This window comes from Psittacula echo (genome assembly GCF_963264785.1).
Source record: "Psittacula echo genome assembly, chromosome: 6".
Classification (NCBI taxonomy): domain Eukaryota; kingdom Metazoa; phylum Chordata; class Aves; order Psittaciformes; family Psittacidae; genus Psittacula; species Psittacula echo.
This window is the reverse complement of record NC_137743.1, coordinates 21,542,152-21,593,003: the sequence shown is the minus strand read 5'-3', so window position 1 is coordinate 21,593,003 and position 50,852 is coordinate 21,542,152. Positions and strand designations below refer to the sequence as shown.

Genomic DNA, 50,852 nt, shown 5'->3' with positions numbered 1-50,852 from the left:
TTAAGCCACAGATGTAGTGCAAAACTGCTAATGCTGCTAGAGTCATCCCTGTGCTACAAATAGGAATCACTATGAAAATTAAAATCTCTCTTCATTTTTGTCTCTGTAGTGTGATTTTTATTTAGGTTATTTCTACTAATTTTCCATACCGCTGTAAAGGAAAGTGGAATGTAACGCTAAAAACTAACCAGCTAGGTGCATCCACGGCAGGTGTAAACCAGCTTCCATGACTTCAGTGTCACCACACTGATTTAAAACTTTCTGAAATCACACACTTCAAAGAAAACACTTGAAATTATTTCCCTTGTCTAAGAAAGCTCACAGGGTTTTAGATATCTGAACCTCTTTCCCTCTACCTTCAAACTCCAGCACAGTGCTACAGGACTGAAGCGGAGCAGAGACAGACATCAGAAGGTAGAGAGAGGAGCCACATTGAGTTCTTCAGCCCTATTCCCAGCCCATACAGAGCCCCAGGAAGGGCACGCTGCTTCCCTCACTACAACTCCACGCATCCAAGTAAAAGACAAATCTAGGGCAAGTGATTTTCTTCGCATCTGCTATTAGGAAATTGTCTCAAAGCTGATTAATATCTATAGCAGGAGTTCTCTATTGCAATTTTATTGAACCCCAAAACAAATAACACTGCCAAGCAGCTGTCCCATTATATTTTACACATATCAAATGCTAATAAACCTCTGATAATTTCTGCTCAGTTGCAACTGTAAGCAATACCACCTCCCTCCTCAGTTTAATATGCCCCAAGAACATTATGAAACCTCCTGTTAAAGTATTTGATAACTTATCAGCTGCTCATGCTACTGTGCTGCTGGTTCAGCTCTTCAGAAAATTATAAAACTGTATTTACACTAATGACATTACTGTAAATACAGAAAATGGATACAATTTCGCTTTGGATCTGGGTTTCATTCTCAAGTACCGCTCCCCTAAGTAGTTAGAAAACCAGTGACACTGGAAACTAAAGGCAATGGCACCAATGAAATGTAAAAAACATTCAGAAATGAGCTGCTGCATTAGAGATTGATACATTATTCCCATGGGATAGAAGAACAGGCAGCAACTCAGTAGCATTTGGAGCCTTACTTTTTTATTCTATTTCATTTCTCCTATTCTATTTCTTTTAAGTTCCTAAATGCAACTCTGACATTTTGCTCATCTAGGAACACATTGACCATTCAACCTAGCTAACACAGCAGAATCTAATCCATGCTCACAGAAGGGAAGTGGCCACATATATACATATAAACCATTATTGTTGAACTATATTGGCCCCCGCTCCCAATTCTCACAATTAAAACATAGAAAGAAACTATCTTCTTGTGTTTTAAGCTGTTGGATCAGATAAAGAAGACCAGCAAAAAAAATTGCAAGCAGATTATTGTATAATTCCCATGAACCTTGCTTTTTTTCTCAAGATTTAAGGGACAGGATCTGTAATATGATAGTTTTGAATAAAGGTTGCAATTTCACTTTCTCTTAGGAAATCATGACCTATGAGCCCCATGCAGAGAGAAACAGGGCTTTCTTGATAGATATAAACTTTCCTCTTAGATAGAAACTTCTGAAAGGCAGACAGTGAATTTAGACATCCAATTTCCATTGAAAATGCCTGGGATTTCTGTATTTAAGTCTACTTTGTGCTCTGAAATTTCTCCCCTTTGAACTGTTTCTTTAAAATGTTGATTTTAAAAACATTTTAATGTATTCTAAACCTGTTTATATTGAGGAAAGCAAGACACAGACAGCAGAAAGATAAAATCAGAATGAGTTCTCACCTATCTCTGCATAACGTACATATCCTTCTTTTTCCAGAAGGGAGATTTATCTGGAGTTTGCTGCTGTATAACATTTAGACATATACAAATTGATGCACATTCTTTTAATGAAGGGAGTAGAAAATCTCTGCAAGAACATAAATTTCACTCCCAGCCTAACAGGAGCAAGTTCCCATTTACTCCTGAGTTTCTCTCTGTAATTTTGTTTTCTTCATCCATGGTAATAACCCTGGAGATCTGCTATGGGGGAAGCAGGGGATTTTGGTAATTGAACGGGAGAAGACTTTCCTTGCTGTTAGCAATGAGTCTGTTACCTGCGAAGCAGATTCCCCAGGGCATCACAGAAATGGAGAATAAATTCAGTAAAATTTACTACTGCTCAGTAAAAACCACAAAGGAAAAAACACCTACAGAGGCAGATCAGTTTAGTCCATTTTGGTATGGTATAAATACACCTTGCAAGGAATGACATGAGATTTCATGCAGCTGTAATGACTTTCTGCTTACCCTTATAAAACAAATCTAAACCCATCTTTAGGGCAGAGCAGGATGCCCACAGGAGATGACTGCAGGTTTGCACACAGGGGAGCTGCTCTGACGGGACACAGGTGGATGGGAACCAAGCTGTAGCAATCTCCGCAGCAAAAGCTTCTCCCCAGGAAATCCTAATACGTGCATTTCAGATGTGTAATCCTGACCCTGTGCCTGCCAAGGAGCCCGGATCTCGGGCTGCTCATCCGGAGTGATGCTCCTGCGGATCTAACTCATCCCTGCTGGCTCTGAGCTCTTAATCAGGGACTGTCCTATTTGGGGAGCACGGAAGAAGCCCCACTTGATTTGATTAAGACCAGAGACAAGCTGACTGCAAGTCTTTGGAGAAACAGAAATCCCTGGCTTTCCTGTTGGGTTATCTTCCCAGTTGGAAGTGAGGGACCAGATCCTCTGCTTCCACTCTCCCCTACTCTGTTCTACCCTGGCTCAGGATTTGGTCGATATAGTTATTGCTGGGAGGTGCGGGGGAAAACTAGATCTATCCTCTCTGCCAATGAGTGTGTTGGGACTTCGTTAAATATCTGGTCCCATTAAAGACTAGAATGGAGCTAAGTGGGAAAGGGGACATTTAGGAAGGTGAAGAAGAATTTCCTTAGGGTGTCCAGGAAGAGCACCTGCCTGTGACACAGACTGAGGTGCTCTCGATACTCACCAGGCACAGCAGGATTGGAAGAAGGGAGTGAGGAAGAAGATGCTCAGATAAGGGTCCATGTGAAATATAAAATCCAAATAAAAAGAAAGAAGATCCTAAAAAAACCTTGGGTACCACCAGAGGAAAAAGAAAATAAAAAAAAAAAGGAAACACAACAGAATTAAGGAAGGGATGGAGCTATTTTCCACCCGGCGGTCCTAGTGTGATGAAGAGGCATATGCCCCTTGAATCCCAACTTCTGTGAAGGGTAACCAATCCTAAAGTAAGAGCTAAAGGGGGTTGGTGAAATGGAGCCGCAGAACTTCCTAAGAAGAGATTATCTACTTAATTAAAGATTTTTTTTTTTCCCTAAGTCCTTCAGCCAATCAGGGCTCAAGTGCCAGAGAGAGATTGAACTGATGAAAAGAACACCCCAGGTTCCTCGAAGACAAATGCACCACGAAAGGGATAAGAGGGAGGGAAAAGGGGAAAACAAAAAAATAAAGAAAGAAAGGGAAAAAGAAAGAGGGATAACGAAAGAGACAGCAAATCCCTTAAATAATCACTAGATTCAATCTCCACCACACTGCCCTGCCTCTCCATCCCCTGCAATGGCAACTGGAAGGGCTGCTTTCGGCATGCCCTCACCTCCTCTTGGAGACATAGCTGGGTGTGTTGGGTGCTCTGGGGTGGTGGGCTTGGGTTTGGGCTACCTGCGCCCACTGCTTGGAGGCCATGCAGTGTGCCTCAGGGAGATGGCTGGGAAACAGATACGTGAGCATCATCTCTGCCTCAGTCTCCCCCAGGAATTTAAGTGAAATCAGGACCAGTTCCTAGCTCCATCCACTCCTCCTTCATCATGGTGACCTGCTCTTTCTTCTCCACCTCCTGTTTGCAACATACCACTCTCATTCCAGGAGAAAGGCCTCTGACTAAACCTTCCCATTCTTCCTTATTTTTTTACTTTTGGGATTTCCTATGAAGTCCATGGGAGGCAGTCTTTGGTTTGGGACAGTCAGCAGTCTCTCAGTGACATCTTATTCCAGGCCAATAGCTGCCGGAGCTACTTAGAAGTGCACCAGCCTGTGCCCCTGGCCACAGAGGACATCCTAGTTACTGTCACACTGCCCACCACAGCCACTCTGACCAGCCCCAGCTCAAGCGGATCCCCAGTGCCACCCTGTCCGAGTGCCATAGGAGCAACTTCTCCTCACTACAGAGCTGGGGACATAATCAGCTAAACCATGGGCTAAGACCAGTCAAACTCATTTCACCTGGGGTGCAGGTGCTGGGCAGAACAGCTGGACCAGGGCAGGATTTGAAGGGCAGTGAAAGTCTGCAGCGGAGTCATCAGGCAGGGCTGTTTAGAGCTCTTGGGGCCACCTCAGGTGGATGGAAATCCCTCCTGCATTGTGCAGCTTTGGGGAGGGAAACCTGCCCAGCAGAGATCTGCTCTCAGCTAGACTTTGACCAGCCCTGCTCAAGCCATGGTGATCCAAGGGCACAAGCAGGGTACAGCACACAGGGCACTGCTGGCAAGATGCTACCTTTGCCCAGAGTGCTGCCGCAGAGCTCTCACCCTAGGGGTGGCTGAGCAATTTTCAAGGACCTAGGTGAGGAGAAAATGCAATTACTGATCCCAGGGCCAGCTGTGCTTCCCAGCTGCATCCTACTGCAGCAAGGCTGAGGGTATCTGCAGTAAGTAAAGCTCTAGGTTTAGGAGCTGTGAGCATTTTAAAGACTAAGGTATTACGTACAATGAGAAAAAAGCTTGAAGATTTATCTAGTAGAAAGTAAAACACTGGAAACTGAAAGGTGAAGGAAATAAGCTTTTTATCATTTATTTATTATATGGAAATAAAATTTCAATGCTGTGATGTTCAGCAGGGCTTAGTGGTTTTGGTGGCTGTGCTCTCCCTCCCACAAGAGGCTGTCCCTGACCCAGTGTAGAGAGCAACTGCAGAGGTTGATGCTGTCTCAGGGGAGCTGAAGGGCTGCTGAGGCTGCCTGCCCTGCAGGGGCTCAGCCCCACCAGGGCAGTGCTGGTGAGGTGCAGGGGATGCTGCCATCCTCCACTTGGCATTTATTTCCCAGGGCAGGAAGAAGAATTCTAGTTGTTTTTTGTAAGTCTCCAAATGCCTGCTTCAGGACTCTTGAACCAGAGTTCTTAATTCCTCAGGTCCAGCAGCAACAGCATTTTGTATCATGCAACACTTGAGACATGTCTCAACCAGCTGGAAAGGAAGAACACTATTGGGCTTATGGGGTGAGCGATTTTTATTTATTCCAAGACAAATTAGGTAACGGGATTGCAAAAAATGAGGAAATAAATAATTGTGAGTCTAAATAAAGAGGAAGAATTTGCTTTTTCTTATTAGCTGTTACCAGAGGCAGCCAGGCCTTCCTCCAAGCTTAGAGCAGCAGCAGCAGCAGCAGCAGCAGCAGGGTGTTTCACAGCCAGCAGCCCCCCCCCCAACTTCTAATTTCAGTTAAATGCAACAGCCATCTTCCTAGAAACAAGCATGTTTTTTCAAGTCAAAGGGGCTGGAGGCAAAGCCTGAAACAAAACTGTCCCAGATGTATTTCAAAGATTTAATTACAGCTCTCAAAGGCTGTTTAATAGGCTCTATGAGGTACGCTCTAAAGATGCAAAATTGTTTTACAATGTTCCTCAAATTTTTTTATTGTTACTGACAAACGCTCTGTAAAGTTTCTAAAATGGCCCCAAAGAGGACTGGTATATTATCACATCTGACCCGCTGGCCGATACAGATCTCTAATGACCTTTGCACTGAGTGCTGTAACGCAGTTTTGACTATTTGCTCATCTCGCAGAATGGCAGACAGGGTTTGAGGACAGGAGGCAGAGAACCTGCCGCCATCTATGGTAATTTGTTAAAAAACACAACCCAAAACATTAATATATGATGTCCAAGTTTAATTTCCAGAGAACAGGGAAGATCTGAACTGTCCTTAAGGAGCTAGTACAAGTAATCACAGAAAGAGTAATGCTCCTGCTGCCTTCCACACTGGTACCAATGCTACTGATGGATACAAAAAATGAGGTTAAGGACTGGGGGTAAAAATTCCCAGTCTGGCTCACAGATGCCTCAAAAGTTTCCTGGTGTGCCCAAATGACAGATTTTTTGTAAAAAAAGACAATTAGAAAGGTCGAGGAGGAATTGAAAGTCTCTTATGTTAAAAGATGTGTGAAAGGTACGTGATCAAATTATAGAAATGTATGTTGTCTAGGGAGCACACAGAATTCAACCCTGCAAGAGCTGAAAAAGTCTCAGGAAGGTCTGGCTTCCCATTGCAGTAAGCAGATTTCCACTGACTTGACTGCAGCTTTGCCTTTAGCAAAAGCTAAATACAGCTTCAATGGTGTCTAATGCCTGTCAAAACATCCCCAAGAAAGTGTGTTATTTGCAATCCTGTACTGAACATGCCCCATGCTATTCTGGTCCTTCAGTCAAGCGATTCCAGAAACAAAGGCAGACAAAGGCTGGGAAATGTAATAGCTTTTATTAGATCAACTGATATGTGGTGGAAGAAGCAAACATGTTTTTGAAGCATCTTGGCTCTGAAAGGACAGGAAAGGTGCTGGTGTGCCCAGAAGCCTGTCTGTGTATTTTTTATGTATATCAATCTGAGATCATGCCACTAAAGACAGCATTGACACACCCCGACACATAAATGTCTCTGTGGCCTCTTTGCTGCAATCTTGACTTTGTAACCTTTACATTTCCTAATGCTGCTCTCTGCATGGATGACACATGCTGAGCAGCCTTCCGTGAGGTCTGCTGTGCTTCACCAGTATTGAATGTATTCCCACACTTGCAGGTTCTCCTTACAGTTCATGCAGGAACAGCTCAGTGGATCCTTGCCTCCTACAGTGAACTGTATGACTGGACACTTCCATCACATATCCCACAGGAAGTGCCTTCCACCAAACTGTGGGGAAAGGCTCAGATGTTTGGGCTGTTCTTCAGTTGCTGCAGAAAAGCTTAAGGTGTGCACAAGAAAATTGTTTACATCAGCTTCAAGGGAAAGTCAAAGGTGTCTAGAGAAACATCCTCTTTAGCCATGGTATGCAGAAGATGGCTGTCCTCTGGAGCAAGTGACCTTAAAGCACTGCAAGAGTTCCGGTTCGTCCTTAGCCTGGGCTACAACAATTCCTTTATCACATATTCTCAGTTACAGTACTAGAGGATATTCCTTCTGAATGGTCTTGACTTACCATGGTGGTGACTTGCACAGGCTAAAGCTGTGCTGGCCATAAGAATATTTCCTTTGACAGTCCAGAAAGCAAGTATGAGTCCAGGGCATCTTTTTATAGGACTCACCAACCCAGCAGCTGAGGGCTGCAAGAGGGAAAGGGACACAAGTGCTGAGAGGTGGAATAGCTGGGGATGAGAATCAAAGGAAAAAGGTGCGCCATTAAAGGGCAAGCAGGATCAGCTTGGAGAAGAACTGCGAGGGTGGGTGGGGATTTATGTGTAGCTCTCCAGGAAGGTATAATTAGGATGAGCAGGACTGAACGAGTCGAAGCACATTCCTGGCTGGCTTGGCAGGGGGGAGATAACCCTGGAGGCAAGCAGGACCATACTGAGCTCCCAAGTCTAGCAACATACCCTGGCTGCTCGCCAGCCACACCCCACTCCTGTCGCTGTGCACCTCGAAGGAAAGACACACTCCCAGTGGGAATAGCAGCTATGGTGCTCCCCAGCACAGCCCAGGCCACACGCTACTGCTCATGCTGGGCACTGCCACCATCCTTCAGAGAGCTCAGGACACCACAGACAAGCAGAGGATCATGGGAAGTGAATGTCACAGTCATCAATGCAGGCAGCTCTGCAAGAGGAGCCTCTCCTCAGCACCCATGAGGGCTCTGCTTCTCAACGAGGGAACATGCTTGGCCCCTGTATATGAAGATTTGGGGCATGGAAAAAAGGATAAAAATAAAACCAGGCAGAGGTAGCCTTCTATACTGGCCAGAAGCATTAGTAGCTGGAGGACGAAAAGGCTATGGGTCTGAGGTGTGTGGAGCCCAGTGAACCAAAGGATGAGGCAGGTAAAGCAGGAAGATGTCTCAGCAGTGTGGTGTAAATAATTGCTAACTTGGGTCTTTGGCAGACCTGAGGAACTCAAGAAAAATCTGTGGGAGCTGCTTAAAATGGCCCACTGTTGCACCAGAGACATACATTTATTTTCCTTTCAGGCTCTCTGTGCTCTCCTCAATATTACTATTATTAGGACTATTTGGAAACAAACCCACATTTCAAATTGAAGAAAATAAATCCTTTTATTAAGAAAACTGCCCAGTGACATGCTTTGACCCTTTTCAGCTTAAACGGCCCACAGGCTCTGCAGGAGCTGTAAATAGCTCCAGCTGACTTACAACTGGATATCCTTCACCCAAGCAATTTACCTCGGCTCTAGTGCAGAGAGACTGATTGATTTGGAGTGCTTTTTGTAACACAGACAGGAGGAGGTTTAGCTGAGGATTTTATGCAATCATGCGATCTTTCTCATCTCCAATTTGCCATGTGGTTTAATAACCGTGCAGCAGCATACGTAGCTCTGAATTACCTTGTCATCTGTCTTCTGGTGAGCCAGCTCACTTTTTTGAAGCCGGCAGATGGTGCTCCTGGCTCAGCCTGCAGCCAGGCTGGGGCTCAGCGCTGCTCCTGCTGAAGAGCATCCTTGGATCACAGAGATGCAGGTAAATGCTCCTGTGCTGGGCATTGCCATGTACAGTGCAGACAACAGGTTCTGCAGGGAATCCGGGCTTAAAATATCTCCTCTCCTCCTTCGTGCTTCTCCAGACTGAGAACCCTGAGGCCTTTCCATGGGTTAAGTCCAAAGATGATCATGAATGGTTCAGCGTTCACAGCAGTGGTGCAGAGCTGCTGGCGGCTCAACCCAGGGGCGGAGGGCAGCAGTGCCCTGATGTGAGCTGTCCTGGTGGACCTGGTTGTCCAGTGTGCCACAGTGCCACTCCCGTGCTGTGGCACACTTGCCCACGGGCCAGCTGCTGTGGCAGCCCATCAGTCTTCTGCTGACACCTGGCCTTAGCTTGGGAAGGATCAGGTGCTCATCAGCTCTCAGCAGGGAGATGGATGTAAAGCCATCAGCAGTATGCACAGAACTGGATCCACACTTTTTCACTGAGGTGTCCCCTAACAGGTCCTAGGGCAAATCCCAGGGTCAGGGACCTGAAAATCTGGCTCAGTTCTGTGCCCTAAAACAGCAGTAAAAATTGTGCTGGTGTAAGTCCAGTAAGGTCTTTCCTCTTTGCCTACAGATGACTAACGTGAGTAACCTTCGGCATTTACCCTGAATGAGTCAGGCCTGCAAAATCATAAGACTGGCTTGAAAATAATATGCAGTGGGAGCTATTTGTGTCCAAGCCTTTAAGGTACTCTTGGGGCTTGTTTCCTCTGGAATGGCAGGGCTGGGAACATGCTGTTCTCTGGCATGAAAGGCAAGCTGAGACTCTTGGGCTCTGGGCAACCGGGCTTTCCAATGAACACCAAATGTCAAAAGGCTTGCCATAAATCACAGGAGGTAGGGAGGCTGAGAATGCATGTAGGAGCTCTCTGCATTGCCCAAGCTTGTTGAGTAAGTCCTAGCTGTTTCCCTGAGAGATCTCACACGTTCAGTGTTCATACATTAAAATACTGGATCTTTTCTGCTCTGGCCAACAACGTCTCTTGGCCTTCAGTGTGTTACCTGTTGCTGCTCTTCACCTTGGGAGTGGTTGCATTTCAGTGGTGAGCAACAGATCAGCCCACGAGGTGCTGTGGCCCCCAGCGAGCTGTAAGGAAAGCTGAATTGTTTCCCAATAGAAAAAAGGGCTCAGGATTTGGCTCAAGCTCCAGCTTTCCCAGTGTCATCCGTACTGACTGGGACCATCTCCTCTGCCAAAATAGTCAGTCCCAATAAATGGTGATGATGAGAAACGTGGAGGCTGAATCAGACAGCCAAGATGAAGAAACAGGTCCAAGATGGTCTGGATAAACTGGCACCACGAAATCTATCGCCAATCCCTTGCAAATGTCATTGCTGACAGAGCCAAAATTGTTGGGAAAATGTTGCAGATACACTGTTGCTGGACAACCTCGACCTCTTTATTAAGTAAGTGTCCCAAGAAACAGGCTGCTGCATAAATAATATAGCAGCACTTTTGTTGACCTGTTGGGGAGGAGCCCCTTGGCTTTCATACTGTCAGCCTGGATGAGATTTCACCACTAATGAAGGCCACCACAAAGAGGTGCTTTATTGAAACATACAGTCTTTTAAGGAGGCATTTCTTTTGCTGTCTAAAGGGACCAGACATTTTGGTTTCAGGCTAACAGCATGGTCTATGTCCTCAGGACGACTTTCCACTAAGGCCTAAAAAATAGAGACCCAGAAAGTGAAGGAAAGAGAACTGTGGCTAGAAATAATAACCCTTTTCTGAGTGCCACTGTTGAAGCACAGCTAGGAAAGCGCTTCGTGTTGGTCAGCTGGTGCTGAGGGAAGTCAGTGCATGATGGCAAACTTTCTTCTGTCCAGTTCATTTGTCGCAACTGACAGCAAGCAAGCTTGCTTTGTATGAATGTTGTACGAAGTCATCCTTACCTGGCCTTCACCATTGCAGCACCCCAGGACCCAATCTCTACTGCAACCTTGCAGTATACTTAGGAGCTGTTGGCTAGGGGCTGGTAACTGTGGCATAGCACAGATAATGCCTTGCCCAGATCCAGGCAGTGAGATGGTGTATTGCATGATACATCTGAGCTGGAAATAGACCAGAGCATAGCCTGCTACTAGGGAGAGGAAGAGGGGGTTGGGGGTACCCCTACAACATACCAATGCTGAGAAGGGAGATACCCTACCAAAGAATGCAAGAGCATCCTGGCTTCTGGACAGAGAAAGCTGTGGGCAGAGAGCCCAGTACACTGGGATGGCACCATCTCAGGAGCAAAAGAGGGTGCTGTATAAAGTCAGCTCCTCCCAAACATCAGAGTTTATATGGGGACCTGTATCTGGTCTCAGAATGAAAACAAACAGCGACATTTGCACTGGTTTTACATTAACACATGCAAAGCAGGAATGAGCCCTATGTTTAGATGACAAAGCATTCATTACCACATCAAAAGAGAAGAAGGAAAAAAACCCAACCATCACCATATTAGAAGAAAATAATGTTCATATGAATTCATCACTGGGTGGTATTTGCTGGAATGATGTACTTTAGGCAGTTTTGTCGTTGCCCATCGACACTGTAAAAGAAAGAAAGAAGAATTTCTGCTGTCAGATTTCATCCCAGTACCTGTTTGGAGGCAGAATCCCACCCTTTCTCTCCTCAGTTTTCAGAAATACAGCAACATGATTCAGATCTCATGGCATCGGGGTGAGCAATGAGGAATATGTTACGCACAGTGGCACTGAAGGCACCAACTTCAGGCACATTTTCCCTGCAGTTCCCTCTCTGACTCAGGGATGGCGATGCTGCCTCAGCTCTCGGTTCAGCTAATGCACACTGCGCTCTGTGAAGGGGTTTCATTAGCACCACAGGGTGTGCTGATATGCGATTGCATATGACGGGAATCATACATACAGCCACAGTCCGTGTGCTGTTGCTATGTCCGAAGTCTTGCATGCAGCTGCTGGAACAGCCATTACCCGCCCATGGCTTGTAACCAGAGAAAGAACAAAATGTCCTCAGGAATTAAGCATGGCTTGTTTCTGAGAGGCTTTTCATTATGAGTATTTACAGACTGTTCGGCCTTTGGTAGGTGGTGACGCTAAGAGGAGGTAGCAGATCCTGACCAGGACACAGGGGCTCCTCATTCCAGCTCAGCCTTTGACCATGCATAAATTAATCCTCTTTGACATACCTCTGTCTCCCTCCCTATTCAAGCATCTACTCAGACTCTAAACTTTTGGAGACAGTGGGTATGTCCCAGTGTGGGTTTGTACAGCACTCAGCACAATGAGACCTTGATCTTGATGTCAGCCATCACTCATTACCTTAATAGAAGCATCAAAGTCTTTATATGAATTAATTTACCTGAACAATCCTTTGGCCATACTGACTCCACATCGCATGTGTGATAGCAAGTGACAGAGGAAAGTGTGTGTATGTAAAACCACTTTCTGGGTTTGGAGTGACTGAAGATGTAACATCTGGCTTGTGAGTGGAGGTGACTGCCCTCCAAGTGGCAGCACTGCACCTCAGACATGATGTGTCTACACTGCCTGCTAGAAGCCTTCTTCTGTGGGGGTAAAAGAAGTCAACTCCTGGTCTTGGATCCCAAAGAGCAATTCCGTAGCAATTGTGGTGTTCTCTGCAGAGATCAGCTCCTTAGGGAGCAGGGCTAATAGCACACTGGCACCTTCATTACAAAGGTAACCCTGACTTTCCTTGAAGAAGAACCAAAACCCAAAGGTTTAAAGAGACTGGACCCTCCGATCCCTTTTCCATCTTTAACCATTTTGAATAGGAGTTTTTGCCCTTTTTCCATAAATAATGTGAGGACCACCAATACTACTACACCTGTCATTAAGAGAGTGAACTTCCTGTCCTGCATGGCAGAAGAATGGACCCCACTGTGTACCTCACCTCCAATGGCATATTTTCCAGCTTTGCTATGCAACTGATCTGTGTTCAGTCTCTACTAAAGAGAGTCTATTTCACAGGCTTACAACCTCTCTTGATCAAGACATTAGTCAGCCATCCAAAAGACCTGGTTTTGTTGTTCAATGTGCTTCCTCAGGCCAGTCTTGTGTCTTCTGTGTCTCCTCTGCCCCAGCTTAGCAGACCCACATCAACACAGTGCAGGATCTTTCTGGCAACACTGGGCATCCTAAAGCAACAATGAACCTCTGTTCCTCATCTGCCAGACAGTTTCTAATCCAAGACTTGCTATTTTTATCCACTTAAGATTTCTTCACTCCCTTAATAAATATATAATGTGGCACTCTATCAAATGCCTGCCCAAAGGCAAAGCAGTTTGCAATCATTTCTGGCCATACTGACCCAGAAAACAGCTGACTAATCAAATGGCATCTTGTTTGCTAAGTTGACTCAAATAAGCAAAGTCTCCTCTTGAAGGAAGGGTCTGAACATCAAGACTGTCTCTATCTCCCCCTTCTCTCCCAAGGCAACTGCATTAATGATGTAGTAGAGGAGAATTCAGCAGTGTCCTACCATGTCCACCATCTTGCCCATGCACTGAAGGAGCAAGTGCCCTACATGTCACCAGGAAAGTTGTAGGATCTCCAACAAAACCCCTCAGTCCTCAGATTTCTGCACTCAGTGTCTCAACAACTGAGGACAGTGCCCACTGCCATGTCCACTTTTGACCTCAGCCCCAGTGAGTCCTACATGTGATACCTCTCATGGAGAGCTGAGTGACCCTTCTGGCTTGGACCACCAGCAGACACTACAGGGGCTTCATCTGAGCTGAGTCAAAGCACACACACTCGAAATGTGTTAAGCTCTATCAAACCAGGGTGAAGGTGGCCCCAGGTATGCTCGTTTTATCATCAGCTAAATACCAATTCGTAGAATCATAGAATAGTTGCGGTTGGAAAGGCCCAAAGATCATCTAGTTCCAACCCCTCTGCCATGGGCAGGGACACCTCCCACTAAACCATGCCACCCAAGGCTCTGTCCAACCTGGCCTTGAACACCACCAGGGATGGAGCATTCACAGCTTCCCTGGGCAACCCATTCCAGTGCCTCACCACCCTCACAGTGAAGAAAAAACTTCTAAACTTCCTCTGTTTAAGAGAGAACTGAGTGCTTCACAGTATCTTTGGCAGGATTTCCAAAACCAGCTTCTGCATATGTAAACCTTGGTCTGGATGCTCTATGAGAGGCTACGGTGGTGGATCATTTTCTTATACTCACTCAAACATGTTAACAAACTTCTTTCAGGCATAGTTATGGGCTCAGCCTGGGCATTTTGGGGAGTTTGCATGGAAATTAGCACAAGCTTGTAATTTCTCTGCTGAGGAAAAGTAGGCTGACCCCTAACAGGGATCCAGGCTGAGCCCCAGCCCCTTCCAGATGGGGATTCATAGAGGATAGAGGGCAGCTGGGCAGTGGGGCTCTCCTATAAAGGAGCCTGCTGGGAAAAGAGCTTCTGGAAGGTTTTTATGGGGGTGACAGTACACAGGGTGTTGCTGATATTATGTGCTAGGGAAATGATGGGCTGCAGCAAAACTCTAGTGTAGGTTTAGAGATTTAGCCTCAGAAATTCTGCTTGTGGCTTTGGCAGTTGTTTAAGGCTGGTAAAGCAGCTGCTAGAGAAAAGGGGAAGCAGATATATTTGGAAACTAACTATTACAACTGGTACTGTGTAGGGGAAGGGGGACAAAGCAATGCATGGCCTGCTGTCAGGAAAGCAAGCATGCTTTTTGAGTAGGGAGTTATCTTTTTTTTTCTCCTTCATTTCCATCTCTCTTCTGTGAATAGATGTGCCCTGCGTAGTGAGAAAGAGGAACCTGAAGCAATCCTGAGGCTCCAGAGCCTGCAAGTGGTTTTGGCAGATGAAAAGTCCCCTGCCCTTGGGGAAAACGGTGCCTTTCTCCCTGGCCTTACATGCAATGAAGGCTTGTGAAAGCCTCTCTTCTGATGATGATGTGGCAGCCTGACCTACTATGTATCATTTCTTTGCTTGTTCATGAATTAGTTCTGGATAAATAGGTGTTATTTGAAATGCCTTTGTGCCCTCTTCTAGAGGCATAGGAGAGTTTACTTTCTTAGGTCTCTGAAGAACTTATTAGTCAATCTGTAGGCTCTTCCCTATGCCAGAGCAGGTCTGCTGTGGGGTCTCTTTGGCCAAGCCAGGAATATCTCTCAGCTGATGACCTTGCAGATATTGGCGTGGAGGGGCAGAGCTCAAGAAGTGTCATCTGAGGAGCTGGGGGCTGAGGCCACCCTTGGATGATGTCTGCCCCTGAGTTGCTGTCTTGGTTGGGTGATCTCAGCCTTAGCGGTTGTTTGTGTGCTGGCAGTGCCTGCTCAGGTCATGTCACTTAAGTAACCCCTTGCTCCTCCGATGTCAGAGATCATGGGGTGTGCATCAATCATCTGGCTTCCTCGTTGCCTGGCATCAGTCTTATCACCCATGAAGTTTACTGTTCTCCTGTTTCTGCGGTCAGCCAAAGATGCAGCAACTCTCTGGTGTTTGAAGGCAAACAGAGAATCTGGCACTTTTGTCAGCGTGACTATGTCCCCGCAGTGGCTGGCAGGATGTCCTAAGGGGAAATTGCAGATGTTTGATCTTTGAGGTTCTGGCCATCTAGGGAAGATCCATTTACTTCTTTAATGGGTGCATCCATATCACATAAGCTGCAGCAAGGGTATGTTGTATAAGGTTCAATGAGGTGGGGATTAGTCCCTGCGAAGAAGGAACCAGAGGGCATGGCTGAGGTTGCTCAGGTGGTCAGTGGCAGACTGGAAATGAGCATCCAAACTTCTTGAGCCCCAGTCCAGTTCATGCTTCATGCATGAGGTGAAAAAAATAACGAACACTTTTATCCTCATGGAACTGGCAGAGGGGAAGGTGAGTTGGGAATTCCTACCCTTCTGGTGGAGGACTTGGTACATTCACCTTGTTGCAAATAGGCCCAGACTGGAGACACTTTTCTGAGGGGAGGGAGTGGATGTCACTGGGGTTTAACTTGAGTAGGCGTATTGTTAATTACTTCATACATGTTCCCCGACCCACTCCATCTGCACTGTAATTAATTTAAATCCTAAGGTACTGGGATTTAATCTTAAGGTTCTTGCTGGCTCTTCTCTGGCAAGTCTGGTGATAGAGCCTTGGAGAACTCTTACTTCATACCCTATGGCTTTCTCCATGCTACCAGAGGTGGCACCTGCTTGGGTCACTGGCAGTGGTGGTTTGGAAAATTTAGAGGGCACGGGAGCCATGCCATCAGCTACCCTGCTTGCTGATGTGCAGGGGAGGTAGAGAGAAAGTCATGTCGCTTTCTCAAATAAGAACACTTCTGCTTGAAGTGTGGGGATTTGATACTGTTTTGGCACTGGCAGAGAGGTTTGGAAAGGAGTCCCCTTAGCTCTTCAGGTGCTGACAATCCCACAGGTTTTCCTTGAAGTCTGAGGTAGAGGTGAAAGCATCAAAGCTAAATGCAGTTTTCAGGACTGTCTCAGCAGAATAGACATCGCCCGTGTTTCACACAGATGAAAGAGATAAGAGGGGGAAAAAAGGAAAGTAAGCTTTGAGGACTCTGAATGAGTAAAACTCATGACTAATACAATTAAAGCAGCGCTGAGCCAGCTCACTTTCCCCCTGTCCTTTGATCACACCCAATTTGGCATCTTTTACTTGGACATTAAATAAATCCAACAGGTGTAGGCAACGCATGGGCTCAGGAGGTCCCACAGGCTGGGGGACCTTCTTTTGCCCTTAGAGCGAGGTGCTAGGCACAAAAGCAAAGTGCTTCATTGTCTGCCTGAACGGGCAGGTGACAGTGGGAAGTCAGCTGCTGATTGCAAATGTCTGCTGACCACAGCTCATTGGAGGTGCCTGCTCTTGCTGCCTGAACCCAGAAAGCTCTCAAAGCCAGGACCTCCTCAGTGATAACAATGGGGAGGGGTGGAACACTGAAGAACTCTACTCCATGTCTCAGTAAATCATGGTGTTGCTGATATTGCTGTGTTGGGACTGAAGGAGTTACTGGAGACAACAGGAAACATGCTCACCAAGCAGAAAGTTGTGCTTGAATGGCGTTTCAGCTGGGCATGTGTTGGCACTGTGCTCGCAGAGGTCGGGTGTGCATGTGAAGTTTCAGTGATCAAGGCTGGAACACCACCAGAAAATCTGGAAGGAAGTTTCACCTGTCAAAGCCTTTGTTGGTTTAGTGTAATCTTTTCCAGTATGTTTTGGACAGCTGGTTTTGAAAATATATAATCTAGTGTCAAGAGACTGCGTCTGATTCTCAGCTCTGCCACGAATGCTTCGGGCTGCCTTTTGCAAGGCAGCTCTGTGACTGCACCTGTATGTGGGGGTTTTGCCTCTTGGATTATAAACTCTCTCTAGGGTAGGAGCTGCAAGACTGTGGTCTAGCTCGAGCCTTTCAGGACTTACACGCAAGGAGTGCTTCACAGTGGATGAAACTGTTGGTAATTATTAAAAATAAAGGTCCAGATATAATCTGACTGTACTTCTACAGGCCTCTAAGCATGTGCTGCTGGCTGTGGTTAGTTAGAAGATACTTTTGGTCTGACTCAAGAAAGCTAGTTTTGCTGCAATAGTTATTTAAACAGCCTCATATGCTTTTTCTAGATGGAGAAATCTGACTGCTCCTTAAGTGGAAGTACAAACTTGACAGCCTGGAAAGATGGAAATGCAGGTTACCTGGAGGCAGATTGAGGGGGATGCTTACAAGATAAAATCTTGTGGATCTCTTTTTTTATTCAGCAGTGTAACCTGCAACACTTGTTGGGTTTCTGCATTAGAAGTGCTGAATCTGCATAGTTTCTCTGGACACCAGTGGCAGGCACGAGGCATCACCTATCGAGATGCTTTACAAAAATAAGCAGATTCAAGAATGACCCACGCCTATAGAATGACTAAGCGGCACAGTTGGGTCTGGCAGTTCATGGTCCCCAGCCAAGCACTGAAGCATGCAGAGAAGACAATGTGTGGGTGATGGAGCAGACAGATAGCTGGCTTTTACATGGGACCTTCTCCCTTTGAACAGATCTTGCCCTTACAAACATGCACATGGTTCCTGTCAAGTCCCTCCCCCACGTCTGGATTTAGCTGAATTTCGTATAGCACATTTCAGGAGAAGGAATGTATTCCCCACAGTCACCAATTGCCTCTGACAAGCAATGGCAAGTATTTCACTGGGAATTCAACAAATCATTTAATGTCTAGTGGCTTGTTTGGACAAAGAAGCTGTGCTGTGCTAACACTGTCTGTCCTAGCTGCAGGTCTTACCATGAAGAGTTATGAGTGTCATGCTGTCTTTAGCATGTTTCTCCCAAACAGGTGGCATAAATTCCTTTTTCCCTGATAAGGGATAGTATTAGGGGAAAACACAGACTTCAAACTGCTATTTTTTAAAACAGATTTTATTCATTAGCTGCAGTTGTTAATAGAATCAAGGTGTTGTTAGTAATAGCAGGTAACTATTCACATATACTGCTCATTCACATTCACTTATTAGCTGGAACAGTTGTTTGGAGGCCAATCCCAATGTGCACACTCAGAAGCAGAGGTCATCCTCATGCACCACTGCCTTCTAGGTAGGCCTTTAGAAATTCCTTCAGAAGGCACTTTGTTTCACCAGGTGTATATATAATTCTGTATTCTTTATCTGTGCATAGCAGCCACTGCCCTACTGGGTGTGACCCAAGTTATACAACCTGTTGTAGATGCTAATGTTTGCTGGCAGCCTTGTATAGCATTAGTTCTCATAGTCTATCAGCTCTTGCAAATTCATTAGGATTAGTTGTTTCCAAAGCTTATCAGTCCTTGGGAAACTTTCACATAATATCTTCTTGGGCAACTTCCACATATTATCTTCTTAGTGTCTATCTTTCTTGTCTTTGGCCTGTGATGTCTTCTGATTACTATTTCTCCATCCAATCTATAGAAACATATAGCTTAAACACACAAACTTGCACAAAGCTGGTGTTTATGATACTGGGGGGAGCACTTTCCTGGGGTGGCGGAAGACACATGTCCTTGCAAGAATATGTGATACTGTGGCATGAGGTGGGCTCAAATTCACAGGGACTAAGCTGGGTGGATCAGTACTTGAGCACACTGTCACCATCACCTTTACATGAATGGAGTCAACATTTATCTACTCCAACTGGTCTAACAGCCTACATGTGACACAAAGAAAGCCTCCCTGCCACAGCTCCCCTTTGTGTTTTGCAGGCTGTTAGGGACACCCCATCTGTTGCTGTCCCCTGGATCTCTCCATCCATGGAGATGTAATTCGCTTCCAATTTTAAAGCATGTACTTGGGCCTGTGACCAACTGTATGACCACTATTCCTATCTGCCCTTTTGACCAAAACTATTTAGTTATAGCCTTTAGAGATACATAAGCATGCAACAAATTCAGGTAGACAAATTATGGTTCCTGACTTTTAATAGGACCCACGGAAGGCTGACCAATTCTTGTTCTTGATCTTTAATGGTATCCATGGACTTTTGTCCTGTCCCAGGATTTCTGTCTTCAGGACATGCCTTCTAACACTCTTATACTACAGAACTGAATCCAGACATGCAGAGGTTTTTCCTGGTGGTCCAGCTGTTTCATGTGTGGAGTGAAGACCCTCCTCCAAGAGCTGTGTGGTAATGCCAGGCCTGCCTGCTGGTGAAGAACAGTTTCTTGTAGACTCTAGAAGGATTAAAAGGAGCACCATAACTGAATGGCATCCAGCAGCTAGCAAATTACATCTCTGCCATATATGGAACATAGCAGAGTGGGATGGCCCAAACTTTCAAATCAGGAGAGAGTTTTCTGGGATCTTAGCCATGTGGAATGCTGCACAGGTTGCTCATGAAAAGGTTTGCTTGGGGCTTTCCTATACATGTGGTTAATGAGATATTCTACTCCTTCAGCAGGTCTCAATTAGTCTGGCTTCTTTGTGAGCAGCACTGGCCCAGTTTGGCAGCTTTGCCAGTGGTCTTGGTTGGCTTTCCCTGGTTTCTCCCATATTAGTCTTGGTCTCCTGCTGCTGAAAGAGGAAACACTTTTGCTGGCTGCACAGCCAGGGTCTCCAGAGAAGTCTGAGCTGTAGCTGGTGTGCAGCTGGCAAGCCTGAATTTAACGCCAGCCAGCAAGCCTGGAGAAAGGAGTGTTTATCATCTTGGGTGACCACAATGGAGGAAAGGGGTGAGTGCTCTGAAACTTCCTAATTCCAACCCTGCTGTTTTCCTTTCATGGAGTCTGACCTTCCAAAGAGGCTCCTGCCCTGAGCAGCCAAAGTGGCTGGGAATAAGGGTTGGGTAAAGGGACACTGTAGTAGAGAAGTCTGTGGGCTCCTGATTACCATTATATGGACCCTCCTGTACTGCAGAATGCCCCAGGTCTTGTTCCCTGTTTTACCAGGAGCATTGGCTTTCAGTGCAACTAGGGCAGTCAGCAGGGACAGAGGACCCAGTCAGACTGATCTGCCAGTAGCCTGATGCACTGACCTACATGATGGTCAGATGCAGGAGAACCAGGAGCACAGAGGGATCTGACTAGTACAGGCAAGAAAATGGGAGGAGTTGGCTTTTTAGAATGAACCAAATGGAGAATAATTTCATTCACCACATAACATTGTGTGGAAAATTGAGAGGGCTGTGCCACTGTGCTTGGCTGTGTAGCTATTACCTGTGATGGTGTAAGGGAGGTCGACAGGTGAGTAGGCTAGCATAGGTTAGGTTTCAAAAAACATTCAGAAGTCCCACACAAAATTTAAAACAGATGGTGGTTTGTGGTTCATATGATAAAGAGTATATACCATCAGGAAAGCATCAAAAGACCACACTTACATGTTGGTAAAGAAGGGTCAGTAGCTGTGGATTTAAATGCTAAGTGAAGTGCTACAGGTTGTTTCACAAAGCCAAGTTTCTTTATCCAGCTCATTAAAGAACTGCCATTTGGGAAATCAGAGGCACGTGCAGCCCTTATTGACTGATCATGCTCTGCATACACTTGCTGGGGGTTTTGCAGTGCCAAGTGCCTTCTCTCTTTATTTGTTTATGTCACTGCGATAGACACCCTGCCAGCCATGGTAAGGGTGCCATTTGTTATCTGTTATGCCCTGTAACTGGAATTAGCTTCCTGTTGCTTCAGTCAAACAGCTCTTCAGCAACCAGGTGATTTCTCAGCCTCTGCTGCCTGTTTCTCAGAGATGATACTCTCGTAATCTCTATCGTGCAGTCTGAACATTTTTGTATTGGTATCCCCACCTCCTCCAAAAGGAAAAGCTGCCTCACCCCATCCTCTCAACCATGGAAAAGCTATTTCCAAACACAGGAGGAAGGAGGCACTTTTTCAGGAGTTATAAACCTGAGCTTTTACTGGGAGACAGTACCTATGCCAGCTAATCTAGAGTGTCTCCGTATTTTTAACTGACAATGGGGGGAATCATCTCTAAGGGAGTGGATTATCTTTAAGTAACTCACTTATAACTGCTCTCTTTTACTGCTGCACTGGCCCACCTCATGAGCAGAAATAGATTCTTTTCTCTCCAGTAGCCTTTTACAGAAGAGAAGTGAGTGCACTATTAAATTAAGAAGGCTAATGTGCTCTGAAGTGGAGTTTGCATGAAATATGCAATGCCTGATCCCAGACTGACCTTATAAATATTTATATTTTATATGCCTTAAGCAGTCCTATGCATTTAAGCATGGCAGTAAACAGCAAGCATGTTTGTAAGTTTGTGTGTGGTCTCACCCTTTGTGCTAGAACTGATGCCAGGAGGCCAGGAAAGCTATCTGCTCTACCTCTTGGAGACCAGATAAGGTCGGAGGCCACTGTCACTGACACCACACACTATGACCAGACAAACATTTGGGTTATAGATATCTGTATGTGCTGGCTGTACAGAGGGGAGGTGTATTTTATTGTGCAACTAAAGAGCAAACAGACTGTCTCTAGCATTCGCTGAGCTTAGAGTTCATCTGTGCCCCCAGCTCAGTAACTGTGCTGCTGGGTGGCAGAGCAGGGCTGGGCAACAGACAGAAAGGTTTTTCCAACTGAATGGACATCACAGCACATGATACTGGGGTTGAACAGAAGTAACTCAGACAGACAGGAAAAATTCAGCTGAGCTGGTTACTGACAAAGACGTGTCAGGGAATTAGTGATCCTTGCAGTATGTCTTGTACCTGCTCAGGTAGAAGAAGGAGCTGACAGTAACATGCTGCTAAGGAATTAAATGTGTCCAGTTCCCATGGCAAAAGCATTTATTATTAGTCTGTGCTGTTCTGTCAGCTCAAGACATCCAGATGAGGATCCATAGAACAAACAAGATATTAAGAGAGCTGTACCTCAACACGTCAGTCATTCAAAAGCATTAAGTATTTAAATGTACAGTTAGAACTGATTTAAGTCTCTTGAGAGAAAAACCTGTGTGTGCATCTTCTGGGAGAGGGTCCTTTAGTTTCAGTGCTTCAATGACTCTCATTGCCTAAGTGTTTGGTTCTGCAAGGGTGCTGCAGCCGTAAAGGATGGGATACTATTCTGCTCTGGTTTCCCTCAAAAGGCTGAGGGATGGCCTGAGGATCGGCCTTGTGAACCTCAGAGAAACAGGAATGAATGAATGAATGAACTCTTAACAATACAGATAGTATGTTTCTATTGCAACCCTTTGGGTTATACCATCCCTAACCACACTCTGGCTCCCCTGTGCTAAACATGGAATGTGAAGTCTCTCCTCCATAAAGCGCAGCAGAAAAGCAGGAAAGGATGAAAGTAGCATCTGCAGCAATTTCTGGAGGATTAGGAGACCTGCACAATATCATGTAAGAAGCCAATCACAGAGTGGGAACCAAACAAATGCATTAGTAGTGACTTAAGACTCCAGGCTGGTCCAGCCAAAGTGGTATAAAAGTGCATCATCCTTCTGCCCAGCTAAATTCCACTGAGGGGACCTCTTGCCAGCAGAAAATGTGGTCATCATAATTGAAATGTTGCCTGAAACCAGAAATATACTCTTAAGAGGGTAAAAAAAAAAAAAAAAAAAAAAAATTCTGGTCATTTTGCAATGTTCTGGTTTGGGTATTTTCAAAATGAAATGCTTCTAGCTGTAGCTTAGAAAAGACACTTCAGCTGTATTTGTGTGTAGAAGTGCTGGTTATGATGGAAGGAGTCAAAGAGAAAGGAAGGAAAACACTGCCAAGGCTGAAAGAGAAAACTGCTTCACAAACAAGCAACCAGACAAGACAGCTGGGAGATCATGGCTTTTTGTCTGTCTTCAGATAAATCCGAAAGGACTAGGAAGTTATTCCTTCTAATTTTCACCTTTCTGAATCCAAATAAAAGCTAGTAGTGATATTGACAATTTCTGTGAAACAAAAAAATCCATTTTTGATTCTCCTCTAATATAATCCTTTTTGCTCTGCCTCCGTATGACTCAGCTTAATTGGAATTTAAGAGATTAGAGACAGAAAAATCTCATAAACACAGAAAATAAATCCCACACGGATATTAAAACAAAGCTAGTGCATTGTTAGTAGTGGTTCTAAAGAGCCTTGATATTTCCTGAAAACTCCCATGTGTCCACAATATCTTCCACAACATCAATCCCAGCATGTTATGTGGTCATTAGTCCAAAGAAGATATTAATTTATGAGTTTGAGATGGGCTTGTTAGCCAGGAGTAGCAAACTGAGTTATGAGTTTCATTCCCAAAGATTCAATATTTATTGTGTGCCATCAGACATCTCGATAATTTGATGGCTCGACTTCTCAGAAGCTTGAAGTATTAAAAACAAAGAGTGGGGGAAGTGAACTGGAAGACCTGGAAGGAATGACATGGAGGAATAGGAGTGCTGCCTCCAAAGCCAGGTAGGATCCTGGGGCTGTGATTCCAGCCCTCTGTGTTGCGGCAGGGGCCGTCACAAGAGCAGAATTTAGAGCAGGGTAACTATTGGCAACTATTCCTCACCTTGCTGTACCTGCCTGAGAATGGTGTGAAGGTTTCATGCCAATGATCAACCCTGCCCCACTTCACGTTCTATGTCAGCGGCAAACAAAGAGGCTGTTTAGGGAGAGCTTGCAAGACTGGGGGCTGTTTGAGGTCTGCTCCTCTCAGACCTGTGTCCACAAACCTTCTGTGTTTGTGTGTGTCAGAAGGCACACCTCTGCTTTTACCAGCTGGTTATGGATCATGTTTACTGCGAATCTCTAAACCCTCTGTGAACCCATTGATGCTGTCTGCTGCCACAACATCCTATGGCAATAATTTCCAGAAGTTTATCATCTCCTGCAAAGAAAACCAAAAGTACTCGTATCTGTCAAGCACACCTAAAATTTTCCAGTTCCAGGTTTCCAGTAATTCTTGGGGCATTTTGCACCTGAGTCACAGCCCAAAGCCACCAAGAAGCCTCAGATGACATGTTTCTTGCTCTGTGCACTCCAAGCCAGCACTTTGGTGGGTTGCTGCTGGAGAGTTGAGGGCTCTCCTTATTAAAATCCAGGTGTGGAACTCATTGCACCAAACTCATAATCTAAAAGGCAGGCGTCCAACAACTAATTCAGGTATCCGTATATAAAAGTTACAGATGCAGCACCAGCAGATGATTCACCATTTTCTAAAACAGGTATCTCAGATTGCTGCTGTGGGTCACTGCATGAACACCTCCCTGTCTCTCCTGACTCTAGAGGATGCTTATTTAACTGGAGTGGATTTCATACAGAAGTTTAAAATTGCTAAAGTTAGTTGAAAGTGGCCCCCACCATCTTTGCCCTGTGAAAAGAGACACCAGAAGTCTAAGTCATCTCAGAAGAATTTTGGCTGCAGTGGGATATGGGGCGGGTGGGTGTAGAGTAGCCTGACACTCTGTCACCTGCTTGAGGTAGGAAAACATCCCGACCTCAGCCCCAGATGCAGTCTTGCAGGGCTTTTAAATTCATTTTCTTGGTTTTCTAATGATGCACTTCCCAGTGGTCACCCAAGAACAATGTATCTAAGCATAGTTTCTTTGGGATTCAGGGTCAGGCCACATCTATTTTAGGTGATAAAATAACAGTCAAGTGCATGATATCTGGATCACCAATATTTAATTGGGCAGCTCAAAAGGGCAAGGAAAAAGAGCAATATTATGACTGTGTAAATCTCCTGTTTCTGAATGTTAAAAGTCACATGGCAGATATCTCTCCTTTAATCACACCCCAGAATGGAGTGATTAGCTTAGAAACCATTAATTTTATATGACTGTGACAGAATGTGAAACCTCTCTGGAAATAAATGGACAAGTACTTATGATCATTTTGTCAAAATGTCAATTTTGCTCAGTCGGTTTATAGAGTCACTGAAGGTCACAGACATTTCGAAACGGGTAGGCACTTCTTCGGACTCAGTGCTGAAGACCAGGGGTTTGTAAAAAGCTATTTTAGGAAAACTGAAAAAAAAGTAAAGCAAGCAGATGCGTGTTTGTTACAGAGCCAAACTGGCATGTAACAGCTGTCGTCACAATTGTCTCCATTATGAAATACTGTTTGTTCTGCAAAGCACTGTATCTTTCCATGCAGTTTAAAAAGAAATGAAAGGCATAGCTTTACAGGTTGCTTTTCAAGTTAAGACTTCTGAGTAAGCAAGAATTTGATTGTTTTCATGTAATGACAACTTTCAGTATAGAAACAAAGTGACCAGATTATAACACAACTAAGATTTAACATTTTAAGCTTCCCTCCCAAATCTAAGTTATCCTACTTTATGACTGATACTTGTGTTTATTTAAGTGTATGTATACATATTTGACTGAGGCTATGCGCGTCCACATGCGTACCGGACTATAATCCTTTGTCTCCTCATTTTTTATACCATCTTTTTAAAGCTAAAACCAAAGCTCATTTATAAATGAAAGCTGAGGTGCCAGTACTTCCCACGACTCCAGGAGCTGATGCTTTATGAGGAAGTGCTAACACAGGCAGCAGCTGGGAGCGATTGTGCTGAATTAAGAATTGGTGATGCTCACCAAGGGTGGCAGGAGTGCTGCTGCCCCTTTGGAAAGGTCATCTCACAGAATCACTAGGACTGGAAGGGACCTCTGGAGATCATCTAGTCCAACCCTTTGCCAAGGCAGGGTCACCAACAGCAGGTTACACAGGCACATATCCAGATGGATTTTGAACGTCTCCAGAGGAGACTCCACAACCCCCCTGGGCAGCCTGTTCAGTGTTCTGCCACCCCCAATGTAAAGAAGTTCTTCCTCATGTTGAGGTGAAACTTCTTGTGTTTTAGTTTATGGCCACTGCCTCTCATGCTGCGACTGGGCACCACCCTCCTGGCACCTGCCTCTGAGGATTTATATGCATTACGAGATCCCCTCTCAGTCTTCTCTCAGCTCTCACACGAGAGAGATGCTCCAGATCCCTGCCCTGCCTACTCTGCTGCCACCCCACGCCCCTTTCCCCCGCGCAGCCCCCGACGATTGGGCGAGGCACCACCCACCGCGCACCGCGCCTCAGCCAGAAGATGCGGGCCCACCCACACGGCGCTGCTGTGCATGCGCCGTGTCCCGACTCGGGTGAGGCAGGCTGAGACCGGGCGGCGCGCGCGGATTGGCCGGCGCAGGTCAGGCGCTGTGGGCGGTGGTAAACACGGGCGGGTGACCGGCAGTAACCCCGGGCTGCGGCCACTGCTGCCGTGGTTCTCGTTACCCGCTGGCCTGTGCCGCGTCAGGCGCGTGCGGCACCGCCACAGCCGGGATTACGGCAGGTCCCTGCCGGCAGCCGGGGAAAGGGCACAGCAAAACGCGGCCTCTCTGGCCAAAAGTGCTTGTGGGCACACCCTGGGGGGCAGGCTGGCACCCACAGTCCTGCAGCCGGCCATGGCAGCCATGCACCAGAACGCTGCCCACCAGCGCAGGGTGGCCGCTGAGCTCCCCAGGAGAGGAGGTCCCACTGCGGCAGGGCTCAGGCTACTTGGCTAGGTGTTAAACAAATGTCACCCACCCCATCCCTCTGGCACACAAGGTTGCTGTGGTGCCACGTCTGCATTGTCCTGGGACTTTGTTCTCCTCCCTTAGCCTCGGGCCACCTTTCCTCCTGCTCCCCAGGAGGTCCCACAGCCTTCCTGGTGCCCTGTTCGTTCTTGGAGGGTCAGCAGCAGTTTCCTCACTGCGGTGGGAGCGCATGGCTTGGTGCAGAGCTGGCACCTAGCCCTGCTGAGCAGCTCCCTGTGGGACCACTGCCCTCCCTGGGGTGCCCTTCTGGGTCCTGTTCCCAGGGTCCTGGACTGGGTTCGCAGGGCTCCACACAGCTGTGCTCACTGCATCCTGGCTCCGGGGAAGGGGTTGCAGCTGGAGCCTGGTGTCCCCCCCAGATAACCACACTGGCATCTCCCATCTGGTATGCCTGGATTGAGAAGATGCAGCAAACCCTCTGCTTCACTGTTGACAGCCAGCAACCAGGGCCTGCAACCCTCCTCAAGCTCCCTCAGCTGGCTCTGAACAAGCAGGCACTTGTTTCCTTGTCCTCTCCTACCCAGCAGAGCTGGCTGGTATGTTAACACTTCCCTCCCCTTCCCTGGTGGGTGGGACATTTTCAGAGGAGCAAAGTTGGGGTGCACTGGAATTGAAACCCAAATTCATGGATTACGTAGGCAACCGGGAATAATACTCATGTGCAAAGCACTCAGGCAGTGATCTCAAAATGCTGAGCTGGCACTGCTGAAGGGCTTGATAGTATACGAGAACATATTTTGGGCAGGGGATTTAATAATAGTGGTTAACAAAGAGGGAGAGGCTGAGATTGGAGTTCCACTCTCATGAAGTCCAGACAGAGGGATCATTAACTTTATTTTTAGACTTGGCTGAACAATCAGGAGGTTTGAAGATTTGCCTTCTGTGTTTCACTTGTTTTAGGAGAGGCTGTGCCGGCATAGCTGGGATCAAAAGTGCACTGGATTATCAGAAGCAGCAGCTCTGTCACTTCCAGAGATGTACTTCTATGCCTCAGTGATGAGCCACAGCATTTCATTTGATTTTTTTCCAGAGCCCAGGGCAGTCACACATGACATTGCCTGGGCTGGTCACACACCTCCACTGGGAGAATGTGGCTGTTGGAAGAGCCAACATCTTCCTCCTTAAGGTTTTTTCTCCCTTCCTCCCTCCCTCTTCCCTCCCTCCCTCCCTCCTTTGCTCTCCATCGTGCTCTGTTTTGCAGCACGCTGCTCTGGTCTTCCCATCCAAAGGACTTTCCAGCAGCCACAGCTGGAAACAAAAGCATGGACCAGTTTTGCCGAGGAATTCAGCATGCCGGCTGCAAGGAACTGGCAGCACCAGCAAACACGGGATAGACAAGAGGTCTCCAGCTGCTGCAGGTGGTACTATTGCTGCAGACAAGGCTGTCCCCTCTGCATGCTCCTGCATGGAGCAGGCTGGTGCCATGCAGTGATGGCCTTATTCTCCACTATGATCGGATGTTCATTAGGCGGTTGGGTGGGGGAAACAGGGAAGCTAACATCGATAACATGAGTTTTGATCCAAGGATTTCCCCCCTCTCCTTCCCTTCAGCTGCATGAGGGGTGCGGTGAGCAGGGAAACTCGATCCTGCAGGAGGAAAATTCCCCCTCATTAAGGTTAATGAACCCGCCTGGTGTGGTGGCGTCCGTGCCTGGCTGGGAGACAGGCTGCCAGTATTACGTGTTATGCTGCATGTATATCCATCAGCCGCAAGGCTCTGGCAAGAGGCACTGGTTGGAATTAACCTGCAGTAACCCCACCGCGCAGGGGCAGCCTTGGCGGGGTGTGCCTGCCTGGGCTGCGCTGGAGTATGAAAGCCATTATAATCCGCTCATTCATGGTGCTTAAAGAGCCAGAGGAGTTTTTTCCTTGTTCTCCTAGAAGGGAGGATGGGTTGGAAACAGTAATGCATAGCGTTATCCATCCTGATGGGGCATCATGTGCTTTACTGAGCCCAGCTCGCCATGTCATCAGCACAACAAGTTTTAAAGTAACATTTTTATTATGAACAAATAAAATTTCAGATCAGCACAACCAGATACCTGTTTCCATATTAGTAGAAATTATTTCAAAAAGTTGTTTTTCTTTTCCAGTACACAAAACAGAGATACTACTATGCAGAAATCCCTACGCTGTGAAAAACCATATCCTACTCACATTTCAACAGTGACAGAGCTTAGACAATGTGCAGATTCAACTTTCCAATCATTCCCTGAACACCCAACACTTGGACATCTGCGCTTTACAATACCAGCGGGGCTGGGAATGGTTTTGGAAAACAAACCAGTCCATGCTTCTGCCAGCAGCGGTGTGCGTGTGGTATGTATGCCTCCCTCCTCTGCGCTCGGCCTCACTGCACCGCTGGGAGGCAGGGGGTAACCCCCTGCAGCAGATAGGGAAACTGAGGCACCAAGAGCTTTTAAGTAAGTTTGTCCCAAGTCACGCAGTGAGTGGGCAGCTAAGCTGGGAACAAGTCCCAGGAGAACGGCTGCTCTAGCTACAAGGTCCCACTGCTGCCTTCTCTGCTTCCACCTCTTACAGCCTCATTTAAGCTAAACATACAGACAATGCATCCAGGATACAAACATGCCACCAAAAATATATATATATATATTTATAGGTGTATATATATATATATCTCAAAGTTCTACTTAAAGTGTTGTATCTGTTTCTTAATCTAACAAAAATTCTAACTCAAATACATTCAAAATCACCTGCACCCACAGTTCAATGTAGGCAATTAAATAATCAAGAAACCCCTCAAATGTTTATAATTCAGCAAAAAGAAAAAAAAATTATGGCAAATAGCTGTCAATACTCTTATGTATATTAAAGAAAGATTTAAGGCACCCAGAGATATTTGCCAGTCTACTGTTAAAGTGACTGTGCAAACACCAGGACTGTTTGGTTATACTCCTCAGCTTCCACCCTAATTCCAGATTATGGACCCAAGTCAGCACTTGAAATTTCAAAGGAACCCTTGATGTCAAACCCTGCTTCTCTGCTGAGAGGATGTGAAATACTGCAGCATGTCACAGCATGCTTCCCTACTGTGGGGTATGTCACACAACACCTTAAGGGCACGAGGAGCAAGGCAATCATTCTCCTCACCTTGTCCCCTCCCCATAACCATTTCAAATTACTGGCAGAAGCAAACTCATCCTCTCTGGAGACTTCTGCGAGTTCAGAGAGATGTAGACTATGGCCAAGCCAGCCTGCAATTAGAGAGCTAACAGTGTTTCTCCTTTTTTAGAGGGCATTTTCTTCTTTTTCAGTGGTAAGATACAATACTAGCCACAACTCCCTTTGCTTCAGCCAGTCTCCAGGCAGTCATGAGCCCCAGAGCAGCGAGGATGCTATCTCCTAATACTGGGAACTGAAGGGCTCCCTGTGCTAATTCCTCCCTGGTGTACCCTCGGCTGAACACCACATTGCCGCTAATGTCTCAAAACCTTGATGTGTCCCATTGCTGAGCAACAAGGCTATGGTGGTAGCAGGAGGAGAAAAGGAGAGGAGAAGGACTTCTTTTCTGAGTAACAAGCGTGCTTTTGTTAAGGAGAACATCATAGGCTGTCCTAGCTCCTGGTGAGTTTCACAGCAGCAAGAGAAAGCAAAGGTGCAGAGACTCGCTCCTGTGAAGCGTGCTTGGGTGGTATGTGTCAGAGCTGAGGCGAGGAAGTTGGCATCTGCTCTGTCTCTGCCCTCCCTGGCCTGCCTGAGTAAGGGAGATGCTGTAAACCCCACTCCAGTATCACCTCATTCCAGCCACCTCTTGTGCTCCATTTGATGCATTTAAGCAACAAAACCAATACTATTACTACAACTAATAATAATAATAAAAATTAATAGTAATGGGGAGAGTTAATGGGGAAAAAAGAAGCACATTCAGCCCAGTGATGGGCTTAGGGGCCACAATGACGAGAACCTAACCCACTGCCTGAACTCAACCTGTGGTCTCTGCAACTTGCAGGAAACACCACCACAAGGATTTTTTCCCCAGCACTCTCCAGCTTCGTGCCCACATCATCTCAGTGATATAACTGACCTTTCTGCAGCCACCCTCGCTGCCTGACTTGCCAGTGAAGGAGCGAGGTGGTGAGATGGCTCGCTGAGGGGGCTGGGAGGCAAGATAAGGGACTTAATGGGGAGCAGGGAATGGCAAACGACCCCAGTGGACCTCAGGCAGGAAAGCCTGGAGCTGGCAGACACTGGCAGCAGTGTCTCACCTTGGAGGTCCTGACTCCCTTGAGCCCCTGTGCTGCCTGGCCCCGTGTTGGTGCTTCTCAGGCACTTGTTAATCGACTGAGTGGAGCCCCTGATGATAGAGAGATGCTCTTGCAGATACTCTCACTCCTCCCTATGCCTGCAGGTGCTTCCTTACCCTGTCCCTGCACTCAGCAGGGGATGTGGATGTGCGGGGCAGGCATGGACATCAGGACATCTGTCTGCCACCCAGCAGAGACCCTGTTTCTCCAGCACATAAGGCAGCTTAATGATGCAGCTTTGGTTTGCATCCTTCTCCCCTTATCTGTTTTGGCAAAGTCCTATTCACCGGCAAAATTCTCAGTAGCGGTGGTGAACAAAACCACCCCAGGCTGGTGCCATCCAATGGCAGCCAGTGGCACACCCCTCCAACTATCCCCCTCATCCCTGTGGCTCTGCCTTCAGTCCCTGGTGGCACAGGGTACAGCAAGCAGTGCAGGGAGGAAGGCTGTGATGCCAGGGGGAGGAGGTAATAAGGCCACCAAGGCTCCCCCTCCAGTGCCTGCTGTGGCCACCACACATCCTGGCCACTGATGGACCTGGCTAGAGCTCTGAGAGATTCTGGGGGCTCTCCCCTCCCCAAACAGACAGGCTGTGTATAGGGATGAGGGGGAGAACACTTTGCAAGAGACATCTCTTTCCAATGGCAAGAGAAGAGAATGGGGCTACTTTTCTCAGGGAGAGCACTTTAGCCATGCCACTTCTGTCAGCAGCCCCTGAGAAAGGAGGAGGGACAGAGGAAAGAATTTTGAGGGGAAGGTGTTGGGGAGGGGGCTACTGACTATGGCTCAACTCTTCAGCTGGCTGGTACAGGCTTCCTTTAACTCCATAGCATATAGCCGGCTACAGTGGGCCTCCCCCAGGCTGCTTCCTACCAGCTCCTATGCCAGGGAGAGACCAGGACATAAAGCAGTGGGAATTGGGGTAGAGGAGCTGGAGAAAAAGAACAGAAAAAAGGAGAGGAGAGAAAGGGGTGGCCTTGTGTTATAAAAGGCAGAGTCCTAGATCTTAAGTACATCATGTAAAATACGGCATGGAAGGGGGGTTAAAACTCATTATCATTATTGTAAGCAAACTGGTAGCATTATTCAGTAGTCAGTAAACAGAACATTAAATCTTTGTCCAGCGTGTTCAGAGGGGTCAGGAAGGTAGAAAGGGAGAAAAAAAGGAGGAAGGAGAGGTGTGGATGTGTGTGTGAAGGGAGCAGGAACTCAGCCACTCTTGTGACTCCCATCTCCAGTCCGCATTTTCCGAGCCAGGATGACCTCCTTGGAGACCTTCTTGCGATCACTGGCCAGCCCCAGGAGGCACATGAGGTCGATGAAGGCTGTGGTTAAGTTCAAGCGCCAGCCAAACTCACTAGTGGAGTAGTCATAGGGGAAGGTGTGGTGGTAGTTGTGGAAGCCTTCTCCTGCAAAACACAACCAGGGAAAGGATGTGGCAGAGCTCTAGATTGATGGCCCCTTTAACTTGGCCCAAAGCACCACATTCCTGAAACAGACTCTGGATTGAGTCCAGGCTCCTCTCAGCCCAATTTCGCCTCTGCAATCTACCCCATCTCATTTGAGTGCGCTCCAGCATGCCCAGGCTAGCCCAAATGAGGCAGTGACAGTCACAGAGGACCTATGGTGCTTGAAAAATGAATGTGTGGCGAGGAACTGAGAAAGGCCCTGGCTCACCAATTGCACCAAAACACCAGGGGAATCATAACAGTTTTCCCTCTGCCACCATGAGAAACCTAGTAGTGGTTCATCTACCAGCTAGACCTGCAGCAAGTCCCCAGCAAGCAAGGCTAATAAATACTTCTGCAAAACTTGGCAATCCTAATGCCAAATCCAAAGGACATTTCCAGATGGGAATAATGCAGACTGACTTCTATTAAGCGATCTTACCCATCAGCGACCATCTGCTCCAGATACACAACACTGGCTTCCGTGCTCCCTCACCCCTTCAGTGACATCGCCTGGACTCCTGCCCCTACCCTCCTGAGTCAAACCCCTCCCTGCTAAAAATGTAGGAGCAGATCCTTCAGAGATGAAAATCAGTGCAGCCTCAGTGATAGACAGCGATGCAAACCAGCTCAAGATTCGGGCTTGGGAGAACAGATCAGGGCAAATGCTGACCCTGGGTTATACTTTCCTAGGCCTCAAAATTTCAGGAAAACACATGAGATGATCTGGCTTATCTCATCCTCAGGTACCTCCAAAATCATCAGCTGCCCTGAGAACGTGTCCAAACGCGCATCTGCTGGTTTTCAAATTGACAAATCTAAGACAGATAAGCAGAGACTGCAACATGGGTTTTTCAGTCTGGTGAACACAGCAGAGAGACCTTCAAGTAGGGTAAATAAAATATTGCTATGAGATAAAGAGGTGCTAAGTGTAGCAGTCATTTCCAGCCTAGAAAGAGGCTGGTGGGAGCTGATAACCCCACTGCCCTTATGTACTCACTGGCCAGCCTGGGAAACACCCCGGATGCAAAGGCTGAAGGGGAATGGTGCAGGGGAAAATAGGGACACCTGCATTCACAGAACTTCCCAGAAGCAGCTACAGTCCCGATGTGCAGTCCACACTCTACAGTATACCCACAGCAAAAGACATGGATGCTGAACATACCTAGAGCCCCCAGGCTGACCAGGGGGTTCTCCCGTGGGTTGATGTACTGATCATACGGCCGGTTGCCAAACATGTGGGCAGCACTGTTCACTAGCCAAGTGGCATTGAGCCCTATGGTGTAGCGCAGGATGGCTGGAATGAAGAAGCTGATGATGATGGATTCATCCCAGAAGTACCAGGGCACTAAGGTGGGCAACATGAAGCACAGCAACACCACCGAGGGTTTGTAGTATCTGGAAAGGAAGGGACCAGGAGGAAAGCACTCAGTGGCAGCAGCAGGACAGCAAGGGCTGGTTCAGTCCTCCCTTTGGAGGATTTACACTCAGCTATACAAGGAAAATTGAGTGCAGAAATATCTCAGTCCTAAGACCTGTATCTTTCGTCCTGGATGTGCAGAAACCATGCCTGCAGACTCCCAGATCTTATCACCAGGCAGGAAACTCAAAGTCAAGTCCTGCTCTCCCTGTCTCAATCTCACATGTGCACAAAGCAATATGCCAATCACCATGAGTCCAGACACCAGCTGCTGCTTTTGGTCTCCTCTGCCATCAAACAGATGAGCATGTGGGGTCTCTCACACTAAAGGCATGGGAGCAGAGAAAGCTGAACCACTGATCACCCATGAGAAAAATCACAGGCACAAAAAAGAGGGAAGCCATAAACTCTGTGTGATGCGTGTGGGATCGAACTAGGGACCTCCCGAGGGTGATTACTATTTGGGTTCAGTTCCCCATCCCTGCAGCCCTAGTGACAGGCTCACTTCCTCTGGGGATCAGCCCCACTATAGCCCCAGACAGTTAAGAGATACCCCATCCAAGAGGCACCAGCAAAACAAGACTGTCCTTCCCAATTATTGCCTCTTTCATGTCCCCACTTTCAACCCCTCTTTCACCACACTGTTTCCAGAAGACTGGTGGGAAAGGGGCCAGAGTCGTTTCCTGGAAAGCACACCACATCATCTCCAAAGATGGCCTGCAGGCACCTGCAGGTGGGCTGTGGGCCAGCCAAAGCAGCAGCTGGGCTGTATGTGGGAAGGCATGGAGGTGCTTTGTGGAGGGAAGCTCAGCCTGCTGCTGGCAAGATGCTAAAGGATAGGTGGGCAAGAAAGGGGTGTGGGATGACTGAAAGCATCACTAGCTACTGAATACTTCCTATAGCAGTGGCACAGCTTATTTCTCACAGTTTATGCGGCTGCAAAGCCTTGGGCAGACTGAAGACTCATATTTCTCACAGTGCCCTTAATCCCCTCATGCTTCACCAAAAGCGCTTGTGGGTCCGTGCTCCATCCCACAATGGCTCTGTGCTGAGGCTGAACCCACCACTCACCTCCGCTGGAACATGACCACTTTGTCAGCCTTTATGTCACTCAGATCCAGCTTCTGGCCCTTCTCTATGACATCTGGGTGCTTGCGCACCAGCAGCCAGCCGATGTGGGAGAAGAAGAAGCCCCGCATGGCATTGTGTGGGTCCGCATCTGTCTCAGAGAACTTGTGATGGACACGGTGGTCCCGGACCCACTCATAGATGTCATTCTGCAAGGCAACAGAAGTGGAGATTAAGGGCCAGGGCGGGAGATGTTTCCTTCAAATTGATAAAAGGGCCTAAAACATTTAGACACCCAAATCCCATTGACCTGAACTTGTATCAGTCATTTTATCTTTCATTAGCATTTGGAGTTTTTGGCTTTTAAAACAAAGTTTGGGCATTCTTTGCTCAAACCCTTCAGCTTTCTCTGAAATCTGCTTCTTTTGTGGGCTGCCTTTTCATCTTTTCAATTGGCTAACCTAGGGCTTTGGTTTGCACATCCTCTACAGCATCACAGGCTCTGACTGGTCAGCCTGTTCCCCCACCCCTGCAATAGCCAGCCCTCAGTGGCCAGTCAGTGCCTCCTCCCTCACACATTCTTGTTGGTCTCTTGTCCCCATCCCTACACAGTGCCAGCTGGGACTGATCAACCTGCCCCTTCCCTTCACCCTGACATTTTCTATGGGCCGACCTGCCTTGCTTTTCCTGGGATTGCCAAATCAGACCTGTTAAACTTGGGGCAAGGGTTTTGTTATGTTTTTATTCAGTTGGAAATCAAAACAGTCTTAAAATTAAGGCCCCTCTTCAGAAATAAAATAAATACACCACTTCAATGACAGTTGTCAGAAACATACCCCTTCAGCCCCATAACCACTCTGTTAAGCTGGAAAATCAATAGTTTGGAAAATGTCAAAGCTTCCATCATTTGTATTACGAAATGATTGCTTTGGCCAGTTTTAAGAGGAGATACTAATGAGCCTATGCTCATTCCTTTATACCAAGATTTTGGTGAAACAGAGATCCAAGCCCACCTCTATTGCCTGTATTACACAAAAAGCTCCTTAATCTACTAAGTACATAGGACATTTCCTCAAAACACTTTGAAGGTAGGGAAGTGGCATAATCATCCCTATTTCTTGCCTGTAAAGACCAAGAGACTTGTCTGCACAGGGAGCCTGTAGCCGAGAAACAACTCTTCAAGTCCCTCTCAAGTGCTGTAACCATTCCTCATTAACCTGAGATAACATTATTTACCTGCAGGCCATGCAATAAGCCAGTGATAGACATGGGCCAGGATTCAACTATTATTTGTTTCCAAATTCTGGGAACAGCTGCCTTCCTTCTAGCCAAATCCTGAACACCTCAAAGTATCTGATCTATGCACTGCTGTTAGCTAGAGCATGGTCACTCAGCATTTCCCCAGAAGAGCTCAGCAGCCTTCCCTATCTAGTAAGAAGAGAAATACAACCAGTACCCATGTACGAAATGTTTTACCTGTGCCCCAGGTTTCCCTTTCATGTTCCAGACCCTACACAGTGTCATGTAACATGAGAAAGCCCAGCCTTTTATCTTTCTATAGATCTTACTTTGGGACCACCTCTCACTGCAACCCTGTCTGAACATCACAGCTTTCCTGGCCCAGCAAGCAAAACCTAGGAGAATGCCTTCTTCCTTGGGAGTTACCAGCTACAGGCTATAACCAGAAAAGCTTCTGCTGTGCTGCAGCTGCCTGTCTTGCAGGTGGAAGAGGTGACTAGGTGCACATTTCCCAAATTCTCTGAAATCAGAAGCCTCAGATCCCTGAACAGCCAACAGGCATTTTCTGGAGGACCTCAGAAAAGGTAATCTTCTTTGGCCTTAATAAGTTACTGGTCTGATCTCAGAGCTGCTGCCACTAACAGGAAGGAGATAAACTGAAAATAAACCTCCTCTGGATCTCATTGAAAGTAACTGTTTAAAAAAAAAAAAAAAAAAGCATGGGGAACAGTACTGAATTTTCAGTGAAACTTCGGATTAGTTCCTATTGAAGCTGAAATATCTGTCTGTCTCTTATCTTTGTCTACTCCCAACCCCTACAGCAATAGCTCAGCAAATTCTTTCCCCCTCTGCCCTATAACCCTGTGAAAGAAAGATGGTCTTTGTACAGGACTAGCCAATGTAACCCATCCCGTTCTCTTGCTGAGTGCTGGACCGGGTGCTGGAATCAGCAGCTTGGTCGCTCCTCATGAAAGACTGGTTTGGTACTAACAGAGAACAGGAAAGGCAGTGGTGTTTTAGAAAGTTTTTCAAGGCTAAGAAAAAACCCAAATTCCATCCCCACCCTGTTTTGATTACAAGTCTATGAAGTGATATCCTCAATGGCTACACGGGGGGGGAGAAACAAGATAATGTCTCTGACATACTTGGTCCACTTGGGCTTTACCCTTCCCCCATACCTCAGCTGGAGAATTCCTGAGGGGCACAGCACTGATGCTTTTCTCTTCCCCTTTTTCTAGCAGAAAGTGCTGCACCCTGCCACCCTCCTGAGTACTTCCTACACGCGAGCAAGCCTTTATGAAGTCCCTTCAAGCACAGTTGGAGGACAGAGTGCCCTTACAGCTGCCTCCCAGCAGCAAACCCAAGGGGCCACCAGGATTTTTCTGTGCTGTGCCAATCTGGGTTTTCACTCTGACTTCTGAAGGGCCATCTCTTTTACAGTCCTACTTTGTTTGATGTGTGGACTGTGAAGTACTCTCTGAGTGGTTAGGCAATATCCTGAGGTGTTTATCAGCTGCCCACAGTCACTTGGGCCACTCTGAATAGGTCCAACCCTCCTCTCCTTGAAACATCACTGACCTGGGGTGACTTTCTGGAAGCCAGTGGTGTGACTTATAACACGGTTATTCATAACTATCACTCTTTTGAACCAGAGACGCATCCCCCTAACTGCATAATCTCAGTAAGTCCTTGGTCCTTCTGCAACAGCAAATTCCACAGCCTGACTCCCTGGGCTGTGCAGATGTTTCCCTCCTTATCAGCCATGCAGCAAGAGGAGGGTGAGGTAACACTAGGAGAGCACTTAGCACTTTCATGTCTGTCATGGGAACAGAAGCAAGCATAGGGAGACCACACCTGGAGGGAAGGGTACATTCCTGCTTTGGAGAGCTTTCCTAGCCCTGGTCTTGGCCAACAGTCCTCTCCTCACCCAGTTCCTCTCAGAGTCACCCTCTCATGGGACAAAGCGGAGACAATGAGACAGTCTCTAGCACATATTAGATGCAAAGGACAGGTTGATTTCTAACAAGAGGTAGTATGGGAGAGGAATCTCTCCACCAGCTTGTGCCACATATCTGAGACAGGGGTTCAGGGGAGCAACTCCTGAGGAACAGAGGCACATTGAGGAGGTGCTTACCTGGAAGGCCATGGAGTTTGCAATAGTCAGAAAGATCCGCAGGGGCAGCGTGGCTTTGTAGGACCGATGGCTCCAGAGGCGGTGAGATCCAGCTGTTATCCCAAGAGCACTCAGCAGGAAACACAGAAGAGCTGGAGAGGAAAAGAAAGTGGTGCAACAGTTAGAGCAAGTCAGCCTGCAGCAGTTTCAGGCAGAGCAACACAAAGGCAGGCCTTGCCCCAAAGCTGTATAAGCAAGAGAGGAACCCGTGGAGAGCAGAGATCAGGGTTATGAAAATCAATGTAAGAGTGCACAAGCTACAACAGGCTTCATAAGCAACATGGAGCAAATCACTTCAGCTCTTCAACTCTGACAAGGGAGGAGGCTCTCCTCCACAAGACTTGTCACAAGGGTTGGTTCTTCAGCATAGTGCCATCTGTCATGGTGTAGGATCATCAAAATTGTATAAAGTGACTGGTTCCATATAGCCCTGTGGTAACAACTCTGCTGTCCACCTCAGAACAGCTTCTCCCTTCCCTCCCACCCTGGATAATAACCTATCTCACCACTCCTCACTAAATCTCATTTGCATTTTTTTCAGCTCGTGGTGGTAGATGATCTTACAGTTCTTTGGGGGGATGGCTCAAGCCCAGGGGTAGGCTTCTCTTCTGCTCTCTTTCTAAGCAGAAGCTGGCTAGAAGATCTAACCTACCATCCCACTGAAGCCTGGGCTTCACCTTCAGCTGCACCACCCACTTAAAATCTGCCTAAAGGCTCCCATTTCCAGGGTCTTTTTGACTCCCCCGTCTGCTCAGCTCCAGCACCATGTATGTAAGGCCATCAATTCATTGTGAGAGCAGACATGGGCATTGCAAGTCACACCCATTGCAGAAGCAGATGTGGCTGAGCTTCGAGGCTGCTCCATGTGTTCCTTCACCACACAGGTCAGAAGGTGTGCCTTCTGGCAGCTAGTAAAAAGCCACATCCCTTTCCCTCTGGATCATGTGTTTCTGTCTGCCCTGGGCTGTGTGTTCCCACATGTCCTTCTGAGACCTCTGGAATATAACCTGGGTCCCAGCATCCTGTCCTAGAGCTAAAATGGACAAAAGACACTTATAGGGTCATAGCAGTATTGCACTAGGAAGCTGGGAATAAGAAGAAAATTGTATCTGAAAATTAACTCTTTCTCCATGAAGCTTCTAGGTCAGGAAGTCTGGCAGAATGATGGAGGGCATTCAACAGTTGTTTTGCCCTGCAAGCTCAGACACTGAGAGAGACATCTGTGCATAGGTCAACTGATCCACCTTCAGTCCCCTGGGGTAAAGGATGCCTTCTTTTCAGTCCCTTAGGGAAAAACTCTTCCCTTGGTGTAAAATTTGCAGATTTCAGCCAATTGGATCAATCATGAAAACAGCTCCTTATTCTTACACATAAACCCATGGAGAGGAATTGCTGGAATATTTGACAATACTATTCAGTCCAGCCAAATGGCTCTAATCGAGCTTATCTTGAACCCAGAAAAATAGATACTCTGCCAGAAAATTGCCTGAAATCAGAGATCTGAGACATGCACAAGGCACTGTTGCCCTGTTCTTTCATTTAAAATAATCCAGGCTTTATTTCTATCATCCTCTGCTCTCTCTTCCTCCTGTCACCTCCTTTTAATTCCAAACCTCATCTCTTATCTGCTAAAAGCCTGTCTCGGCTGATTTAACATCCTGTTCTGGCCCCTTAAACTTCCATGAACCCTCCTCACTCCCATCCCACTGTGTAACAGTGATGTTCTCTCTGTGCTGGTCTGACTGTGATTTCCCTTCTTCATCTTCTTCCTTGGCTCTCTCACCTGCCACCAAATGCAGTGCAAGCCTCAGACCAGCGTACCTCTGCCTCCTGTCTCCCAGCACCTCTGTGGTCTCTGGTCATAGCTGATTTATAAGGACATGAAAAGGGGTGAAAATGCATGCAAAAGAAGTGGGATCTGGCCTTTGAAAGAAACAACAGAGCTGAGCAAAGCTCAAAAAGCTGTCCAAGCCTGGAAGGGGTGAAGCCAGGGATGCTGGAGCAGGTTTCCATTTGGCCTTAATGACAGGGAAGTACTTATGCTGAACCCCTTAAAGCTCCATGATACCGACTTGAAAGTTATGAACTAGCTCATGGCCAGCTCCCTGTTTGTCTTAGATTTTAAATCCCATCTTTAACCAGTCACTATCCCCACAGATTCATACAGAAAAGCAAACCTTGAAAAAGCACTGAACATATGACTCCAATTTGCAGAACTTCTCTGGTCTAAGACACTATAATAACAACAAAACCCACTCCTGGATGTTTCAGGCACTTCCTACTAGCGGCAGAAGCGTGACTCACCACCATTCTCCCTCGATCATAAACAGCTATACCCTGCAAACCACATTTCATAACACCTCTGGGCAACTTTATACCTACTGTGCACACACCTCAGTAGCTGAGGTAGATTTCCAAGGGTGACAAGCAGTTTATGGCAGAGCTGAGAGCGGGAGCCAGGAGTCTGGATTTAAACTCCAACCTATACAGACTCTATGAAAAACACCATACAGGGAGTCCAGGATAAACAACAGCAGCTTGCATTGGATGTGTGGTGCAGCTTGCTAGGGAAAGAGCCCAGATTTCCACTGTGGGGCAAGTAGGCATGTGTTAATAGTGCATTGGGGACAGAAATGAACTATGCAATCTTTCATGGTCTTCAATAGCACTAGAACGTAAATGCCAGGCTGGGTGAGTACAGGCCCTATCTATAGCCGTGAGTTCAGGCTTCCCTCTCTGGTGAATCCTCACATGCTGACTGGGAATTCTTTGGTGAAAGAGGCCTCCAGGAAGATGCCTCTGGCTGAGGACTGTGGTATTTAAGCTTTGCAAGAAGGAAACTCATCTGTATCTCGTTTATACAGGTAATTTGCCTGTAGATATCCCCTTCAGGAGAAGATGATACCAGCAACAAAGACATATCAGCAAGCACAAGGAATAACAAAAGAGTTGTGGTGGGGACACCAACAGACCCAGAAACCAGTAGTACCAGTAGTTGCTTTTGGGTAGCCTTACCTGAAAGACTTTGTTAAAAACTTGGGAAAGTACCCCCTGCTTTTGGGTGCCCTGGCATAGAACAGTAATGCGCTTCATCCAAAGCCCATGAGCCTCAGCAGCTTGTTGACTTCTCTTGGAGCTGCATTGCAGGCCACTGCAATGGTCACAACTCTCCAGTTATAATCCTGTGCTGCCTTGCCTCTTGCCCATATACAGCAGTTGTAGTTTATCTAAGGACCAGACACTTTCTGTGTGAAAGGAGCTGATTCTCAGTCTATGCATACATGGCACCCAGCCCCACAGAAACCTTAAGCCTACTTGAGGACTATTAGCTCCATCAGCGATGCCTAAGAATTGTTGTGACAGTAAGTCTGGTGGAAAACAGATGAATACAGCTCCCTAATGGTTCAGAGTGGTCATCCCTGCAAACAGGTACAATGATCATTGCATAGCCAGGGAATCAGCATCTCTCACAGGGAAGAAGAAAAATTTGTTTAAGATCATCCATTAAGAATGAAATTGGAAAGAGAGTAGAGAAGGTGAAATAAAGTAGCACAGATTCTCACAGCTGCCCTGTGATGCTGCTCCAAACTGAAGGACTTAGGGACTCCATCAGCTGAGGCTTCAAAGTCATCTTCCACACCATGTTTTGAAGTATCCAAGATCCAAAAGATTGTCAACTCACCGGTGATGTTTCCAATGACACATTTAACTGGGATACAAAGAATTATGACCACTGGCAGAAATATGCACTCAGTGTTTCAAAAATTACACCCAAAATGTTCCCGATTCAGTCAAGTCTGTATGACTCACTATCCTTTACCTCTTTAGGGCCTAGATTCAGACCTCAAGCTATGACGGGAAGCCAGGAATGTGCTAAAGTTATTGTCACCTACAGTTAACAACACAGATGTTTACATGAAGAGGTGTCCCTGCTCTAGCAGGTGTCCTTGGGCTTATTGCTCAGTGCAAGGGAAAACTACAGCTTTAGACTGTTCCCTCCATGCCTCCTAGTCACTGCTAGCCAGGTGAGTCCTGCTAATCTCAGAAGAAAGATACCAAGAGCAAGGAAACTTGCAGGCAGCATAAGGGGAACAGTGTTTAGAGGAACCAATAGGAGCTGCTGTTGCTAAAACCTAACTTCCCCTGCATGCTTGAGAAGCACACCATCCGCTAGTTAAGCCTGGAGAGGACACTAAGCGGGGAGGTGTTGCCAGCACGGTCTTGATGGGAATGTAACAAAAACCCTCTGTAAATGCTTTGCTGGACACATCCTGGGTGGTGAGATTTTTGGGCTGTCATATTTACCTACATTATCCAGCAAGATTCTCCTGGGTCCAAAGATGATGCAGCAACAAAAAATGGTATCAACTCATGCTTCTGGCACCGCTGACACTGCAGGGGGATGAGGTGTTGTCATTCACACATGAGCACTATGTCAGGAGGAGCTATCACTGTTTTATAGACACTGTTGGCCAGGCCAACAGGGGTTAAAACAAATATTGTCAGTCTGCTGCACCAGAGGGCCAGGAAGACAATCTACAAATTGTGTTTCCAGGGAGGGTCAAAGCAGTTAGAGAAGAAACTGTCTATCCCCTTTGCATCCTGCCCTTCTAGACTCAGTCTCTGTGCTGTTTGGCAAATGATGTGAAACCTGCCTGTGATCCCTGAAAAGACTGAGCAAGATTTTGTTAAGTGCAGTGGAGAAGACAGTAAATAGAAAGGGAGCTGGACAAAAAGCCAGTGCTGGAAGGGCTTGGAGAGCTCTCATTATGGCACGCTCTCACCTGATCAACAACCCCAGCTTGTTCTGGGAAGCTCTGTACCAGAAAGAGATCAGGGGATACAATGCACACAGCAGTGCTGAACAGCAAACAATGATGAAGGCAGGGCTGGAGAGCTTGAAAGACAAAGAGGAATTAGCACACAGAGAAATGAAAACAAAAGAGGACACAGTCACCAATATAGCTGGTTTCAGAGGGACAGGAATATCAAGGAGACAGTGGCCTGGATGAAGAGGGCATAACTGGGGGACTGCTCCTTATAATAAAATATAGAAGGCAGATAATCAGCTACCAGGCACCACAGCTGCCTGTAGCATCACAGCAGAGAACATCTGGGGCCGTGTTAATTTTATGTTATATGTACATAGCATAAGGAAGAAGTTACCTGAAAAACAAACCAAGAAACAAGCAAAAACCCCAGCAGCTCCAGAACTACCACTGAGAGAGCTGCTCTGCCCTAAGCCCAAGCTGTATTGCTGGGAGCAATGTAAGTCTTTGCTGCTCTATCCTTGTATGTAAAATGGGAACCAAATTCTTCTCCTTGCTACCAGTGGGTGCTGGGGAAATAACAGCAAGTCACTGCGGTGACAGCCACAAATGCCTTGTATATGCTAAAGAAAAGTATGAACAGGGAAAAGGGCAGTGCATGAAGGAGCAGGAAGTCTTGCTGAGACGCCAGACCCATGGAGGATCAGAGTGTCTGAGCTCTCATCTGGAGAAGAATGGAGGAGCACTGGAGAGGAGAATGGACCGTTGGGGAAAGCCCTGTTTTTGCTGCATGGAGGATAGTCCTTTTCTAGAACAGGTGCCAGCGATGCATAACAGGGAGCTCTGTGGAGCTACTCCAGCTTTGGTAAGGCAGGGTGGATCTTCGGCCAGTCCAGAACAGTGCAGTCCCCCCAAATTCCATGTCCATCTACCATTCCCAGAGCATCTGTGACTCCAGAAGCCACCAAGGAATCTTGTAGTCCCTCACAGTGGCAGGAGAGCAACTGGCACTTCATAGAATCAGAATGGCTTGGGTGGGAAAGGACCTTAAAGATCATCTAGTTCCAACCCCCCTGGCATAGGCAGGGACACCTTCCACTAGACCAGGTTGCTCAAAGCCTCATCCAACCTGGCACATCAGAGTTGACGGAAGGAGGAGAGCAGGAAGGACTGGCATCAGGTAAAAAGCAAGGCAGATTCCCACAAAATGCCATGGGATGCCATACAGATGTAAAGACTGCCTCAGAGACCATTTTGGGGTGAGTGGGGCTTACCAGAATGCAAAGCAGCATTAACCTTCTGAATCAAGATACTTGAACCCACTTAAGTGTCTCAGGGGAGCTCAAGGAGAAGGGCTGGATGGATTTGGAAATCACAGTGCATCTCAGCAGCTTGAAGTGAAACCAGTAAACCCAACTCACCTTGCCCCAGTGCCCTGAAGGTGTTTGACTGGGGTTGGAGGACCTAGGCTGTCAGCTCTGTGAGTGAGAGAAGACAGCAGCTCCTGCCTGGCCTCCAGCTGCAATCCCAGGGATGGGACTCACAGCAGGACCAAGAGCCCTGGAATGCCCCTCCAAGGTCATCCTGAGGCTGCATGTTCTGCCCAGCACTATCACTCTGAGGAAAAGTGCAGCCTGTCAGGTTTTCACACAGCAAAGGCCCAGCAAAGTCTTCTTTCATAATGTCCCCCCCAAAAGGCCATGCTGGCTGTGCAGGGAATACATCGATGCCTCTGCTTTTGCCTCTGACCAAGTCCAGGGGCCTCCAGTGGTGCTCATCCCCTCTGCCTGTGAGAGCCTGAGATGGTCCAGGAGGAGAAGAATCAGTCTGGCCGTGCAATGGAGCCATCTCTTCCCCAGTCCCACTGTGATGCTCGCAGCCATCGGGAGGACACACTGACAGTGTGACAGACCCTGTGGTTTGCTCCAGGGCCTGTGCACAGCTGGCCTGACCAGGAGGCTGCTCCCAGCTGAGTACTCTGCAGGAGCACCACTGACAGCAAAAGCCATGCCAGCAGGTCTCAAATTAAACTGTCACTATTCATTTCAGGATGTTCTGTTTCACAGGAAAGCAGGGGCTGGATGCAAAGTCTCGACCTCCCCACTGGGAGCTGTTTGGCTTCTTGACTCCTCCAGAGGTTCACACAAAGGCTGGTGGAAAATGAAGCTCCCCTGCAGCTTGGGACCCGTGCCCAGCTGCCTTTCAAACACTCAAAGAGGAGATTTGGTTCCTGCCCAGGGCAAGGTCTCTGAGAAGGGAGAGCTTCGCCTAGCTACCTTCTGCTGGGTTGTGCTTTCCACTGGAATTCGCTGCCTGGAGAGCTGCTTATTTATACTTGGAAAGTTGTCAGGCTTAGTTCCGAGATGATGGGGCTAATCTGTGCTTTTGTAGGAATGACAAAAGACCTGAGCTTCACACTTAATTCTTGACTGTTATCTCCAGCACAACTGTATTTTGTCTCTCCTCATACACATGTGGAGGCTCTGTGTAGTCCACCTTGCCTTGGTAAGGACAGGAATGGCTCTTATTTTTGGGCAGCAGCCTCGTGCAAAATCATGTTCTGTACCTCACCTCCCCAGTCACCCCTTAAAGTGCTGTTGCTAGCATCTTTCTTCCTAACTTTCTGGGACAGTCACAGTACTCCATCAAACATTTTCTATGCTTCCTCCCACAGGTGGCTACTTCTAAACCTAATGCCTGTGAATAAAGTTTGTTCTTTAAGCAGCCAAGCAGTCCCCTGCCAAATCCTCCCCTCTCATGCATGACCTTACGAGAGACATTATCAAGCCCTCCCACAGGCTGCTACAAAGCTGGCTGAGTAGCTTCTTCTAAGAGACCTCCACTTCCTCCTTTTTTCTCCCTGAATCTGTGGGCCTGGAGGAGAAAACCAAATGCCACCCAACAGATCTGGGGTTTGCAGATGGCAACAAACAAATGGAGGAATGTGCTTACCCCATAACAATGTCTGGATCTTTGCAGAAGGTATCAGTGTCAACGCAAATAGGCCCCCTAAATGAAGAAGGCTCATGAGGATGATATTCCTCCAGACGTATCGCATGGGAGGCTTGGGGCCCTCTTTCTCCCGGTAGGTCTCATCAAAGATATCGTCTATCATGCCCCGGTCTCCTGCCAAGTCCTCATGATTGAGAACATTCTTCTCCATGACGGCATCTCCATTCTTGGTCACCCGGGAGGTGACGGTGCCGACAGTGGTGGTGCTGGAACCGGAGGAGAACTCCTTGGAGAGGCAGCAATGGATGTTTTCAAGAAAGAAAAGAAACAAAACAAGAAGTTTGCTGTTACCAATGCAGGGAATAGAAACATGAGCCTGTAGGCTTGGCAGTTTCAAAACCCGCAGCCTGCAGTTTACCTGGCAGGCTCCATTCTTTCAGCTGAGCCCTTGGCACCAGGAAGAGCCTATTCTACTCCTATGGAGTCATGGCCTGAAAGGGAGCCTGGTCTTTCCAGGGAGAGGAGGTGAATGGTGGTTGGGGTGCAGAAAGTAAAGAGACTTGAAAGCCAGTTTTTTTTCCACCAGTGGCTTTGGTGAGATCATTTGCAGGCCTTACCTTCCAGGCTGGGATGTGGCAAGACCAACATGCTTGGAAATCGATGGATGGAAGCAGTCAATCGATGTGCTTCCAGTTAGATCTACAGCTTCTATCCCACGCCTACTGCTAAGCCTCTTATCCCTGCCCCGCTTTCCACCCACAGGCAAACTGAGGCAAGGGAAGACAATCCTCTGAGCCAAGGCCACCAGCATGCAGAGAGGAAGTTTTAAGCAGCGAGTTGGCTCAGCCTGGCTCCTGGCTCTGTCCGATAACTGTGACACAACATTCCCTCCACACATGGCTGTTTGCCCTGGCGGAGGGACAGCCTGCCCGATCAGGCATGCATGACAAAAGGAGCAGGCAGGACTGACCCTAATGAGACAGGTCACTGAACCCTGAATCACGGATTTCCATCTCCATCATGACAGCCACGTGCTTACTGGTGCTCACAGCCCTTTGTCAGGCCTGAGCCCAAGTGTTGGATGGAGCTCAACCCCAGGGGTACCAAGCATGTGGGACGCAAGCAGTGAGAGGGCATGCTGCCCCCATCCTATGACCTCCCAGGAACCTGCAAAGGACGCATCCCTCTGGCCTGCACTGCTGCCTTCATGAGCAAAGGGGCACTAAAGGTCAGCCAGCAGGAATGAGAGAGCTGGGGCCATGGGAGGGGGCATGGCCAAGCAGGAAAGCTCCTTTCCCAATAGAAACATCTCCTGAACTAACAGTAGATTGCCATGCAGGCACCCAGAAGTCATAAGAGACCACCAACCTGCCATGGCCTAGTTTCTTGAGGGAGGCATTAAAATCAGGCCAGGCAGCTTACGTGGCCACCCGAACTCCTCCCTTTCCCAAGGGTAGAAACTAGAAGGCTACAGACATACCTTCCTACAGGGAGGAGCTGGCAAAGCTGACAGATTCCCCAGGCTTGGGAAGTAAAATGATCTCTACAGAGGGAGCTCTCCTAAGTTTTTCCTTCTGGAAACAAAGGTTAGAAAGGGAAAAACCTGGACACAAAGTATCCTGCTGCTTTCACTGAACCCAGGCAGCTGTTGAGCTTGGGCCCGGCAACTCTGCATCCTGGCTATAGGCTGTCTCTGGCTGCTTTCCTACTTAATGCTTTGAGGATATGATACTCTGAGTTGGTGGAGAATTTAGAGGCAACACATCCCCCAACCCCCCATCAAAAGAGCCATGAGAAATTGCTTCTAATCCAGAGATTAGGCAAGGAAAAGTCCTGCCCATCCTAAAGTGTCAGATATTCTCATCTGGCATTTTGGCAGAAAGGCACTATTTTCTTCTTTGGCTGGAAGACAGTCTACCAAAAAGACCTAAGACTTGTCTATGCAGGAAAAATTCCCAACAGAGATCTGGTGGTATAATTAGATGGGCAAAGCTCCCCATATGGACATGCTGCTTCCAGAGTAAGAATGTGGGGTTGGAGTTGCATTTTCGTCCTCCGTCATAGCTTATGTCACTGTCAAAGTTACACAGGGGCAGTAGGAGGGAGGAGGGAGAGTGCAAAGAAACAGCAGAGAGGAAAAAAAAGGCTTCTTCCAGAGTCATAGTAGCCACATGAGGAATTTTACCAGCACACCCATGCTCCTGGAATTACACTGAACTGGTGTAAACTGGTGAACTGGTCATTTCTCACATATACACTTCTCTTAAATCAAATGGGCTATAAACACAGCTCCAACGTTACAGACTTGGTGGGGGAGAGAATTGGGGGAAAAGTGGGCAGCTATTTAGCTGGAGACCAATGAAGTGAGGAGGAATGAAAGAGGATTTTGACCGTTTTATGGCCATGGTGGCTTCTGCATCTCCTACCAAGGAAAATGGAATGGAGATTGATCTGGGGTCTAGAGCTGAGAGGGGGAGGAAGCCAGCTAGATCATTCTCATGAGCTCTCCCTCGTTTCTGAGTGGCTTCACAGCTCTCATCTGCAGAGCAGATGTGTTCCCCCACCTCCACCACCCCTCCCCAGCACTGAACACACCATAGGTGATCCTGGCACCTAGCCAGCTTATACAACCAACTGCAGCTCAAAGGCTCTGGCACTGGGCTTAGTCCAGGGGCCCCGGGGCACTGAATATCTGGTCCAGTATATTTGAATATGCCCAACGTGACCCAGGGACAGGATTCTTTCCAGCCTCCAGGATATGCCCCAAAGTACATGCCAAGACTATGAAACTTTGGCTGAGCACACTGCCTTTGGCATCCATTTTAGGTGGGGAGAGGAGTAAAATTATTCACATCACAGCATCCCTGAAAAGTCGTGCCACCTGCACAAAAGGGCCAGGGGAGATCCCACATGCTGGTGACAGGAAAGAGAGCAAGGTTGTGATTTACCTCCACTCCTCGGGATAGGCAGAAGGGGGAAGGATGAGAAGGCGAGCACAGGAATACCAGGAATCAAGCCCCTGCCTCCCCTTGGGCAAAGGGTGGCTGCCAGGAGGGGCAAAAAAAAAAAACTCTGAAGATCAAACAGCTCTACGTATCTTCCTGGTGCTGGCTTGGTATTCAGACCTTCTTATGCCAAAAATGGGCAGTCTCCCTATTGTATGTTTGCTTGGCTCAGGAAATGAAGACACAGTCATTCATTTCATCTGGGCAGCTGCCTGCTTTCACCTTGTGTCTGTCCTAGAGACGCTCCCTCCTGCAACATTTGGCTTTAAAACGCTGCAAGTTAAAGCCCTTTCGTATAAAAAACTAAAATAAAATAAAATTTAAAAAACAAAAAAAACCCCCCCACAACCCGGAGTATGAGTGTTACTGAAACCCCTACTACCTCTTGGCACAAAAGGCTTTCCTGAACAGCCCTTACCAGCACGCTTAGATGGATGTTTTCAGGATAAACCTGTATTTTATGCTCAGTCTCTCCGGGGGCACAGGCTCCGGGGAGCTAATCCCAGAGGCGGGTATCCCCGCTTCATTCACGTCTCCGCCTGAGGCTCGGGTGATGTCTTCAGCTAGCAGCGAATAACTTCACCTCATGACTGAGAAGCGGCACGGAGGGGACACACGCACACACATATGTGTGTATACGTGTGAGTGCACGCACACGCGTGGATGCCCAGACCTTTTTTCCTCCAAGACAGCAGCAGCGCAGTGCTGCCGGAGCCTGCGGAAATGGAGGAAGCAGCCAAGGGAAGACAAAGCCCCCGGTCCCGCCGGCAGCCACCCGCTTACCTCCTCCTGCAGCAAGTGCGCAGGCATGGGGCAGCTCTGTCTCTGCTCCTCGGCGTCGGTACGCGGGAGCGCAGGTCCCCGACGGTGGCGACGGGAAGAGGCTGCTTGTTGTCGGCCCCTCGCCCGGCGAGCTGTGCGGCTGGGGGAGGCGGGCGCGGAGGTATTTAAGGGGGGCTGCTCGCTTGGCGGCTGGCGGGGTTGGATTCTCCTCACCCCGGCCTCCCGGTGACCCGCTGCCCGAGGTTGAGATGCGCGGGGTCAGCGCGGCGGGCGGCGAGTCGCGGCAGGGGCCCGGCTTCTGGCGTGCCCGGGAGGGGAGGCGGGGCGGGCCGGGAGGCGGGAGGAAGGATGCTGAGGAAGAGGAGGATGGCGCGGGCCAGGCTCCTGCATGATGCCTGCTGCCTTTTTTTTTTTTTTTTTTTTTATGTTTCTTTTTTTTTTCCCCTTTTTTTTTTTTTTTTTTCCTCCCTCTCTCCAGCCGATTGGCTGTGGGAAATTTGGTGCCACCTCAGTCTGCCCTCGCCATTGGCTGCCCGCAATCTGCTGTTCGCTCCCCGCGGCGCGCACCCTGCGCGCAGGGCTGCGCGCACGTCCTAGGGAGCGCTGCCGGGGGGGAGGCTGCCGGCACCTCTCAGTCTCCGATACCGCCTTGGGGGCTGCCCCTAAGGAAGTCAGCCTTCCCAGCAGGCTGCGGAGTGCAGAACGGGCTTTGGCATCACACATCTACTTTGTATAGGCAGTCTGCTTGGATAACATTTTATATATATACATATATGTATATGTGTGTATATATATATATACACATGTATATAGAAATCATACATCACTGCAAAGAAGAGCACACCCACAGCTGTATCTGGATAAACGTGTATCTGTGTAGCTGTTTATCTCAACATGGAAAATGCTGGCTGTAACCTTTTGAAAAGAATCCTGACTGTTTTCCCCCAGAAAACAGTGCCTTTTGGCAGAGGGTGGAAGGAAAAAGGAGCAGCTCAGTTTGCTATCAGCTGTTTTCCATAACAGCCTCCTCGCTAGCCAGTAATGCCAGCAATGGAAAAATCTGAGCTCTATCCCAAGGAGAC

General features: G+C 47.5%; 1 protein-coding gene across 1 annotated transcript; it reads right to left on the bottom strand.

Annotated features, from left to right (window-relative positions):
- Window positions 1-32,122: 32,122 nt before the first annotated feature.
- On the bottom strand, window positions 32,123-50,577 carry SCD (stearoyl-CoA desaturase; the record flags this gene model as incomplete). The annotated part of the gene is made up of 6 exons (XM_080621724.1): window positions 49,771-50,577; window positions 45,983-46,268; window positions 38,223-38,353; window positions 34,853-35,058; window positions 33,527-33,759; window positions 32,123-32,322 (listed from the first exon to the last, which is right to left on the bottom strand). Exons 1-6 carry the CDS (start codon window positions 49,795-49,797, stop codon window positions 32,123-32,125), a joined length of 1,083 nt encoding a protein of 360 aa, XP_080477850.1. The 5' UTR covers window positions 49,798-50,577.
- Window positions 50,578-50,852: the final 275 nt, after the last annotated feature.